The sequence below is a fragment of the Triticum aestivum genome, chromosome 1B (genome assembly GCF_018294505.1).
Source record: "Triticum aestivum cultivar Chinese Spring chromosome 1B, IWGSC CS RefSeq v2.1, whole genome shotgun sequence".
In the NCBI taxonomy this organism is placed as follows: domain Eukaryota; kingdom Viridiplantae; phylum Streptophyta; class Magnoliopsida; order Poales; family Poaceae; genus Triticum; species Triticum aestivum.
In genome coordinates, this window is record NC_057795.1 from 303,468,178 (window position 1) to 303,540,266 (window position 72,089).

The 72,089-nt window shown below is 42.6% G+C and overlaps 3 protein-coding genes across 4 annotated transcripts; 1 reads left to right on the forward strand and 2 right to left on the reverse strand.

The window, feature by feature from the left end:
• Nucleotides 1–16,320: 16,320 nt before the first annotated feature.
• Nucleotides 16,321–23,305, forward strand: LOC123120760 (acyltransferase-like protein At1g54570, chloroplastic). The gene is made up of 13 exons (XM_044540755.1): nucleotides 16,321–16,788; nucleotides 16,981–17,032; nucleotides 17,519–17,574; nucleotides 18,811–18,969; nucleotides 19,061–19,165; nucleotides 19,433–19,539; nucleotides 20,023–20,144; nucleotides 20,251–20,359; nucleotides 20,478–20,611; nucleotides 20,687–21,056; nucleotides 21,576–21,689; nucleotides 22,620–22,705; nucleotides 22,812–23,305. Exons 1-13 carry the CDS (start codon nucleotides 16,434–16,436, stop codon nucleotides 23,110–23,112), a joined length of 2,070 nt encoding a protein of 689 aa, XP_044396690.1. The 5' UTR covers nucleotides 16,321–16,433; the 3' UTR covers nucleotides 23,113–23,305.
• A 641-nt stretch (nucleotides 23,306–23,946) lies between these two features.
• On the reverse strand, nucleotides 23,947–25,972 carry LOC123120771 (uncharacterized). 2 transcript variants are annotated; one of them, XM_044540767.1, is made up of 4 exons: nucleotides 25,851–25,972; nucleotides 25,528–25,573; nucleotides 25,284–25,428; nucleotides 23,947–24,528 (listed from the first exon to the last, which is right to left on the reverse strand). In XM_044540767.1, exons 2-4 carry the CDS (start codon nucleotides 25,563–25,565, stop codon nucleotides 24,262–24,264), a joined length of 450 nt encoding a protein of 149 aa, XP_044396702.1. In that variant the 5' UTR covers nucleotides 25,566–25,573; nucleotides 25,851–25,972; the 3' UTR covers nucleotides 23,947–24,261. The 2 variants fall into 2 exon arrangements, with proteins under 2 accessions (XP_044396702.1, XP_044396697.1); XM_044540762.1 differs by having other exon boundaries at nucleotides 25,782–25,917.
• An 11,468-nt stretch (nucleotides 25,973–37,440) lies between these two features.
• LOC123120786 (receptor-like protein EIX2) lies at nucleotides 37,441–39,011 on the reverse strand. Its single transcript, XM_044540777.1, has one exon. It carries the CDS (start codon nucleotides 38,966–38,968, stop codon nucleotides 37,604–37,606), a length of 1,365 nt encoding a protein of 454 aa, XP_044396712.1. The 5' UTR covers nucleotides 38,969–39,011; the 3' UTR covers nucleotides 37,441–37,603.
• Between the last annotated feature and the right edge of the window lie 33,078 nt (nucleotides 39,012–72,089).

Genomic DNA, 72,089 nt, shown 5'->3' on the forward strand with positions numbered 1-72,089 from the left:
GGACTGGGGCCAGATATACGTGGACCAATAAACAACTCAATTTGGTCCGTAGCGTCCTTGACCGCGTGTTCGTTTCGACCGATTGGGAGCTGATCTTTCCCATGTGTACCCTGGTCGCCGAAACCCGCATCGGTTCTGATCATGTCCCTTTGATTCTAGCCTCAGGGGAGGATAGGATCAAGCGTAGCAAGCGCTTCTACTTTGAATCAGGGTGGTTTGAGGTAGAGGGGTTCATCCCTCTGCTCCTCGCTCGCTGGGAGCTTGCCAGGACCGCGGGTGGTCGTTCCAGGGCCCCCCTGGACACTTGGGTTGCGGCGGCCGGGGTCCTGCGTGGTTTCCTCCGTGGGTGGGGCGCAAACCATGGTAGCGACGCTAAGCGAGCTAGGGAAGCTCTTATCGAGGAAATCAAAGCTCTCGACATCCAGGCCGACTCAAGATCCTTCTCAGAGGCTGAGTGGGCTAGCCGATATGCCCTGGAAAATCAAGTCCTGACCATCCTCAGGGAAGAGGAGGAATACTGGCGCCGTAGGGGCGGCGTCAAGTGGATCACCAAGGGGGATGCCAATACGGGCTATTTCCACGCCTTCGCCAATGGCCGTAAAAGGAAATGTTCGATTCTGAGACTGCAATCGGACCACGGGGTTCTGGTCAGCCAGGACGAGATCTCGAGGCATACTTACGATTTCCTTACCTTGTTGGGAACGGCGGAAGGGAAGGTCCTGCGACTGCGTGATGACTTTTGGGGAGAAGAATCACGGGTGTCGCAAGCCGAAAACGATGGCCTTGCCTTGACCTTCTCCACGCAGGAGATTGATGAGGCGCTTGGCTCGATGAAGTGCGATACGGCGCCTGGGCCGGCTGGCTGGCCAGTGATCTTCTTCCGGCGGTTTTGGCCGGCGCTCAAGGACATTTTTTACGATATTATCAACGACTTTGCGCTTGGCACGGTCAACATCTCGCGTCTCAACTACGGCGTCATCAGCCTCATTCCCAAAGTAAAGGGGGCCGATTCGATTAAGCAATACCGCCCTATCACTCTTATTAACGTCCCTTTCAAATTATGCTCAAAGGCATACACCACGCGTCTTGCCCCGGTTGCTCAGCATGTGATTGACCACAGCCAGTCCAGTTTTCTCAAAGGCCGTAACATCCTGGAAGGCCCGATGGTATTGCAAGAGATCGTTCACGATCTTAAGCGCACGCGACATCCGGCCGTGCTCTTCAAGCTTGATTTCGAGAAAGCCTACGATCGAGTGAACTGGGAGTTCATTCGTGAGGTACTCACTCAGAAGGGATTCGAGTCGGGTTTCATCCATCGCATTATGCAACTGGTCTCGGGGGGCCAGACTGCGGTGTCGATTAATGGAGAAGTGGGGAACTTCTTTCGTAACAAACGTGGACTCAGACAAGGAGATCCCTCCTCGCCTCTGATCTTCAATTTTGTTGTTGATGCCCTCTCGGCCATGGTGAATAAGGCTAAGGCAGCTGGTCACATCCGCGGTGTGGTGTCACACTTATGCCCCGGGGGAATCTCTCATCTTCAATACGCGGACGACACCTTGCTTCTTTTCGAGCCCGACGACCACAGTGTTGCCTCGATTAAGCTTATCCTTCTCGCTTTCGAGATCATCTCCGGCCTGAAGATTAACTTTGCGAAGAGTGAGGTGATTGCCATAGGGATGGACAATCATCAGGCCACCCGCATTGCCAATCTACTTAACTGCAAACTAGGGAGTTTTCCATTTAAGTACCTAGGTCTCCCCATTTCGGACAAACACATCTCGGTCCTCGAATGGGAACCTCTATACGGTAAGGTGGCGAACCGGGTTAGCCCTTGGCGCGGCAGGTTCTTATCCTCCGCGGCCAGGTTGATTTTGACTAACTCCAGCTTGTCCTCCCTGCCCCTGTTTACTATGGGCATGTTCCTGCTGGCTGACGGTGTTCATGCCAAGTTTGACACCCCCAGGTCTAAGTTCTTTTGGGAAGGAACTGGGACAAAAAATAAATACCACCTAATCAAGTGGGCGGCGCTATGCCGCCCCAAGAAATTTGGTGGTCTTGGGATCCTTAACTCCAAACTCATGAACGTGGTGCTTCTTGTCAAGTGGATCTGGAAACTTTCCCAGAACGAACAGGGCCTTTGGGCCAATATCCTTCGCGCCAAATATTTTCCCGACGAGAACTTCCTTACCTCGAAGGCGAAGGGATCGCCTTTCTGGAATGGAATTCAGGTTGTTAAGCCTGCCTTCACGTTAGGGGCCAAGTTCCACGTTAAGAACGGGAACTCCACGCGGTTCTGGCTCGACCATTGGCTTGGGAAGGAACCTCTTTGGCATAGTCATTTTGGTATCTACCAACTTGCCACAAACGTCGACATTTTGGTGGCTGATGCGCTTAGATCCACCCCCCTGCCATATCTTTCAAAAGGCCTCTTCTCACCCACGAACGAGCTAGCTGGGACGGGCTCCTAACTACTCTGCAGGGTTTTCCTCTCCTCCCTGAGGACGACTCGATCTCATGGGCACTCTCGAGCTTCGGGAAGTTCTCGGTCCAATCCCTCTACAACAAGCTCACCGAGGGACCGACTCTTGACATAGCTCGGGGGCTGTGGAAAGCGTCCATCCCTTTGAAGATCAAAGTGTTTCTATGGCAACTATTCCGTGATCGTCTCCCTTCTTCTAACAACATTGCCATTAGACACGGCCCTTCGGATGGCACTTGCGCGCTTTGTGGAGCGCATGAAGATGCCAACCACATCTTTTTCAAGTGCCATCTTGCTCGCTTTGCCTGAAGTGCCGTCCGTAAGGCCTTTGCTCAGACCTGGAATCCCAATTCGTGAAGGAAATATGCCCTAGAGGCAATAATAAAGTTATTATTTATTTCCTTATTTCATGATAAATGTTTATTATTCATGCTAGAATTGTATTAACCGGAAACATAATACATGTGTGAATACATAGACAAACATAGTATCACTAGTATGTCTCTACTTGACTAGCTCGTGAATCAAAGATGGTTAAGTTTCCTAGCCATGGACAAAAGAGTTGTCATTTGATTAACGGGATCACATCATTAGGAGAATGATGTGATTGACTTGACCCATTCCGTTAGCTTAGCACTTGATCGTTTACTATGTTGCTATTGCTTTCTTCATGACTTATACATGTTCCTATGACTATGAGATTATGCAACTCCCGTTTACCCGAAGAACACTTTTTGTGCTACCAAACGTCACAACGTAACTAGGTGATTATAAAGGAGCTCTACAGGTGTCTCTGAAGGTACATGTTGGGTTGGCGTATTTCGAGATTAGGATTTGTCACTCCGATTGTCGGAGAGGTATCTCTGGGCCCTCTCGGTAATGCACATCACTTAAGTCTTGCAAGCATTGCAATTAATGAGTTAGTTGCGAGATGATGTATTATGTAATGAGTAAAAAGACTTGCCGGTAACGAGATTGAACTAGGTATTGGATACCGACGATCGAATCTCGGGCAAGAAACATACCGATGACAAAGGGAACAACATTGTTGTTATGTGGTTTAACCGATAAAGATCTTCGTAGAATATGTAGGAGCCAATATGGGCATCCAGGTTCCGCTATTGGTTATTGACTGGAGACGTATCTCGGTCATGTCTACATAGTTCTCGAACCCGTAGGGTCCGCACGCTTAAGGTTTCGATGACAGTTATATTATGAGTTTATGAGTTTTGATGTACCGAAGGAGTTCGGAGTCCCGGATGAGATCGGGGACATGACGAGGAGTCTCGAAATGGTCGAGATGTAAAGATCGATATATTGGATGACTATATTCGGACATCGGAAAGGTTCCGAGTGATTCGGCTATTTTTCGGAGTACCGGGGAGTTACGGGAATACGGGAAAGAGTATTGGGCCTTAACGGGCCTTAGTGGGAAGGAGCCAAGAGGTTGCGCGCGCCCCTCCCAAGCCCAGTCCGAATTGGACAAGGGGTTTGGGGCGCGGCCCCCCTCTCCCTTCCTTCTCCACTCCCCTCCTTTCCCCCCTTCTCCTAGTTGGACTAGGAAAGAAGGAGTCCTACTCCCGGTGGGAGTAGGACTCCCCTTGGCGCGCCCCTCCTTGGCTGGCCACCCCTCCCCCTTGGCTCCTTTATATACGGGGGTAGGGGGGCACCCCATGACACACAAGTTGATCTAGGTGATCGTTTCTTAGCCGTGTGCAGTGCCCCCCTCCACCATATTCCACCTCGGTCATATCGCCGTGAAGTTTAGGCGAAGCCCTGCGCCGGTAGAACATCATCATCGTCACCATACCGTCGTGCTGACGGAACTCATCCCCGACACTTTGCTGGATAGGAGTCCGGGGATCGTCATCGAACTGAGCGTGTGCTGAACTCGGAGGTGCCGTACGTTCGGTACTTGAATAGGTCGGATCGTGAAGACGTACGACTACATCAACCGCGTTGTCATAACGCTTCCGCTTACGGTCTACGAGGGTACGTGGACATTACTCTCCCCTCTCGTTGCTATGCATCACCATGATCTTGCGTGTGCGTAGGAATTTTTTTGAAATTACTACGTTCCCCTACAGTGGCATCCGAGCCTAGGTTTTATGCGTTGATGTTATATGCACAAGTAGAACACAAGTGAGTTGTGGGCGATACAAGTCGTACTGCTTACCAGCATGTCATACTTTGGTTCGGCAGTATTGTTGGATGAAGCGGCCCGGACCGACATTACGCGTACGCTTACGCGAGACTGGTTCTACCGACGTGCTTTGCACACAGGTGGCTGGCGGGTGTCAGTTTCTCCAACTTTAGTTGAACCGAGTGTGGCTACGCCCGGTCCTTGAGAAGGTTAAAACAACACTAACTTGACGAACTATCATTGTGGTTTTGATGCGTAGGTAAGAACGGTTCTTGCTCAGCCCATAGCAGCCACGTAAAACTCGCAACAACAAAGTAGAGGACGTCTAACTTGTTTTTGCAGGGCATGTTGTGATGTGATATGGTCAAGACGTGATGAGATATAAGTTGTTGTATGAGATGATCATGTTTTGTTTAAGTTATTAGTAATTGGCAGAAGCCCTATGGTTCTCTCTTTGTTGCATAAGATGCAAGTGCCAAATAATTGCTTTACTTTATCGCTATACGATAGCAATAGTTGCAAGAGAAATAGTTGACAAGATGACCATATGACGACACATTGATATAGATCAAGATGATGAAGATCATGATGTCGTGCCGGTGACGATAGAGACCATGACAGTACTTTGGAGATGGAGATCAAAGGCGCAAGATGATCATGGCCATATCATGTCACATATTTTGATTGCATATGATGTTTATCTGTTATACATCTTATTTTGCTTAGTTCGACGGTAGCATTTTAAGATGATCTCTCACTAATTATCAAGAAGTGTTCTCCCTGAGTATGCACCGTTGCGAAAGTTCTTCGTGCTGAGACACCACATGATGATCGGGTGTGATAGGCTCTATGTTCAAATACAACGGGTGCAAAACAGTTGCACACGCGGAATACTCAGGTTAAACTTGACGAGCCTAGCATATAACAGATATGGCCTCGGAACACGAAGACCGAAAGGTCGAGCGTGAATCATATAGTAGATATGATCAACATATTGATGTTCATCGTTGAAACTACTCCATCTCACGTGATGATCGGACATGGTGTAGTTGATATGGATCACGTAATCACTTAGAGGATTAGAGGGATGTCTTTCTAAGTGGGAGTTCTTAAGTAATATGATTAATTGAACTTTAAATTTATCATGAACTTAGTCCTGGTAGTATTTTGCAAATTATGTTGTAGATCAAATAGTTCGCGTTGTTGCTTCCCTATGTTTTTTGCTTCCCTATGTTTTTATATGTGTTCCTAGAGAAAAACTAAGTTGAAAAGATGTTAGCAGCAATGATGCGGACTTGGTCTGTGATCTGAGGTTTATCCTCATTGCTGCACAGAAGAATTATGTGCTTAATGCACCGCTAGGTGACAGACCTATTGCAGGAGTAGATGCAGACGTTATAAATGTTTGGCTAGCTCAATATGATGACTACTTGATAGTTTAGTGCACCATGCTTAACGGCTTAGAATCGGGACTTCAAAGACGTTTTGAGCGTCATGGACCATATGAGATGTTCCAGAAGTTGAATTTAATATTTCAAGCAAATACCCGAGTTGAGAGATATGAAGTCTCCAACAAGTTCTATTGCTAAAAGATGGAGGAGAATCGCTCAACTAGTGAGCATGTACTCAGATTGTCTGGGTACTACAATCGCTTGAATCAAGTGGGAGTTATTCTTCCAGATAAGATAGTGATTGACAGAGTTCTCTAGTCACTATCACTAAGTTAGTAGAACTTTGTGATGAACTATAGTATGCAAGGGATGACGAAAATGATTCCCGAGCTCTTCGTGATGTTGAAATCGACGAAGGTAGAAATCAAGAAAGAACATCAAGTGTTGATGGTTGACAAGATCACTAGTTTTAATAAAAGGGCAAAGGTAGAGAAAGGAAACTTCAACTAGAATGACAAGCAAGTTGTCACTCCCATAAAGAAGCCCAAAGCTGAACCAAAGCCTGAAACTGAGTGCTTACACTGCAAAGGAAATGGTCACTGGAAACGGAAATACCCTGAATATTTGGTGGATAAGAAGGATGGCAAACTGAACAAGAGTATATTTGATATACAGGTTATTGATGTGTACCTTACTAGTGTTTATAGTAACCCCTGAGTATTTGATACTTGTTCGGTTGCTAAGATTAGTAACTCGAAACAAGAGTTACAGAATAAACAGAAACTAGTTGAGGGTGAAGTGACGATGTGTGTTGGAAGTGGTTCCAAGATTGATATGATCATCATTGCACACTCCCTATACTTTCGGGATTAGTGTTAAACCTAAATAAATGTTATTTGGCGTTTGCATTGAGCATGAATATGATTTGATCATGTTTATTGCAATATGGTTATTCATTTAAAGTCAAAGAATAATTGTTATTCTGTTTACATGAATAAAGCCTTCGATGGTCATACACCCAATGAAAATAGTTTGTTGGATCTCGATCGTAGTGATACACATAATCATAATATTGATGCCAAAAGATGCAAAGTTGATAATGATAGTGCAACTTATTTGTGGCACTGCCGTTTGGGTCATATCTGTGTAAAGCGCATAAAGAAACTCCATAAAGATGGATTTTTGGAATCACTTGGTTATGAATCATTTGATGCTTGTGAACCGTGCCTTATGGGCAAGATGACTAAAACTCCGTTCTTCAGAACAATGGAATGAGCTACTGACTTGTTGGAAATAATACATACCGATGTATGCGATCCAATGAGTATTGATGCTCGTGGCAGGTATCGTTATTTTCTGACCTTCACAAAATGATTTGAGCAGATATGAGTATATCTACTTAATGAAGCACAAGTCTGAAACATTTGAAAAGTTCAAAGAATTTCAGAGTGAAGTGGAGAATCATCGTAACAAGAAAATAAAGTTTCTGTAATTTGATCGCGGAGACAAATATTTGAGTTACGAGTTTGGGCTTCAATTAAAACAATGTGGAATAGTTTCACAAACTCATGCCACCTGGAACACCACAACTTATTGGTGTGTCCGAACGTCATAACCGTACTTTATTGGATATAGTGCAATCTATGATGTCTCTTATCGGTTTACCACTATCGTTTTGGGGTTATGCATTAGAGACAGCTGCATTCACGTTTAATAGGGCACCATCTAAATCCGTTGAGATGACACCGTATGAACTATGGTTTAGCAGTAAACTTAAGCTGTCGTTTCTTAAAGCTTGGAGTTGCGATGCTTATATGAAAAAGGTTTTCAACCTGATAAGCTCAAACCCAAATCGGAGAAGTGCGTCTTCACAGAATACCCAAAGGTAACTATTGGGTACACCTTCTATCACAGACCCGAAGGCAAGTTATTCGTTGCTAAGATGGATCCTTTCTAGAGAAGAAGTTTTTCTCGAAAGAAGTGAGTGGGAGGAAAGTAGAACTTAATGAGGTAATTGTACCTTCTCCCTTATTGAAAAGTAGTTCATCACAGAAATCAGTTCTAGTGATTCCTACACCAATTAGTGAGGAAGTTAATGATGATGATCATGAAACTTTAGATCAAGTTGCTACCAAACCTCGTAGGTCTTCCAGAGTAAGATCCGCACCAGAGTGGTACGGTAATCATGTTCTGGAAGTCATGTTACTAGACCATGATGAACCTACGAACTATGAGGAAGCGATGATGAGCCCAGATTCCACGAAATGGCTTGAGGCCATAAAATCTGAGATATGATCCATGTATGAGAACAAAGTATGGACTTTGATTGACTTGCTCGATGATCAGCAAGCCATGTTAAATAAATGGATCTTCAAGAGGAAGACGGACACTGATAGTAGTGTTACTATCTACTAAGCTCGACTTGTTGCGAAAGGTTTTCGACAAGTTCAAGGTGTTGAATACGATGAGATTTTCTCACTCGTATCGATGCTTAAGTCTGTCTGAATCATGTTAGCAATTGCCACATTTTATGAAATCTGGCAAATGGATATCAAAACTGTGTTCCTGAATGGATTTCTGGAAGAAGAGTTGTATACGGGCTCCTAACTACTCTGCAGGGTTTTCCTCTCCTCCCTGAGGACGACTCGATCTCATGGGCACTCTCGAGCTCCGGGAAGTTCTCGGTCCAATCCCTCTACAACAAGCTCACCGAGGGACCGACTCTTGACATAGCTCGGGGGCTGTGGAAAGCGTCCATCCCTTTGAAGATCAAAGTATTTCTATGGCAACTATTCTGTGATCGTCTCCCTTCTTCTAACAACATTGCCATTAGACACAGCCCTTCGGATGGCACTTGCGCGCTTTGTGGAGCGCATGAAGATGCCAACCACATCTTTTTCAAGTGCCATCTTGCTCGCTTTGCCTGGAGTGCCGTCCGTAAGGCCTTTGCTCAGACCTGGAATCCCAATTCGTGAAGGAAATATGCCCTAAAGGCAATAATAAAGTTATTATTTATTTCCTTATTTCATGATAAATGTTTATTATTCATGCTAGAATTGTATTAACCGGAAACATAATACATGTGTGAATACATAGGCAAACATAGTATCACTAGTATGCCTCTACTTGACTAGCTCGTGAATCAAAGATGGTTAAGTTTCCTAGCCATGGACAAAAGAGCTGTCATTTGATTAACAGGATCACATCATTAGGAGAATGATGTGATTGACTTGACCCATTCCGTTAGCTTAGCACTTGATCGTTTAGTATGTTGCTATTGCTTTCTTCATGACTTATACATGTTCCTATGACTATGAGATTATGCAACTCCCATTTACCCGAAGAACACTTTGTGTGCTACCAAACGTCACAACGTAACTGGATGATTATAAAGGAGCTCTACAGGTGTCTCCGAAGGTACATGTTGGGTTGGCGTATTTCGAGATTATGATTTGTCACTCCGATTGTCGGAGAGGTATCTCCGGGCCCTCTCGGTAATGCACATCACTTAAGCCTTGCAAGCATTGCAACTAATGAGTTAGTTGCGAGATGATGTATTACGTAACGAGTAAAGAGACTTGCCGGTAACGAGATTGAACTAGGTATTGGATATCGACGATCGAATCTCGGGCAAGTAACATACCGATGACAAAGGGAACAACGTATGTTGTTATGCGGTTTGACCGATAAAGATCTTCGTAGAATATGTAGGAGCCAATATGAGCATCCAGGTTCCGCTATTGGTTATTGACTGGAGACGTATCTCGGTCATGTCTACATAGTTATCGAACCCGTAGGGTCCGCACGCTTAAGGTTTCGATGACAGTTATATTATGAGTTTATGAGTTTTGATGTACCGAAGGAGTTCGGAGTCCCGGATGAGATCGGGGACATGACGAGGAGTCTCGAAATGGTCGAGACGTAAAGACCAATATATTGGACGACTATATTCGGACATCGGAAAGGTTCCGAGTGATTCGGGTATTTTTCGGAATACCGGGGAGTTACGGGAATACGGGAAAGAGTATTGGGCCTTAACGGGCCTTAGTGGGAAGGAGCCAGGAGGTGCCGCGCGCCCCTTCCAAGCCCAGTCCGAATTGGACAAGGGGTTTGGGGCGCGGCCCCCTCTCCCTTCCTTCTCCACTCCCCTCCTTTCCCCCCTTCTCCTAGTTGGACTAGGAAAGAAGGAGTCCTACTCCCGGTGGGAGTAGGACTCCCCTTGGCGCGCCCCTCCTTGGCCGGCCACCCCCTCCCCCTTGGCTCCTTTATATACGGGGGTAGGGGGGCACCCCATGACACACAAGTTGATCTACGTGATCGTTCCTTAGCCGTGTGCAGTGCCCCCCTCCACCATATTCCACCTCGGTCATATCGTCGCGGAGTTTAGGCGAAGCCCTGTGCCGGTAGAACATCATCATCGTCACCACGCCATCGTGCTGACGGAACTCATCCCCGACACTTTGCTGGATCGGAGTCCGGGGATCTTCATCGAGCTGAACGTGTGCTGAACTCGGAGGTGCCGTATGTTCGGTACTTGAATCGGTCGGATCGTGAAGACGTACGACTACATCAACCGCGTTGTCATAACGCTTCCGCTTACGGTCTATGAGGGTACGTGGACATTACTTTACCCTCTCGTTGCTATGCATCACCATGATCTTGCGTGTGCGTAGGAAATTTTTTGAAATTACTACGTTCCCCTACAATTCGGCCTCGGACCTTCGTAGGATCCTCCTTGCTCAGAGGGGTAGCTTCGGGCATGTGTTGTGGCCCTGCGTAGGGGCGCTGTGCTGGTCCCTTTGGACCACCCGCAATAAGATGACAATTGAACACAAGTTCCCTAACCACCCTGCCGACATTATTTTCAAATGCCACGTGTTCCTCCAGACATGGACTTCGTTGGGGAAACGACGTGATGCGGACCGGATGCTGGAGGCCATGGAGCGGATCCGCACAATCCAGGTGGAAGCCCGTACCTAAGATGCTGCTCCTGGCGATATTTTGGTGTTCTTTTGGACTGACTACCTGTGTGCTTGTTCTTGTTCTTTTGATCTTATCTCTCAGGCTGAGGCCGATTGCATGTTCTATACTTTTGGCTTCGGCCAGTTTCCCTTTATGATGTTTACCCTGTATTGGACTCGTTGGATGCTGCCTGTCGGTGGGCTTTATTAATTTAAAGCCGGACGCATCGTACGTCTTCGTTCTAAAAAAAGGTATGATGTAGCTGCATTGCGTATGTGTTTGCTTTGTGTACATGACTACATGTCCTATAGGAGATCAACAACGGAATGAACAGACGAATCAATTCATCTTTGTTTAACAGGTTGGTTCCATAATTCTGATAAATTGATAGTAGCGAATTTTCCAAAAAAAAAATGTTCGTGAATAATACTATAAGCAGTATCTCTTGACATCCTACGCTAGTATTGTTATGTTCGTATGAGCTGATTATAGTTAGTTACGTTGATTACATTTTATATATGTTACCTTTTTATGAGCATATATTTAAAAAAATTGGTGCTATCTATTTTGCCACACTAAGAAAACATTTTTCGTCCACCACTATTTTTATGAGTGGTCTTCCATCCCTATTTAGGAGGCTATGACGCATGCCATTTTTGGATTTTAGTACCCATCTTGGAATTCGTACATGGGTCTCAAATTTCTGGAAAAATGGCCCTAGCCGGACACAAACCCTAAGAAAATTTAATTTTTTTCTTCTAAAAATAGAGTTTTTTCATCGGCAAGGGTCAGGATCCACTACGCCCCATAGCCCTAAAGCCACAGGAAACAAGGCAGATCGGCAACGTCGCCAACAGGAAGCAGAAACCCTAGCCGCATTTTTTCCTTGAAGGAGAGACGAAGGGGGAGTTCTGTTATCTATTCATTTTTCTTCTATTTTATCCTTTTTGTTTTTATTTTTATCCTCTATTTTAAGAAATATCCGGGATTCCAAAATAAAATTCATGATTTCAAATGTTGTTCAAGGTTTCTAAATTTGTTTGCAATTTTCCAAAATAGTTCACATTTTTGGAAAAAAAAGGTTCCTGTTTTCTGATTTTGTTCACAATTCAGAAAACTTGCTCTGAATTCAATTTTTTTTAAAAAAAATCACATTTTTAAAGTTTTTTTTCACTTTTTCAAATTTAGTTCACTTTTAAAAATGTGTTCACATTTCGAAAAATTGCTCTGAATTAGACATTTTTTCGCAATTTTGAAAAAAATATGTTTTTCGAAATTTTTTTGTTCATGTTTTCAATATTTGTTGATTTTTTTAAAATGTTCATTTTTAAACTTTTTTGTTCATGTGTTTAAATTTTGTTCACTTTTTCCAAAACTTGTTTACGTTCTAAATTTTTGTTCAAATTTCAAAATTTGTTCACTATTTCAAACATTATTTGCATTTTTGTTAAAAAAATCACAATATTTAAAAATTCCAAAAAAATGAATATGTCGTTGTGCTTTGTTCTTGGATTTTCACACTGCATTTTGTTTCCGTCTCAAAGGATTTCCACTTTCAAACAGGACCAATTCCTTTGATAGAATCTCGACGGGGATCCCGTGAGCAAGAGCTTTCAATGGTCCTAGTGGAAACAAAGGATCCGATATTTGCTCATGTGGGAAGGGAGCGTTCGACTTTCATTCATAGCAGCTGTCACTTGTGGAACAATCGGTTCCAACACTTCATCAACCAACAAGATGGGGTCATTGGTATGTACTTTCTGAAATATGATTGGGCCATCTGCTCCATCTCAGACGGCTCATTGTTGCAGGAACCATCAACCTTTTGCAACCTCCTTATACCATTCTTTCGTGCACGCACACATAGCCTATTTATGAAAGTGTTGTGTGTTACTGTCCCCCTCTTTTAACCACACAATTCTGCTCCGCTGCAGCCACATCATCTCCTCCCTGTACATGAGAGTTCACAAGCCTCTGCATCTTCTGTCGAATTAATAGTCTGTCGCTACTGTTTTGCCGGGGAGTGTTAAGCTCCTATCGAGGGGAAGAACTTTCTCGCTCCACTTGACCAAAGTGTTCCTTGCTCCATTCCCGAAGCTCTACCATAACTGTTTTAAGAGAATCTTCAACGTTTCCTAGGTCACCCGACGGGCGGGATCGGGCCCAGGCATTGCTTATAACCGCAGGAGCTGCGAGTCCCGCTCCCACATGATCTCATACCGCAGGTCTCCTCGGACTCCTCCACATGTAGTAGTAAGGGGCAATGACCCGATCGCGGCGACATCAGGTATTGCAACCATGCAAACGAAAAGAGCTCCTTCCATGCCTCGTTGACACAGGCCCGATCCAACCAGACCTGGACGTTGTTTTGGCCCCAATGGTGATTATCATACGTAAATAGCGCTCTCGAGAAGCCTAAGTCAACCAACTTGCAGTCGATAAGGACATTCCTGAACGCCTCCATCTGATTCTCCCCTCGCAAAGATCTTGAAAAATCTTCGTGTTGCCACATGCTACATTGAAGTCTCCACATACCAAATCTGAACAACCCTTGAGTCTTGTAGGTGCTCCCACATGAGATATCGATTCTCAACAATTGGTTCTCGGTAAACAAATGTACATCTCCATGATTTACCCGAGCCATGATCTAACACACTAACATCAATATATCGTTTACATGAGTCTATAACTCTCACCTAGAGGGAATCATCCCACAACAAAGATAACCCCCCTCCATGGTCATCACGGTCCACACTCCACACCGCAAAACCTTTAAGACCCCATCTCCACTTTAGTCTTTCAACATTAACAGAAGTTTGTCATGTTTATGACAGTAAGACAAACTTTCGGGAATTGGCTTTTACAAGAAGCATAACTTCACGAACTGTCCTGAGTTCTAAACTAGTTGACTCATTACCCCCGACAGCGCTCCAGACGGGAGCCCCCCGATTTGCTATCTAAGTTTTCTCCATCACCAACCAACTTTACTTTTTTATTGTTCTGACTACTAGTAGGTGACGCTGGGTCACCACCTCCATCAACTATACCGTCTGTAATCAACAGGGGCACTGATGGCTTTGACGGGAGGCCAGAAGCCTTCGACCTAGCCGGGTCAGCGTCCATTGCCAACCTTTTACGAGCTAGTTTTTCTCGACCAGTCATGACCACCCCCTGTCTTTTTAGGGTTTGTACCCGTGTCCTTAAGATCATCATCCACCTCTACTTTCTGTGGATGTCTTGGCATATATGCAACAATATTTGTATTGCTGCTAGCATCAAAACCAGAATGGTTCCTAGGCGGGGGGGGGGGGGGGGGGGGGAGGGGGGGGTTGGCATATATCCAATTGCCAAACTTGAGGTCTTTAGGTTGGTGCATACCATCACCCCACTCTTTATATTCATGGCCAACTCGTCCACATAAGTTACCAATTTTTTCATACCGAACAGTTCAAATGGTCCCCTCACATCATGCCGGACATGCACCTGTATGTAATCACTCCGAGAATTTCCATTGAGCCTTATATACAGTACATTGCCGGCATTCTTAACCAGTTTTTCCACCAACTCTTTCTTGCAATTGACATATGTGAGTTTATGAATGTGTATCCATATAGGCATGCGAACTATCTCAATCTCTTCAACTTTGTTCAAATCATCATAAGGACTTAGAAGGACTACCCAATACCTGAATATCCATGGTCCTCTTTCCGTGATTCGTTCCTGGTCACCGAGGCATGAAGCTTCCACTAAGACTAGGTTAGGACCAACCGGGCGAAAGCGCACCTCATGCATTGGATTCCAAGCCAAACACATCTCCTTGAAGAAGACAGCTTGGCTGAAGCTACTCTTTGTGTGAACCCTAGCTAGGGCCAGCCAATGCACACCGTTGTTCAAGACCAAATCATCAACATCAATTTCGAGATCATCGAAGCCCTCGCCTTCTAGATTAAGCTGGTTGAAGAAGTATCCTAGATCACTCGGATCACCGACCCTCGCTCTGCAACTCGTTGTTGACTGTGCGTCGGAAGGCACCTCCATCGAACTAGGGTTTGGATGGGGTGGGGCACGGTCACCCGACATGGGATGGGAGGATGGAGTCCGCAAGGCGGCCGATCACAGTAGGACTCTCGAAGGTGATCGCAATCCGGGGAGGAAGAAACCCTAGCTGCGGCTTAGGGGATCAATATGCAAGTCAATAAAATGGGTGAAACTTAACACTGATGCAACATTTTATGTGGAAGATGGTATCGGAGTCACGGGAGCTGTGTTGTGGGATGATAAAGGTATTTTCATAGCTGCATCATGTGAAATTCTTCCTAATGTGACAAGTGCAGTAATTGCGGAGGCGATAACAATTTGAAATGGGTTGATATTGGCCATTCATATGGGGTGTCCAAGATTGAAGCGTAATCAAACTCTTTGGAAATGATTCGAGCCTTGAAAGGAAGTGATGCATTTGGTGGATCGACTCAACAATTTAGTTTTGCGGATTGTGTGGACTTGATTACGTTAATTGGGAAAGAAGAAAGTGAAAGTAAACAGTCATGCCGTTTGGTGTGATCCAAGCCCAGATGTCTTTCGCTCCTGTCTTCCTTCTCTTTAAGTAGTGTTGTCCCACGACGCGCCCACGTACTAGCGGTTAGGTTGGATGATCCGACGTCGATGGCTGATGACAAAATCCTCTCCCTGATTTATCGCGGCTGCTGCGTCAGCTGCCATGGCAGCGGGTTTCACTGACATGGCAACACTCCATTTTGCTGCCATGACAACGCTTTTGAATTTGGCTCCCATAGCAACATTTTCCTCTGCTATCGCTTGTGCCGGAGTTAGGTTGCTAACACAACTACAATAATGGCGGAAGCGACAACAATGCGAAATCAAAATGGACGGCCCTTCATGTGGGGTGTTCATGATTGAAGCGGCATCAGACTCTTTGGAAAACGATTCGACCATTGGAAGGAAGTGATACTTGGTGAAACCACTCAACAAGTTATTTTTGCAGATTGAGTTGACCTGATTACGTTAATTGGGAAGGCTTTTAAAGTTGTTCATAATATTGGTAGGCATACTTTTTTGTAATTGGGTCCATGAAGCTCCTAGCTTTATTTTGAGCAAACTGATTGACGATGTAACCAGTATTTGATGCAATGATATAAAGCTTGTCACATGGCCTTCCGAATAAAAAAAACCACTAATTTGCGCAAAAAAAACATCCACTAATACTCGATGGGCTTCAAGAAAAAGAGGAAAAAGAAAGTGGGTGCGGTCAGCACTGAGCTTGTCTCCCTTGTCCTTTCCCCGGGAGTGCATCGCTCTTGATCTCTCCTACGTGCCCCGCTGCCACCCCAATCACTCGCCCGTCCCATCCCCTCCACAGACCCCGCCCCTGCCTGGCATGCTTTCCTTCTTCAAGTAACTCCTCCGTTTCTCCAACCCAAAGGCATCATCTCCAGCAATGTCCATTCCCGCCCTCCGCTCCTTCCCCGCCGTCTACGGCGTGAAGCCGACCACCCGCCTGGTCCGACACCATTCCCGGCTCGGCGGCGGCCTCAGGACCAGCTCCGTCGCCGTGAACGGGGAGGTGGGGCTGAGAAACAGGAGCGGGAAGAAAGAGGACGCGGTGAAGGAGGAGAAGGACAGAGGACTGGAGCCCCTCTACGACGATGGGTTCGGGGGTGTGACCGTCAAGGACTACTTCGCTGCCGCCAGGGCCCTGTGCAAGGACGACGGAGGGCCGCCGCGGTGGTTCAGCCCCGTCGAGTCAGGCCAGCCGGCGGTGGAGGACGCGCCTCTGCTGCTCTTCTTGCCAGGTTGGTCGTCCAATCTTTAGCAATAATAGTATAGGGATCCCAATAGTATATAACTCTGTGCTTTCTGCGCTCCACCCTTGGCCACTGCATGATGGAGGCAGCTCATCAGCGCGAGATCACCGCCATGTTTGCGGTTACCTGAATGGTTAGGTGGTCAGTTTGCTTCTGTTCTAAGAGTTTACCTGACTGCAGGAACTGATGGTGTTGGGATGGGGCTCATTTTGCACCACAAGTCTTTGGGCAAGTGAGTATGCTGTTGCTTTCTATGTGCTCCTTTAGGGAAATACTATAAGCCTGCTTTCAGCGTTACTACTAGTGTACTAGTCTCCATGAAGTCATTATCTATCAAATTAACCAAGGCCAAAGCAATAGGGACGCAAAGACCCACCAAGCCTGGATATAATATGAATATTACAAGTCAAATCTATGTTGATGTCAAATGAAATTTACATAAAGTTGTCTTTCAGAAGACCTATATTCGGGCCATGCATATAACATTAGTATGTTGTCCAGTACTTAAGTAGGTCTTCTTTGGTTGATATTATTTGCAAGATGAGTCCAATAAACCGGAAATGAGAGAATAAGCCTACCCAATGTGACCTATGATTCGTTTACATGTTCCTTCTTATTTAGTCTAAAACTGCCCAACGTGACAAAAACTAGACTGCCTCCTTTTGTCTCTCATTTTCTACATTGAAGTCTAATAAAACCTCACGTTTCTCGTTTGCAGGGCCTTTGAAGTTCGTTGTTTGCATATACCAGTAAATGATCGTACACCATTTGAAGGTATGACTTGTATTATTCACCTAGGCTTCACTATTACACCTTCCGTTCATTATTATAAGATGTTTTTAACTTTTTTCTGAATTGGATGTATATAGACGCATGTTAGTGTGTTTGTTCACTCATTTCAGTCCGTATGTAGTTCATACTGAAAACATCTTATAACAGTAAACGGGGGGAGTACTATTCTTACTTGGATAATCATCTACTCCCTCTGTCTCATAATATAAGAACGTTTTTGATATTAGTGTAGTGTTAAAAACGTTCTTATATTTTGGGACAGAGGGAGTACATACCAACTTTTCTCTACAAGTATTTTCTACATACCAACTCACAACAAAGTCCAGAATGTAGAAATATGCATTGATTCTAGAGATATATATGTCTCTCATTAGGACTACAGTTTCATCCAAGTCTAATTTCAGAAATTTGCACAAGGTATAAAGATCAAAACTAGGACAATTTAGGACACAAAACTAGTTTCATACCAACTCATAAGTTTTGCAGTGCTTAGAATTTTGTTTCTAGAGATATATATGTATCTCACTAGGACTACAGTTTCATCCAAGTCTAGTTTTGTTTCCCCCTGCTATTTGCGCTTAATAAAATTTTCCTTTATAAGAACGACTTTATGCGAGGAACTAGAGGAATACTTTGGTTTTTAAAGTTAGTTTAGACGCCATAACCATTTTGATCTAAAACTGACCAGCGTATCCACCAATGCCAAATACAGAAAACACCCGGGTGGTGTGAAGATCCCACCTAAACGAGTCCTGCTCCTGAGTTTGTTGCACCCCCGCGACTCTCAGTATGATCTCATTCCACTGTACTAGATTCACCAAGAGAGCCCCGCGGAAATCAATCCACAAGTTTGCCACTCCGAGGACAGAGGCAACGGTGGCATCCTTCTGACCAGCCAGTTTTGGTCTGTAAGAAAGGCAAAAAAAAAGGGCATAATATCATCGTCGCGCTTCTTTTGCATTTCCCAATGCTTGGTAATTCTTCGGTGTTAATTACACCAACTTCATCTCCTACATGTGCATTAACTTGCTTGGTCTTGTCTCCCGGGCGTCCTCTTTGGTGAGGTCTTCTGTCCGCCACCATGTTGCCCCTGTAGAGCCCTCACCGCAGAAGTAGGACTACAAAATAAAATTACTGTTATGAATTATGAAGGGAAATCAGGGATAAGTACCCGAAAGCTTCTATTGATCTAACAGCAATGAATATAAATGCTTACAGGGCTATTACAAATTGTCGAAAAGTCTATCCAATATGAGCATGATTTATCACCAAATAGACCGATATATCTTGTTGGAGATTCCTTTGGTGGATGCCTGGCGCTTGCAGCGGCAGCTCGTAATCCACACATCGATTTGGTCCTCGTACTGGTAAACCCAGGCAAGTGAAAATGTTGCACTTTAGAATGTGATGAGATAGTTCTTTCTTTAATTATAAAATAACTTGATGGTTTTTCTTCTTTTTTCTGCAGCAACATCATTTGCAAAGACTCCACTGCAGCCAATATTGCCTCTTTTGGAAGCAATGCCAAGCGACCTTCATGTTACAGTTCCATATCTTCTTAGTTTTGTTATGGGTATACTTCTTAGCTTATTAATTACCCTGGCATGTGCTTTCTTCCAGTTGTTCTGTGCATCTTTTTTCCAACTGTATAATCTGATATGCTTGTCACAAAATTTTCTTGTTAATTTCATATGAACTAAAGAACTTGGAAGACATGATCTTGATTTTGAGTTATTGCTTGATAATAAAAGCATCCAGGCAGAATTCTACCTCACTATGTACTTTTAAAATTTAAATCTTGTTCCACTTATTTTTATGAGCCAAGGATGTTTATGCGCAGCTGACCCTCTGAAGATGGCTATGGTTAGCATTGAGAACAACCTTTCTCCTCCAGAAACTCTTCAAAAGCTGTCAGAAAGTCTCACTTCTTTGCTGCCTTTGCTTTCAGTATGTTTCTATAGCTCCTCCTCTTTTTAAGTTTTATGTTTATCTATCCCATACATTCATTTTTATGTGACCTCCTATTCAAACATATGGAGTGCAAGAAAAAGTAATCCATATAGACTACAAAAAAAAAGGAGTGCAAGAAACATATATGCTTATAAACTTCCTAAACGTTATTTGATCTGCTGTAACTCTATCCGCCAACGTTCATAAAAAAGACTTGATTTGTACATCTTTTTCAGGAGATCTCTACTTTAAGAAATGATTATTTATTTATTTATGCAAGTCTAGAAAAGCATATAGAGTACAGACGTACAGTTGCATTTGTCGGAAAGGAGAAGTATCCATTTCTTTTAACCACTATTTTCAGAAGTCCTTGTGCTCTTAGTCCTCAGAAGAATCGGTTACAACCTTTTCTAGAGCGATTTAATCACCTAGATATATTTTCTTATTATTGTTTTAGATTTCATCCCTTTCATTTATCAGCAATTGGCAGATATCATACCAAGGGATGCTCTTTTGTGGAAGCTCAAGCTTCTTAAGTCAGGAGCAGCCTATGCCAACTCTCGTCTTCATGCTGTACAAGCTGAAGTTCTGTTTCTTGCCAGGTACTCATCATAATGGTGCTGCCTAAATCCCCATTCTCTAGTCTTGTTTGACTTTCTATGTCTAACTGTTTGATCTGATACTCTCCATATTAATTAATTTATTTAGTGGCAAAGACAATCTTCTGCCGAGTGGAGAAGAGGCAGATCGACTCTTCAAGGCACTGAAAAACTGCAGAGTTCGATACTTCAAGGAAAATGGCCATACACTACTCTTGGTACACTCACAATTCATCAAAGCGTTTCGGAGCCAGTCCGGTGTTTTCATTTCAATATTCATGCCAATCACTGTATTTTTTGGAGTACAATTTTGAACTTCATATTTTCCTTGCACAGGAGGATGGTGTGAATCTGTTATCTGTTATAAAAGGTGCAAACATGTACCGCCGTGGCAGGCAACGGGACTTTGTGACCGACTACCTTCCCCCTACACTAAGTGAGTTCAAGAAAACATTTGATGAAGACCACAAGTATGTATTCAACTTCTGAGAGTGCTTCCCTACTTGCATAGATCTAGTAAGTGAAAAACTTATAACCTTTTGCAGATTGTTTCACCTTGCACTGAGCCCAGTCATGATGTCTACTCTGACAAATGGAAAAATTGTCCGTGGCCTTGCTGGTATTCCTGACCAAGGTCCTGTCTTGTTTGTGGGTTATCATGCACTGATGGGGATCGAGTTAAGCCCATTGTATGAAGAGTTTTTGAGGGAGAAGAACACGATTGTTCGTGGCATGGCTCATCCAATGTTGTTTGGATCAAAATATGAGACCTCGCGCCAGGAGTCGTCTCGGTTTGATACAGTCTCTATGTATGGCGGATTACCAGTCACTCCAATCAATATGTACAGGCTGTTTGAGAGAAATCAATATGTTCTCCTCTATCCTGGTGGTGCTCGGGAAGCTCTACATAGGAAGGTGTGCTTAATGTCTCCATATCTCTATTAAGCCTTGACATAACCATTAGGGGCGGGTTCTGAAAAAGCATTATGGGCAGTTTAGGAGAATGATATTTCTTGGTAAAGGACTAGTATTTAAGTCAAATTTGACTAAATTCCTGAAGTTTACCACAGAATACCACTCTTCCAAACATGCTCAGTTTCACCACATGGAACTATTTTTGCAAACACCTAATTTAGCACATCAGATTTTGTTATTAGGAGTGTGCTCACATGTACAAAAATAGTACTCCCTCCGTCCGAGAAAGCTTGTCCCAAGCTTGTCCCTCAAATGGATGTATCTAGCACTAACTTGGTGTTAGATACATCCATTTGAGGGACAAGCTTTTTCGGACAGAGGGAGCATGATCAAGGCTAGCGTCTAACAAGTATTCCACAAGGACCATGACTTAAAACACAGACAAAAAAAATGGTATCTCAGAGTTATAGTAGACTTTACCCTTTTTTTCTAATGTAATAATTGAGCTGGATTTGGCAGGGTGAAGAATACAAGTTGTTTTGGCCAGATCAGCCAGAATTTGTAAGGATGGCGGCAAGGTTTGGTGTTACAGTCGTTCCATTTGGGTTTGTCGGAGAAGATGACATTTTAGAGGTAGCTTTCCTAATCCTTCTTTTGTTTCTATAGGAGAAATCAACACTGTTAAATCTCTATTTCTAAAAATATCATTGAAAGTGGAAATTTGTATTCATATGTCATACCATTTGAAATCTTGACCAGTTGAACTTTTATTTATCTTTTACATTATAATGGAAGCCTTTTCTCAGTGGAGCCAGTTTTTGGCCAAAAAGACTCAAAGTGGTCGGACCCTTCCCCGGACCCTGCGCAAGTGGGAGCTACGTGCACTAGGCTGCCCTTTTAGATAATGGAAGCCTTATTACCCCCGGCCTCTCCATCATAGATGCAGAGACAAAAAATTTGACTTCGCTGAGAAAAGGGGGAGACGAAAATATCAATACAATCAAATGAAAGTAGGTAGTAACATACCGACCAAGGCAAAGACTAAGAAACCTGTCAATCGCATGCCATCCAAACCGGGACATAAACCCCTTGGTAATACATTTGAGCCGCTTGGCGCCAAGCTCCATAGGCTCCTTGTGCTGTGCCTTCTGTAACAACGCTCATGACTACATCCAACTCATACACGAGAGTAACACCTGCATACATGATTGAACTTTTTGCTGTCACAAACATCGTAATGAAAAGGCAGCGCTCCTGCTGGTTGCTTGAAAAAACATCATTTATGCATAGCCAAATAGACCAAAATACCGCTGCAGCCCCACCAAGCTGAAGTTTTGTAGTCTTCAGAAGTCAACTTACCGATTACATAAAGGTGAAAGCATGTTTTATTCAAGGAAAAATAACATGAAAGCATGGCACAGAAAATGACTTTGAAGATATAGAAAAAGACACAAACTCGAGATCTCCGCAGGACATGTGTGGTGATAACACATTTGTAACCAAGGTTGAGTAGCAGATTTTGGGGAAAGCTATACAAAGTTTATTTGTGTTTTCTTTCTGCAGTTGGTTCTGGATTACAATGATCAAAAGAACATTCCGTACCTTCGGGAGTGGATAGAGTCAATCAACAAAGACGGCCAGAGAGTGAGGTCAGATTTAATTTCCAAACAAATGAATCAAGTGTTCTGATCTTACCTTTGTGCGATTGCTTACTTGGACTCTTTTTCATTCTGCTGTGAATATTTTTCATTTCAGAGATAGCGTCAAAGGAGAGGAAGGGAATCAGGACATGCACATACCTGCTATTGTTCCCAAAGTACCGGGACGATTCTACTACCTTTTTGGCAAACCAATCAAAATGGAAGGGATGAACAATGTTCTGACGGACAGGGAGAGCGCAAATAAAGTGTATTTACATATCAAATCAGAAGTCGAGAACGCAATGGCATACTTACAGAGGAAGAGGGAGGAAGACCCTTACAGGAGTATAGCTCAGCGTGCTGTGTACCAGGCAACTCAGGGTGTTTCTGCTCAAGTCCCAACTTTTGAACCATGAAGACTAGGTGCAAATATATTCCTGTGATAGTGTGACTGCACATTGGCAGATAGTAGGTATCCATTATAGCAGAGTATAACACAGTACATAATGTGTAGCTAACAGATGTATCTGAATATTTGTATTACGTTTTGAATGTACATGTTACTTACTCATTGGTAGTGATTAATTAACACCAAAATGTTACTGATTATTTGATACTTGTTCACAGTAAAGGGTCTCTTTTATCTCTCTACTATGTAGTCAATGTGAAAGCACACCACCTAAAGTGACAGGTGCACCACATGTGTTCACCTTTGTGACAACTTCTTTAGGAGAAGATGTTATACTGGCTACCAACGATTTTATTTATTTAAAAAAAGCACTGCTAGGTGTGCCCTTAAGCATGCCTAGGCGCTAGGCGACAGTAGAACGCCTAGCCTTGAGGGCTCTAGGCAGAAGCAAAATAGGAATTTAGACCTAGGGCTTTTCTGAACCTGCTGGCTACCTGGCATGTTTTGAAAAGATTTCACATGTAGGTGGTTTGACACACAGTAAGATACCATAGATTTCAAAGGGAAAAAAACATGCAAGTTACTGCAATAACTTTAGAAAACTCCTTGGGACTTCCACTGTTCCACACTTCGACATTTCTACCTTATTACATGGACCTATTTATGATTTACGGCCAAAAGCTGTGGTCTCAGCAGCCTGAGAGAACAAGAGCGCCACCATTATTTCTTCACTGGTGAATGATAAAACTTAAATGTTTGACAGAAAGCCACTGGAAAATAAGGGCTCAACGACTGGTTTGTAAACACCAGAATATAACTCAAGTTTGTGAACACAGGAAAATAAGGACTCAACAACTGGTTGATAACATGTCTTAAAGATCAGAAATCAGTAACAGAAGAAATGGAACAAGCCAACAAGATTAATATTGGCATGACATGACACAACGTAGATGCTCTGCAAAGACATTTGCCATAGAATAAGATAGAGCCCAGGCAGAGAGCGGGAAAAAGGAGGATAATCGTAGCATAAGCTCCATGTTTCCTATTTGCATTTATTCTAAGTTACTAGCTGATGTGTCAATTAGCAGAGCTGAGACGGTCCAAAGATAACTCTAGCATGACACCATTTCACTTCTCCTTTCAGAAGAATAAAACTTCATTCAACACCAAATCCCTTCTCTTGTAGTTCATGTGCAACCTCATTCCTCATTCGGAACCAGAGGTTTTGTGCCTCCTGGTCAAACTTTTTCGACTGTAGTTGCTTCTGCATTTTATCAGAGTCCACATTTGTATCCGCAAAACCTTTGGGCCCGATCGTGGTACCTAGAGCACCCTCACTTTTTATGAACTCCTCAACTGCCTCTTCATCACCAGGGTAGGGAAACTCCCTGCGCTCATAAAGATGTGCCATTTCTTTTTCTTCCTGGAAAATATTGAAGATAGTTTTTAGAAAACTATAAACTGGAAGGGCATGAATCAGTGGAAGGGTGAACATTAGCAAATAGAAGTTACTTATCACGGTCTTGTAGAAGAGATATTCACCTTAAGTGATCGTTATATATAATCATATTTCTCCAAGGGATAATTCTGGTGTCACATAAGATATATAATCCAGTGCATCATAGAAGTTCCTTTTCATCATAACTTAATGTTTGAGTGTTGAAGGTGGCATATATAAGGAGAACTCGTCATATATAAGGAGAACTCGTCGAATGATAATCAATGACCAGAATATGCTGTTTCAGTAAAACCTGAGGCATGTGCAAGATTTGCAGCTACGATCAATGCATGATCAACCCCACAAAAAGTTGTATGAATCGCATCTCATCAAGAAAACGGCATGCATCTTGTTAATTGCGTAGCCAAAGTCGCTGCTTAGTTGATGCAGTGATGGACGGATGTCATACAACCATCCTTTTCGGAAAAAGAAGTTATGGATGGATGTCACACAACGAAGCTATGGAATGGAGAGTGCCTGGATTAACGTATGTCTTACTGTAAGACCACAGCGTGGGACGCATTGACATTATCTACAGGCAGTTCTGAACCATAGTTCCAGAAAATGAGCATTCAGGTAGATGAACTTCATTGCACTCGATAGAATCTTGTACTAGTAAAACAAAAGGTGGCACCAATTCATTTCTGCCTCAACCAAGGCTCACCAGCCATAGTACCTACCTTGGGGAGTGGCTTGAGCGTCCACCAACCAAGCGGCGACGTCTCATTCCAGAGCCATGCTGCGCCGAAAAGCGCGTAGGTGCAGAGCATGCCCTTGCCAATCTGCTTAAAGAAGTAGGCATCCCTCTTGTCGAACCCCATCCTCCTGATCCCCCAAAGCAACAAGAACAGAGACGACATCAATGGTTAATCCGTGCGGAGAGGGAGAGGGAGAGCCAGGTATGGGATGCTCGTGCCCGCTTACCTGAGGAGCGGACGGGCCTGAGGGAAGCTGCGCAGCATCGCGTCACCTGCGGGACAAATATAGGAGGAAAGTGAAGACAAGAGGGTTTTAGTCACTGCGGCATTTGGTCGAGCAGGTAGGCGTATGTATGCCGGTGAAGCGATTTGAATCACTGTAATTAACAGAACTAGTGTCGTTTTACTCAGAGACTGAGAGGCAGTAGTACTAGAATAGAAGAGGAAACAAGTTAGGGAAAAAAAGAGAGGATAATTCACCTAACATACTGTACTGGAGATAGAAATGCTAGGGTTAGAGGGAGAGCAAAGGAGAGAGAAGCAGCTCACAAGGGCCCGTGAGTCCGTGACCAGGATGCGATCGGGAGGGCTGCCTCGCGGGCCCTCGTGTCTTCTATTCTGGAGAAAAGTTGGCTCCCTAAAAAACCACTTGTCATATGGCAGTGCAACAAATATATATCAAAGTAACAAAAATTACCTAGGGATGACTATAAGTATTAGCGCGAGTCAAAGACATGCCGCTGTCATCACCTCTTCCATGCCAGAGCCCAACAAACCTGTTGTGAAGTCATCGTGCTACACCAACCGTCTAATAAAGAAAAGCGTAGATCAAAAGGATCAAACATGTAGACACATGACCGAAGACTGGATCTAGACAGATCCACCGAAGACCAACACCGATTAAATCCCACGAGATCCGACGGAGGCACACCGCCACACACCCTCTGACGGTGCTAGACGTGCTACCGTGACGGGGACCAGACGTTAGACATTATTACTACTATGGGATTAAGACGCTGAACCAAACAAGAGCAAAAGTTGTGCCCCTCCCACCGGCGAGGGGTAGGAGGTCTTTCGCACCTCCGTGATTCAAAGGACATCAAAGGCGGGGCAGACCGGCAACAGAGCCGACGGAAGGAGGGAAAATCCTAGTCGCCTCGGAGTTACTTCTTGGGGAGAATTACATGTGTGTCTAATATGCAGCTTCTCAACTTGTGCATGTCTAAATGTTAAGGCCTCACCCAATGCATATGTGCTTAAATGATGCGCTAAGTGCATGAAAGGGTTTAACAACTAAACTCCTAAATACATATATTATGAGCTTTTTCTTGCTAAGCTTCATGAATTTAATTAGTTGTACACTCTAAATTGTGTTCTTGCCTAGGTACATGTGTCTAGCATCGTTTCGTTCCGAGTCATCAAACTCTTCTTTCTCCTCTTAGGGCCAGTTCTTTTGTGGATTCTCGGATAATCGGACCTCTCCCCACCTTCTCCTAGAATCTTCAATACCTATTCGTTTGATAGTCCTAGCAAACTAGACCCTAACTGCAATTTAATCGATACGCAACTGTAATTTATTCGTCACATCATATTATTTTTCAACTGAAGAGATGCCACTCATGAAACTATGGATCCCAGTCTCCCACTCCATTCATCCTTATTGCTTTTAACCTTGATCAACGTACTTTCAGTTACTTTTACAATCTGAATTTATTTCTCTTGTTGCAATCAATACTTCTAAACACAAGTTGCATTAATTCTTATAACTAGCAAGGCTAATAAGACTAACAATCTTACTAGTTTTGTTTGGGGCCGAGGCAAGTTCTGTATTTTTGGTGCAGGTACTGATTATTAGCAGCAATTCAAAGCTCATGTGTCTTCGATAAACCTTAAGGTTATTCACTTGGAGAAAATTGCTGCTTACTACAAACATTTGCATTTGAGGCCCAACACCTTCCTAGATTAGAGCAAGCACATGTCAAGGCACTAGTCATTGTAACATCCCGATTCTCGGAATGTTTATGAAAAAGTTTACCAAAAATCAGGGCGAGAAAATTTCAGTTGTTTTATTTGGTAGCAAAGCTTAAATTGGACATTTATAATTTGGAATATTTAAATTGAACTAATGCCAACTTAAATTGAAATGAGTTTTCTTGTTCTCTTTTTGTAGAATTTTTTTTTCTTGTCTTGGGCATTTGCATTTTTGGCACTTCGTTCGATGTTTTGTTTGATCTTCTATTCCTTTTTAGATTTTTCCTTTTAGGTAAATCTAATTTGTTTCCTCTCTCATAATCTAGGAAAAAAATCCCTTGTTCAACATCTCTTCTATGTACAGCCAACATCTTTCTCTTATTTATTTTTATCTCTCAAACAACATGGGCCAAGATGTTCCGTTTAATTTTTCCTTCTCACTCCCCACTTGGGCCTTGGCCTATTCCATAACGTGGTGGCTCACCTCTCCCTCAGGTACTCATCATAAACCAACAGAGAAGAGAAGAGACAACGCACACTGGAAACCCTCCTTTTTCTCCATTCAATTGCTATTGTTTCCAAGTCTGAAAACTGGCCCAACTTCTCTCCCAGCGAGCGAACGCCTCTTCTCCTCCTCCTCTGCCCTTAGAGCATCTCCAACGGTCGCACAAAAATTCCGCGCAAATAAACATTATAGCGCGCCACTGTAGCATTTTTAAAGCGTCGGGACCAACTTTGCTTTAGCAGGTGCCCAAAAACACGCGCCCAAAAAACAGACAGTGTAAATTATGAAGCGCGCGTAATCCGACACCCCAAATATGCTGCGCGCGATAGCGTTTTTCAGTACGCGCACAAAAACTTTTAGCGCTACAGCTTCTGCTGGAGCTGTCCGGCGCCAAAAAAACAAACTTTTAGCGCGCGGAGCTCTTTTTGGGCGCCTGTTGGAGATGCTTTTATACGTTCCCAACTAACCTACATAAGAGAAACAGTCAGTGCGTACTTTCATTGCTGCCCTCCTCTAATTCCCATAAAGCTCATCCCTTTGCAAAAACTGAAGACACCATCATAATCCCCTCCACCTCCTCTTTCAAATCCCGTAGCAACTCCTGCCGTTTGCCGTCCTCAATCTCTTCAGAACTCCTCTGTAGTGTCGCTACTCCATGGACGCCGGTGCTCGTTTTCGGTGACGTAGACCATCTCCATCAGCACCCTTGCGCCCCAAGGTCCATCTCAACACCACGAATCCATTCAGAGAAGAATGACCACGTTTCGTGTACCACGCGCGAAGAATTCAGCATGCTCGTCTACACTGTTCATCGAGTTCTTGGGATCGATTATTCGCACTCGGTGAGTTTCGATCCAATTCCTTTTGTGCACCTTCAAAATATCACTAAGTTATCTCCTAGACATCATGGTTCCTCCTGTTTTTGTCGTTGGGCACGCGGATGACGCCGCACACATGAACATAATATTTTTCAGTGATTCATGTTTTCGTTGTTTTTGTTCACTGGTTGATCTCGGGCACAATAGGTGAAACATTCTATATGGTTGTAGCAACCCCGTGGAGGAGATAGATTACTTGTTTAGTCAATCGAGATTTAATATAGATTTTATCTAGCCTCTCTTGTTGATTAAAACAATAGTTTTAAAATAGTGTTGCATGGTTATGTGTAGAATTCATCGATGAACTTTTGTGTTAATATATTGTTATTTCCATATGTTCTTGATATGCCTAGGAGTGCATGGTATACGCCTTGTAATTTTGGTGTGTCATGTCACTTGCTTGATTTATTTATCGATTTTAGTTATTTAAAATTGTTTAACATGTTGTATCACGTTGATATTTTCTTGGGTGCGGTGCATAGTCGTAGTGTATGCCTCGTACAAGCTTTGTGAATTATTACCATCTGTATGTTTATTGTAAGGATTATTTTATCAATTGATTTTAGTTTTGTATGTTGCCTTGTGTGATATTTTTGTGTAGCATGTTTCCTTATCTTATGCACGTACAATATTTGGTGAACGTTCGCCATGTTTATAATTTTGTAGGATTTGATTTGTTTATCAAAGCATGAAATATTTCATGTCTTATTTTAATTTTGTTTGGCATGACGATGTTTAGATATGGTTTACATATTAATTTCCATCCATGTTGCATGCTTGTTTTATCGGTTTGAATCCATGACATGCCTACGGTTGTTATTTATATATTTTTTTCTATGTGTTGTTGCATAGTTCTCTTCATACTAGATGTCTATTGAAATGCTTTGTTATTTGGAAGTGACTACATTATAGTTCGTTGCATAGAATATTATTACTTAGTTGTTACTCTTTATGATGTTATCCAAGATTATATGGTGTTGATTTCCTTTATATCATGTTGCAGATTTGTATTGCTACCTATAGGTTATGTTTGTTGCATATAATTTGCTTTATTATTTCTTGTTAATTATCCAAGTTATTTTATTTACCTAGGATGGTAGTTATGCATGCTTAGTTGATTGACATGTCATGTTAGTACTTACTCAAGTCGAAGTCATATTTGGTTGTATGCCTACCATGTGTTATATCATTGGTAGTTTGTACCTTACGTTCATACATTTGGTTAACGTTTACTTGGTAGATATATCATAGTGATTTGTTGATACCATACATTCTTTTATTTAAGAATTTCTTGCCTTATCAATACCATGTCATGATGTTAGATTGTATAACTTGATTGCATAACATGTGTGTGTACCAATCCGTGTGTTGTATGATGCATAGTTGTTTACCTTTTATATATTGCAAGTGTATCATGACTACATAGAAATGCATGTCATGATCTTGATATTCATGCTTCTATAACACATGTTGATTTGGTTGATGAGATGATCTAGTTGTATACTTTCCTACGTGCTTAGTATGTTTCCATGTTCTCATTTATCATAACTAGCATGGTTGGGCTGTATGCTAACGTCGTGCTTGATCTGTCTCTTGTTATCTACTAGGTTATCTCATAGTTACACGTTGCATTTTATTAGTAGCATATTTTGGTATCTCGTGTGATGATCATCCATGCTTAGCATCATATCTGGTCTATCTTACTATTGCATTTGTGGTATGCCTAAGTCTAGACATCAAGTCATGCTAGTCATCTTTCATGTGTTATTATATTCCATGTGTTATAGTTGTACTTGTGTTGCTCATATATGCTTGACTTGTCTCATGTTAGTATCATCAGTGTTTTATATGTGTTGCAATAGTTCATCACACGCTTAGAATAGTTTACCTTTCATGTTAGTTGAGTTGTATCTTTCTCATATGCTTAGTGTGCATAGTTTTATATCTTGTTTAAGCATGTGCCGGTAATATTATTGCTACTGGTTATTTGGGTATTAGTTGTTCTTTATTATTAAGAGCATATTCTAGTTTAGTATCTTATCATGATAACTCGTATGTGTGATGCTTGCATTACTCATTTGGACATCTAGTGATTCTATACTCATATGTCTTGTGTGAAATGTGTGTTATTATTAAGTTGTTTCATTAGTTTATACCTTAGCATTGGTTTGTCTTCTTTTATAGAAATGCTTAATAGTTGTTATTATTGACATTTAGAATTTCCTTTTTAGTTGTAAGTATGTGGATTCATCCAAATATTTATTCTTGGTTGATTGTTACTTTAATCATATCATGCCTAGGATAGCTGTTCATCCACTTGTTCCATGTGTTGTATAGTTTCTTGTTAATTGGTTGACAAATGAGTTGGTTTGATACAGTGGAGTTGATCCTATTTATTTTCATGACGTTTTAGGCCTGGACCCAGATCAAATCATTTCATGTTGTTGAATGATGTTTGATGCTCAACTAGTATAGTTTTTAATGTTGGTTTGGTTGATGTATAGAACTCTTGCTTTTGAATTGTTATATAGTTGATGTATATGTTTGGCCATTATTGACCATTATAAATATATAGATTCTATCTAAATATATATTTGTGTTTAACTATTAACTTCATCATGTCATGTTGTAATTGTGTGGTTAAATGCATAGGATGGTTCCTTTTCATGTGTGTTGATGCCATTGTGTTTGTTAGATAGTAGTTTCCTATATAGTTTGTCGAGATGTGTAGTGGGCACTACTAGTGTTTAATTGCATATTCGTATTGGAACGTTAGTCTTGATCGCCAAGTATTTCTTAGCTGTGTCAACCTCAACCATGTCACTTCAATGAATCCTCTCTCTTACATCCAATCGTGCTACCTCATTTCGGAGTCTCCATCTTGATCAATATCTTGCTATCCATCCACTCTTAAATTGTTTTGGATGTTATTTGGATTTGTTATTGCTTTGGTATTTATTTGTTTGTCTTTTGCTATCATTACGACGAGTAGGGAGTGACCACGATGTTGGACAAGGACAGAACCGGGTTACCGAAGAAGGACTCGACAATGAAGGCATGCCTCCTTCTTTGATCATACTTATCCTACGGTTTACAAAATTGCATTGAGTTTTATTGATTTTATGTGCATGCTATTTTAATCTCGTAGCTAGCGTGTCGATTGACACATTACCTTGATCCGCTTGCTGCCTATTCACTTGACACCTGAGTAGAAGTATAAAGTTCCGATAGAGTAGAAATGCTTAGCCATGCTTATCACCCTATAGGTGCCTTGTTGAATGACTCCTGAGTCATTGACAGTTGAAACTTAACGCTGAGCTAGGCCTGTTGGCCCTTGTTGACCTTCTCTATCCTCTTCTACTCTGGGTGAAACTTACCATCTAAATACTGGTGCAGGCGACAGCTGAATCAAGGATTGAAGGAGCGATTGGCTGCCCTTCACGAGTTGAAGGGGGCAATCAGTTGTCCGTGCCGCATGAGGCCTAATAAGTCTTCGATTTGAAGATTGTGATAACAGTACAACCACATGCTATATGGGCACTGGCTTGGTCAAGTAAGCTAGTCAGCCTTAGGTGTCGATGTCGCTGTACCGCAGATGGGATAGCTGCCTTGCGAGGAGTATCCTCGGCACAGATGGGGGGACCGGTTTGAGGACATACTCTTAGTTCCACGCGCCAGACCCGGTGGGCATGTCACATCTTTGGGGGATCTAGTCCAAGGACCTTGTCGCAATCTCCCTGCCGGTATACCAGATGGTGTACTACGCTAGCGACGGCTAGTGGCAACAAGTCGGGATTGTGTCGTGTGGGTAAAGTGTACAACCTCTGCAGAGTGTAAAACTATTCGAATAGTCGTGTCCACGGTCAAGGACAACACATGAATCGTTCTTGACATACAGGACCTGTCTTGCTTATTCCCTCTTTGCCCCTATTCTTGGAACCTATGAAGAGTGTGAGTTGATCGAGGATCCTCACTTTATGAAAGTTATTCTGGAGATAAAACATGTTTTCATCAAAAACTTCTTTTATCCAACTGCTAAATTATTTTCAAACAAAATTAGCTTTTATGCAAATGAGCCATACAACCTTCCTTTGAAGCCACATATAGCTATTAGGACCTTCCCCGAGGGAGGCATGTTGAGTACATAATGTACTCATGGCAATATTTTTTGTTGACAACAGAGTTCCATGAAGACAAAGGTGATGACTATGACAACTATGACATTCCGTAGGAGTAAGGTTACATGGACTACATCGACTGTCTATGGCTGAGATGGAGTCACTACGCATTGTACTTTCCGCTATTTTTCTGAATGTAATAAATGTCATGAGACATTTTGCTAGGTATGTCTTGTGACAATATATATTACTTGTAATACTTTAATGTGTTGTGCAATGATACCATTTCACCTATTGTCAACAATGATCCTGGGGTTGACAAATATACACAGAAGGATCTGGAAGATAATTCCTGGTTCTCACAGTCAATGCCTTGGTGCCCGGATGAAAGCAGCATGGAATCAATCGCTCTCTCCAAGCATGCTACATAACACACGGCAAACACCGCACGACAACAGAATTGGTCGACTTCTTATACACCACATTGAATCGTAGTTACAATCCCCGAGCACAAGGCCAACAAGTTCCTGCAAAAACCCGATGGCCTACAAGGTAGTCTGGTTGTATGCGTCAAGGCCACCTTGCCAAAAGCTACGCTCCAGAATTTTTTTCTCTTCGATGAGGGTAAGACGCCATCTCGAGGCAACTCGATTTTTATTTTGGCTAGCACAACCCCGTAGTCTACAAGCTCTCCAAAACAGGGATTGCAAAAAAGACAACAAAACCCATCTTGTACACATGAATTAACAAAGAAATGTAAAAACCTGCAGCAAGAAATCACACACGGAAACACGACGCACGATAGAGCAACATGAAGAGAATCAAGCATTTTAGACATGCAAAAGGCAGCAAGACATCCACAAAAGAAATCAAACAAGCAAGCGGACGTGGGCGACGAGAGTGGATGGTCCACCTAATTGAATAGCAACAATGGCCAATCGAGCCCGTGGGGAGCCGCAAAGCAAATAAACTTTCTCTAGCATTAGAGATAGAGCACGATCATTTCATCACACGGACGTATGGAGAGGAATGATGATATAGCTCACGTGGAAAAGCAGGGATCTAAGAGTATCCATAATCAAACTTCAGGAAGAAGCCCACAAGATCTGCAGCCGCGAGGGAAAGAGAATGTACGGTCAGCAAGAAGAAATCATGCACATTAAGCAAGCAAACGAAAGCCGAACCTCAGCTAGACTAAGGAATGAACACCAGGTTGGCCACTGAAGAAAATAGAAGGCAGTCATGCACGAGAAGCTTACAGAACCCCTTTCATTCGTGAGGAGCGAAGCGAAGGGAACCTAGCGTGCTTTGTTAGACGTGAAATAGTGGGCGTGAAGAAAAGCGTCGCAGGAGGAAGAAAAGGATATGGGGAAGGAGGCAGGGCAAAGTAATCGACACCACATAAGCAAGTGAAATGACAAAGCACACCACATGCAGTCGCACACATGGACGCGAACCAAGTACCTAGGAAAGAAGGCCAATAGGCACCCCTCCTCATGCGTAAGCAAGACGAAGTAGGAAAGAACACAGAAAGGACATCGAACGGTACAATGAGGGCATCGTCGGCACAGAAAGATAAAGCATGAAGGACCACCCCCGCTTGACACAACCCCTCTCGGAGTACCACAAGAGAGCCTAGGGCTTCATGCCACAATCACTGCATGCATGCTACAAACAACCGAAAATAAAACCCAGGCAGACATCGTCACGCGACACCAGAAGGATAACACTAAACACCCGCAGAGCAAGGCGACACCAAACGACCAAGCAAGCGACATGCTTTTACCCAACAGAGACAAATGGTAAACACCCCTGACCAATGGGTTAACCCATCCAAGCCATTGACCCAACAACTAGCATGTGGACTAAAACACCAACTAGATGCAAACAGACGCCTGGGGAGACCGAAAACGAGTATCCAAACACTAGCATGGGCAATCACGAGGGGCGTTACATGAACCATCCCACGACCACCCACCACCGCACGGGGCAAACAATGTCCAAAAACCAATCGAGCAATCATAGGACATGTTTTCACCAATCCAGCTAAACGTTAACCCATTCAAAACGTCGACCCAACATACTGGCAGGTGGAACCCAAACAATAGGCCGACCCCAACAAGCAGCCGGGTAGGTGGGGAATGACTGAATGAGCATCGGAGCTCCAGCCCGAGCAACGAGAGTGAAGTTACTTGTCCCAACCCATGCGAACCCACCGAGCACGGAGCAAGATGCAACAAAGAGGAATGTTACCCATCCAATCCCATGCTCGCCCACCCCATACGAACCAAGAGCATAAGCCATGCTTTTACCGACCGAGTTAAACGAGACCACACCCTTTCGTACACCCAATGCACCGCTATGTGGGGACCTCCTCAAAACAGGCAGCCTCGCCAGTGCCCAATCTTCAGGTGGGCACAACAGTGCCGAGCAAGCACTGCCTGATCGTAAAGTGGACAATGGACTTGACCAAACAGGCTGCGTTGTCCGATCATGAAACATCCAACAGACTCGATCAACCGGGCAGCCCTAGGAGAGCCTATCAGTCGGGTGGACCGATTAGACACCACCAAACATACAACCAACAACAACAACACCGAGCAGCCCCAACAGCACCAAACAGCTAGGCAAGTACAAAGAGGGCAGGGCAGGCAACCAGAGAAACACTGTACAATCACCGGCACCCCACCCACACAAACAAGAGCACGTGACGACACACGACGGATCGACGTAAAAACGCCAGACATGTGGGCCCCGCGCGCGTCCACGACCCACGTGCCATGGACCCCTAGCGCTGGCTACACGGTGAGGCACGAGATTACACGATCTGACGGCACACGGGCATCGGGGCGCCGTGGGTGGATTGGAGGGCACGGATGCCCCTAGAAGGTGGGTACTCCAACATCCTTTAAAGGAGTAATGAACTCAAATCAATTGCTCCAGTTGAGATTGCTTTCAACACATGGCTAGCTAAACTGTTGTAATTTTCCTTTCTTTTATTGTTCTTCTTCCTTTCAAGCCAAGCTATATGTAAATATTGCATTCTAATTAATAGAAGTGAAAAAACCATTGTTTTGTCAAAAAAATTGAATTGCTCCTCCCTACGATCTTGGCTCAGTCTAGGCGACTTCAACCTAATTCGTTTCGCTTGTGAAGAAAATGACCTCCACCGGATAGATGCTAGAGAGAATTCCTTATTTGACACTACTTTAAAATGAGATTCCCTATTTGACCCTAGAAAAAAAATTCTTCCCTATTTGACACCAGGCCTGAATTTATTTCCTTATATGACATTGCCGTCCACCCCGTTACAGTTTGCCGTTAATTTTTCTCTCCTGGACCAAACTACCCCTCCATTAGTGCACTGGAAAAAACACCTAGCCCAATCATCCCGTCCCTGTCCCAAGCCCTAGCGTGCAGTAGTACCAATTTATCATGCTTTATTTTAGTGGAGAATTTGTTGCATGATTTTTTTCCATAGAGTGATGTATACAGTTTCGGTGTGTTCCTTGTGGAATTGGTCAGTGAAGGAGAGCTGTGCCTGCTAAAACATTATTGAATGGGTAAATTCTATCAATTTCTGATGATTGATCAGTTCCTTATTTTCTAGAGAGTTATATTCTCATCATATAATATCTGTCATCGTATCTGTACCGAATTCTCAGTTTGTGTACTTTGTATCTGCTGATATGCATGTACATGACTTCCAAGAATCAAGTGATATCTCTAAAGTCTCAGTTTGCGCTTGGCGTCGTGGTGGGTGAACCCGATGAGCGAGCATTGTCCATTGATTAGCTTGGTGGAGGCTGAGATACACTGGATACATGAGAAAGAGATAAGGCTGACAACGATCAAGCCGGAAGGCACCGCAACCTCGACTTTAGGCAGGCAGCTCTTCACAGCATCACAATCTCCATTTTTTCACCATTAGTTTCTTTTAATTGTGAGTCATCTTGTTAGCTGTTAACTCAAATGTACAAAAAAGGAGCAGCTATGGGCTTACTTTTGCACACTGTTTTCTTATCTTCATTATTGTCCGTAGGTTTTTAAACTTGTACCTATAAGAATGACAATTTTTGTGTTGGATAATTATGACATCAGAAGGGTGCATCAAACTGACGATTATATATGTGTTACTTGATCAAGGCTCATTTGGTCCTCGCGAGAAAATAAGGCTCATTTGGTCATTGAACCTTTGACTAAATATGTCATAGTAATGTTGCTTTTGTCTTGTACAAAATTTTGGTCACATAATGCACTAGGGGCAAAAGCGTCTTTTCATATCCTTGTTTAACACCATTAGTGGTCAAAATGAACTAGAGTGTCAAATAAGGAAAGAAATTTAGACCAAGTGTCAAATAAGGAAGAAATTTTTTTCCAGGGCCAAATAAGGAATCACATTTTCAAGTAGTGTCAAATAAGGAATTCTCTCTAGATGCTAACCTTTTCAATGACATGATCAACAAACTGGCCCTGCTAGAGCTCCCTCTCCTAGATCGACGTTCTACTTGTCCAATAAATGAAAACAAGTAGTACATGGTAATTTAGTTCACCTTGAGCTGTTGCATGCAAATGGTAGAGCGGCTGCTGTTTATGTGAAAAAGGAACTTTGCAAAGGTACTAGTGGAATAAAATTAGCAAACTTGTAGAACAAAGAAACTATGACATTCAAAGTAAAAGGACGCCAAGTGAAGCCCACATATGCATGATACTATTTCCCCTCCCCACTACATGAGAAAATGGGACGAAAAGTTGCCTATTACAAAACAAAGCTAATAGCATACATACACATAGATACATTCTTCTGTTTTACAACAAAGAAAGAAACAATTACATATATTGATCACTACTACTTTTTGAAATAAACTGGTCAATATGTGACACCTTCTGCATAATCTTGGATTGCATGCCATCGACAGAGAAGAGAAGAGCACATCTCCATGTCTCAACTGAAAAGAGCAGTCCAAACCATAGCCAAAATCCAAAAACAACCCCGGCAGTCACACAGTAGTACAGCCACTGGTCCTCCCCTTCACCGGTTTTCTCATCCAAAGCAGGCGAAGTATTTGGACAATCGGCTAGAGGAAATCCGCAAAGGCCGGAATTGTTCCGGTAAAACGAAGGCTCAGTCAACGTCTGCATCTGGCTCCCAGAAGGTATCTTGCCTGACAAATGATTGTTGGAGATGTTGAATATGCTGAGCGTCGACAAGAACGAGATGCTCTGTGGAATGTGTCCTGAAAGCTCATTACATGATAGATCAAGAAACTCGAGATTCTTCAAACTGCCGATATCTTCAGGGATGCCGCATGACAGATGATTTCTTGACAGGTTCAGAAATCGGAGGCCCTGCAGGTTGGTTAGCTCTTCAGGGATGCACTGAGACAAGAGATTGCCTGACAGATCGATGCCGGTCAATAACCGGATGGTTCTTTGGAAGATGAGCTCCTGGCCCTTCCAGATTATATCGATTCTATCCTGATAAGTCGACCCTTCCAGCGACGCCGTACTCGACACAATTTCTGGGTTCCTCATGGAGGTCAAGTTGCCGAATGCTACCGGAATTTTTCCTGTGAGTCTGTTGTTGGCGAGGTCGAGCAGCTGGAGTTTAGAGAGCCGCGACAACTCCACAGGGATTACCCCTGTGAAATTGTTTGATCTAAGGCTAAGGATTCTCAACGACGGAACCTGGGTCCCGATCCATGGAGGGATGGCACCGAAGAACTTATTACTCCCGATGTCGAGGGTGGCCAGCGAGTCGCAACCTTCCAAGACCCGCGGGAAGGTGCCGGTGAAGTCATTGCCGGCGAGATGGAGCGACTCGAGGGAGCAGTTGTGACTTGCCTTGGCAGCGGGGATTTGGCCCGAGAAGGAGTTGTTGGAGAGGTCCATGAACTGCAGCGCCTGCAGGTTCCACCAGCAGTCGGGGAGCTCGCCCGTGAGCTGGTTGTTGGACAGGTCGAGGATCTGGAGGGAGAGGAGCCTGCAGAAGGCCGCGCCGGCGCCGGAGCTGTTGGAGGAGTTGCGGCTCCGCACGCTGAAGCTCTCAGGCACGGTGCCTCCGGAGAAGGTCTCGTGGTTTCCGCCGGCGTCGAGGTACATGCCCGTCGCCCGTTGACCAGAGGATAGCAGTACTAGAAGGCAGAGGGGGAGGCACAGCAGAGGTGTTGTTGAAGCTTGGGCGTGTCCTGCCATGGTTGGAATTCGAGTGGAGCGAGTTGTTTGGTTTGCACGACGCCCACTTGTATGTGGTGGCGGTGGCAGGACCGGGCCGACAGGCAGCGAAACGTCGACGACAGCGACCGAGCGACGTCGACGCTGTGGAATTCTGGAGCGCGGCATGCGTTTTCCACACGGCATACCAGTGGACTGACTGACCCACGGGATAGTCAGTGCAGTGCAGGCAGCGACGACCAGACGCTGATGCTTTGCCTTTTCTTTCTTTTTTTCACGGGAGACGCCGATGCTTGCTTTGTTGCCATGCGCGCGCTCGTCGTTGCTACCTATTCGGCGTGTATCCGCGTCGTGGGCCCGCCCAATAATTCTCCCCGTTGCCTCGATCTCGTTCGCCGAGTTTCTGGTTCGATCGTTTTGGTTTTCGCTCGCTTCTTGTTTTTTTTACTCTCGTTTTGGATTCAAAATATTACACGAACTTGAACAAACTCATGGGTTCCATAGATTCGAAAAATCATGGATTTAAAAATGTTCATAAATTTGAAATACAACATTGGGTTCAAAAAGAGGTCACAAATTTGAATCAAGTTTGCTTTTTCTATGGATTCAAAAAAATATTAGTTCAGAAAACATTCATAGATTTCAAAAATACTTTACGAATTTCATTTTTTGTGTGGATTTCACAAGGGTTCAAGAATTTCCAAAAAGGTTATGAATTTCAAAAAAATTACATGGATTTCAAAAAATATCATGAATTTGAATAAGTTTTTGAATTTGAAATTTTCACGAATGTGGAAAAGAACAGAGAAAAAAGTAAAATAAAAAAGAGGGAAAAAAGAGAAAAGTCAAACAAAACCCATCAAGTAAAAACAAGGGGAAAACCTTCCAATAAAAACAGTGGAACCTCCGTGAGGGTTCCCAAGACCTACGAGAAGAAACAAAAACAAAGGTGTACGATGCGAACAAGAAAGTGTATTACTGTACAAGGGCCGGCCCATCACAATAAAACTCGCTTCCTTGCGAGTGTGCGCCTTTTACCAGAACCACTATAACCGGCGCTTAAGACGCCAAATAGGAACCAGCCCCAAGAAGAAGCGACAGGACAACTCAGAACGTGAATGCGCGCGCTTAGAGTTGCATTTTTGGGCCCAAGCCGCGCCTCGCTCAACGCACTCAGCACTCTCGTGTTTGGTGTTTCCTATGGAATTCCCTAACAGATGCACATTGCGGTAAGATGTCGAGGTTTCGCAACTAGCGATCGACGGAGCGATCGTAGTGGGCTGGCCCATGTTGCTGTTTAGCGTGTACACAGATCCTGGTTTTGAGAAGGTTCAAGCTCCGGTATTTTCTGGTATTAGGAACCTTCTAGAAGGTTCCTGAGTGATTTGTCTAGTTTCTTGATTTTGTTTTGGCTTTTTCGTTTATTTTTCCTTTTTCTTTCATGTCTCTTTCTTCTTTTCACTTTTTGTATCTTTTTTCTTTTTAAAGTTGACTTTCTTTTTAGTTTTTCTTTCAGAAATTTTCAAATTTTGTTCACGAATTCAAAAAATATTCTGTTATAAAAAAATATACAGAAATTTCAAAAAAAATGTTCCTGTCTTTAACCTTTGTTCACAAGTTGAGAAAAGTTCAGGAACTCCAAAATATATTTCTATTTCTATTTTATAGTTCACAATGTGAATTCAAATTTTGGTCAGAAACTAAAAAACTGTTCGCATTTAAGAAAATGTTCAAGAATATAAGTGTTCGCGATTTCAATTTTTTGTTCAGAATTTCCTAAAATGTTCCATTTTTTGTGATTACAAATTTTGGTCAGAATTTCAAAGTGTTCGCATTTCAGAAAATATTCAAGAATATAAAAAATGTTTGCGATTTCAAATTTTTGTTCAAAATTTCATGAAATGTTCCATTTTTCACGATTACAAATTTTGGACAGAAATTAAAAAATGTTTGCAATTCAGAAAAATATTCCAAATCTTTAGAAAATGTTCATGTTTTCAAATTGTGCAGAATTTCATGAAATGTTCCAGTTTAAAGTTTTGTTTACAAATTCAGAAAATGTTCGTGGTTTCAAATTTTGGCTGCAAATATCATGAAATGTTCCACTTTTCAAATATTTGTTAAAAGATTTAATAAAAATGTTCGCGGTTTCAACAGTTGTTCAGAATTTCGTAATTTATTCACAAATTCAAAAAAATGATTTATGTTTTTCAAAAAAGAATATTTTCCATTCAATCTTTCCGCCTTTTCAACTTTTTTGTTTACATATTCAAAAAATGTTCTTGTCTCTGGGTTTTTTTTCTTCAGGAATTCAAGAAATTTGATACCTTTTTAAAATATACATTAGAAAAAAGTTGACCCTAGTAACTAATTCAGATTCGCTCCAATAGCTGCTTTCGGTTCGCTATAGTAGACCATTCCGGTTCTACATCTATGGTTAGTTCTTTTAGTTATGCACAACTTTATTGATAACAATACTGGTTAGTTGGAGTGGCTAGGAGACCGTGATAGTATGCAGTCGGTCTCCAGTTCGAATCCTGAGTTGAGTGTGTTTCCTTTTTCTGCTATCTTTTTCCTCGTGCGCAATTTGACACAAGGGCGTCAAATAGGGGCTCCCGTTTCCGATTCGACCTATTTTTGCATCAAATAGGCGTTGAATCACACACGTAGCTGGGCTAGGAAGCGAAACGGGATGGTCCATTTAGGTGAAATCAGTAATTAAGGAGCATTCTTTGTGTGCGTCATTTGTCGCAACCTGGTAGTTTTGTTCTATTCAAAATGTTTTAACTCTTAAACCATACGTTCAAATCTTGAACCGTTTCACTGTTGGATTACTCATGTCGAGATCTTCAAAACTAAATCCCGTGTTGATAGGTTTTGACGAAAAAAATCATGAAAAAACCAGACAAAAAAGCCGAACCGGGAACACGTTTTGTTTTCTTTTCCGAAAGAGGCACGACTGTGCCTCTCGCGGAAGCAAATATGTGCCTGCACGAGAAGTAAATCCGTGCATTTTTTCTTTCTTTTCCAAGAGGCACGATCGTGCCTCTCGCGGAAGCAAACCCGTGCCTCTCGCGGAAGGGGAAAAAAATCCATATTTTTCGTTTTCGAGAGGCACGGTCATGCCTCTTGCGGAAGCAAATCCGTTCCTCCCGCGAAAGCAAATCATGCCTCTCGTGGAAGGAAAAAAAAAGAAAAAAGTAAAATTCATTTTTTTCCCGTTTTCGAGAAGCACGGGAAGGAAAAAAAAGAAAACGAGTTTTTTTATTTTTTGAGAGGCACGGTTGTGCGTCTCATGGAAGCAAATTCGTGCCTCTCGCGAGGTTTCTGAGAGGCACGGGCCGCGCCTTTCCCAGAAATAAAAAGAAAAAAAACACGTTTTTTCGCGCAAATTTTTTTACCCTGAATTTTCTTTGTCCAAAAGCTAAGTACGACTGGTGGAAACCGAGAAGCCGGAAAATCCCGAAAAAATCATCTGAAAAGCCGAAAACGCGTGCGAAAAATAAAAATAATAAAATCCGGATGAGGCACCCAGAACGCAACACGGTGGCGCGTTCTTGGCCCACCCAAAGTGACCCTTGCGGAGGCTCCGGAATGAGCGCTCCTTCGTTAGGTGCTCCACCATTTAGGTGCACATTGGTTCTTGATTTTGGGAACCTCCCTAAAATCCGTGTCCCGTTTTTACTGGCCTTTTCGTTTTTTCTTCTACTTTCTTACGGGTTTTCTTTGGTTTCTTTTCTTATTCAAACTTTCACATTTTTAAGAAATACCTAGATATTTATAATTACTTAGAATTGCAGAAATATTCTGGAACTTATCTTAAAAACCGTGTTTCATATATTGCTTAGAATTTCAAAAAATATTCTTGTTTTAAAATTTGGTCATAAATTCTAAAAATATTCGGGAATTTCAAAATTCATTGTAAACAGAAATATGTTTCAAAAATGTTTTAAAAAATTCAGAATGTTTATGATTTTTTCGAAAATGTTCAGTTTTCCCAGAAATGGTTTTAAAAACTAAAATGTTCATGTTTCCAGAAAATATTCAGATATTTGAGAAAAATAATAATGTTGAAAAAGAAGTTCACATTTTATAAAATTGTTTTCATTTTCTTAGAATGTTCACATTTTTTGTAAAATGTTTGCAAAGAATGTGTGTTTCACGAAAAGGTTATCAAATAATATTCAATTTTTCAAAAATATTACTTGATGAAATGGGAGGATGTATTTAGACCCAAAGAGATAGGAGGTCTGCGTGTGATTGATTTAGATGTAACAAACATTTGTCGTCTTTGTAAATGGATATGGAAGATTGAAAATGAACATGGTGTGTGGCGAGATCTTGTTAGGAAAAAAATTATATAGAGAAATGTACTTTGAGATCATGTAAAAGCAAGCCTGGGCAGTCTTATTTTTGGCAGCGGTTAATGAAAGTTGAACCTACTTTTGCATGGGTTTGACTATATTACATCTAGATGCAATATAATACTCCCTCCGTTCCTAAATACTCCCTCCGTTCCAAAATAGATGACCCAACTTTGTACTAAAGTTAGTATAAAGTTGGGTCATCTATTTTGGAACAGAGGGAGTATAAGTCTTTGTAGAGCTTCCACTATGAACCACATACGGATGTATATAGATGTATTTTAAGTGTAGATTCATTCATTTTGCTCCGTATGTAGTTCACCTAGTGAAATCTCTACAAACACTTATATTTAGGAACGGAAGGAGTACCTCACATCTAAGTATGACATCAACACTATGTATGATCCTCTTTTGTTTGTTTGCTCGGATTATCTGTTTGACTCCCACGACCTTCCCTACCAAGCCGTGGCCCGTTGGCTGCTAGTAATCACTTTGCGCGATCTGACTTCTGCTGGGGCCTAATCCAAACTTGAGGACCCATGTGTAGATGTACCATGCGCGCGACTTTCTTTTGTTAGCAATCAAACACGGAACTTGCATGTAAAAAAAACACGGCACCTGGATGCCTATGGGTTTGGAGACGATTGTAGTCTAGCTGTGAGCTTGCAGTTTAGTCCAGTATCATGTAAAGCTTGAGAGTTACTTGGAGATGATTAGCATTTGTGAACAACTTTCAAAAAGGAACATTGTTTCAAACTTTTTTTTTAAAAAGAACGGACATATTTAAAAACTTGCAAACATTTTTTGTAAACTGCAAACCTTTTTTGATATTTTCTAACATTTTTCGAGAAATCCCATTATTTTAAAAACAACGAACTTTTCAAATTACAAACACCTTTTGAAACAAAAAAAAGATTAAGAAAAAGAAAAGGAAAACCATGTCTTGGAAAAAAAAGTAAAAGAAAAGGAAAGCTAGTTAAGAAAAAAAATGGAAAACTAGGAAAAAACATGAAGAAACTAGCTGGACAAAAACGGTCGAACCGGCCATTTTTTCGCTCAAACTGAAGAAAAATCAAAACAAGTTGAACCGTTAGCATGAGCTAGCATCGTTGGGAAAGAGGAAAAAATTGACGCCACCGGGGATCGACCGGCGCTAGTTTGGCCCAAACAACCAACTAGCCAATTCAACATAGCTGTTAAAAAATAAAAGCTTAGAGATGGAATTAGTTCAGACGGAGCCACGACAGGCCCACAAGGCCCTAGGGCGCCCCCAAGTGCCTTGACGTCTCCTCGTTTCTCATCTGGTCTCCTCCCGATGCTTTTAGGGTCTCTTTTGTCCAGAAAAAATTATCAGAAAGTTTTGTGGCATTTGGACTTCGTTGATATCGGTTTCCTAGAAAAACCGAAAACAAGCAAAAAAATAGGAACTGGCACTTGGCACTAAGTTAACAGATTAGTCCCAAAAAGATATATAATTGTATATAAAACATCCAAGATTGATACTATAATAGCATGGAACAATAAAAAATTATAAATACGTTGAAAACGTATCAAGCATCCCCAAGCTTAATTCCCACTCGTCCTCGAGTAGGTAAATGTTAAAAACATATTATTTGATGTGGAATGCTACCTAACGTGTTCATCATGTAACATTTCTTTCATAGCATGAATATTTAGATCCGAATGATTCAAAGCAATAGTCTATAATTTGACATAAAAACATCAATATTCAGGCATACCAACAAACAATCGTGCCTTTCAAAATATCAATGCTAAAGAACGCTATCCCTACAAAATCATATAGCCTTGTCATGCTCCATCTTCTTAACACAAAGTATAAATCATGCACTACCTTGGTATCACCCAAGCAATTGGTTCATACTTTGTAACGCGCTTCAGCTTTTTCAACTCTCACTCCCATGCAATACATGAGCGCAAGCCATGGATATAGTACTATGGATTGAATAAAGTATGATAGTAGAGATGATATGGAGAAGACAAAAAAGAAGAAAGTCTCAAATCAACGAGCTAATCAACGGGCTATGGAGATTCCCATCAATTGATGTCAATTAAAGGTGTTGGAATTGCCATGCAACGGATACACTAAGAGCTACAATTGTACGAAAGCTCAAAATGAAAACTACTACCTCCGTCCTGGTTTATTAGTCCCCTTAGTATTTTGTGCAAAACTTTGACCTTAGATTTAACTAAAAAAATGTTAATGCATGTAACAAAAAACAATCTCTCTCAAAACTATGTTCAAATACGAATCCAGGGATATAATTTTTGCTAACATGCATTATTATTTACATAGTTAAATCTATGGTCAAAGTTTGGTACAAAATACTATGGGGACCAATAAACCAGGATAGAGGTAGTAAGTGGGTGTGCATCCAACTTGCTTGCTGATTGAAATATGCCCTAGAGGCAATAATAAAATGATTATTATTAAATTTTCTTAATCATGATAAAGGTGAAGGAAATATGCCCTAGAGGCAATAATAAAGTTGCTATTTTATATTTCCTTATATCACGATAAATGTTTGTTATTCATGCTATAATTGTATAAACCGGAAACTTGATACATGTGTGGATACATAGCAAAACACCGTGTCACAAGTAAGCCTCTACTAGACTAGCTCGTTAATTAAAGATGGTTAAGTTTCCTAACCATAGACATGTGTTGTCATTTGATAAACGGGATCACATCATTAGGAGAATGATGTGATGGACAAGACCCATCCGTTAGCTAAGATAATGATCGTTAAGTTTTATTGCTATTGCTTTCTTCATGGCATATATATATTCCCTTGACTATGAGATTATGCAACTCCCGGATACCAGAGGAATACCTTGTGTGCTATCAAACGTCACAACGTAACTAGGTGATTATAAAGATGCTCTACAGGTATCTCCGAAGGTGTTTGTTGGGTTGACATACATCGAGATTAGGATTTGTCACTCCGAGTATCTGAGAGGTATCTCTGGGCCTTCTCGGTAATGCACATCATAGTAAGCCTTGCAAGCAATCTGACTAATGGTTAGTTGCAGGATGATGTATTACGGAACGAGTAATGAGACTTGCTAGTAACGAGATTGAACTAGGTATGAAGATACCGACGATCGAATCTCGGGCAAGTAACATACCGATGATAAAGGGAATTACGTATGTTGTCATTGCGGTACGACCGATAAAGATCTTCATAGAATATGTCGGAACCAATATGAGCATCCAGGTTCCACTATTGGTTATTGACCGGAGAGGTGTCTCGGTCATGTCTACATAGTTCTTGAACCCGTAGGGTCCGCACGCTTAACATTCGATGACGATTTTGTATTATATGAGTTATGTGATTTGGTGACCGGATGTTGTTCGGACTCCCGGGTGAGATCACAAACATGACGAGGAGTCTCGAAATGGTCGAGAGGTAAAGATTCATATATAGGATGATGATATTCGGACACCGGAAGTGTCTGGGGGTACCGGGTACATATCGGGTCACCAGAAGAGGTTCCGTGCATCCCCCCGGCAACTACATGGGCCTAATGGGCCAAGAAGGGAATAGACCAGCCCCTAGGAGGCTGGTGCGCCCCATGTAGGCCGAAATAAGCGGGAAGGAAAGAGGGGAAGAGAGAAAAGAAGGGGAGGCCCGAATATGAATATGGAAGGGGGTAGGCCGAATTGGGAAGCGCCCTCCTACTTGCGGCGCCCCCTTGGCTGCCTCTCCTCCCGTCCAACCTATATATATATATATATATATATATATATATATATGGGGGGGGGCACCGCTAGAACACATGACATTGATTTTCTAGCCGTGTGTGGCGCCCCCCTCCACAGTTTACACCTCCGGTCATATTCACGTAGTGCTTAGGCGAAGCCGTGCGCGGATCACTTCACCATCACCGTCACCACGCCGTCGTGCTGACGGAACTCTCCCTCGACACTTTGCTGGATCAAGAGTTCGAGGGACGTCATCGAGCTAAACGTGTGCAGAACCCGGAGGTGTTGTACGTACGGTGCTTGATCGGTCGGAACGAGAAGAAGTTTGACTACATCAACCGCGTTGTCAAACGCTTCCGCTTTTGGTCTATGAGGGTACATGTACATACTCTCCCCCTCTCATTGCTATGCATCTCCTAGATAGATCTTGCGTGAGCGTAGGATTTTTTTTTGAAATTGCATGCTACGTTTTCGAACAGTGGTATCCGAGCCAGGTCTTTGTGTAGATGATATGCACGAGTAGAACACAAAGAGTTGTGGGCGGTGATCACCATACTGCTTACCACCAATGTCTTATTTTGATTTGGCGGTATTGTTAAATGAAGCGGCCCAGACCAACCTCAAGGAAATATGCCCTAGAGGCAATAATAAAGTTGTTATTTTATATTTCCTTGTATTACGATAAATGTTTATTATTCATGCTAGAATTGTATTAATCAGAAACTTGATGCATGTGTGGATACATAGACAAAACACCATGTCCCTAGTAAGCCTCTACTAGACTAGCTCGTTAATCAAAGATGGTTAAGTTTCCTAACCATAAACATGTGATGTCATTTGATGAACAGGATCACATCATTAGGAGAATGACGTGATGGACAAGACCCATCCATTACCTTAGCATATTGATCGTTTAGTTTTATTGCTATTGCTTTCTTCATGTCAAATACTTATTCCTTCGACTATGAGATTATGCAACTCCCGGATAACGGAGGAATGCCTTGTGTGCTATCAAACGTCACAACATAACCGGGTGATTATAAAGATGCTCTACACATATCTCCTAAGGTGTTTGTTGGGTTGGCATAGATCGAGATTAGGATTTGTCACTCCATGTATCGGAGAGGTATCTCTGGGCCCTCTCGGTAATACACATCATAAGAAGCCTTGCAAGCCAAGTGACTAATGAGTTAGTTACAGGATGATGTATTACAGAACGAGTAAAGAGACTTGCCAGTAACAAGATTGAACTAGGTGTGAATATACTGACGATCGAATCTCGGGCAAGTAACATACCGATGGACGAAGGGAATAATGTATGTTGTCATAACGGTTCGACCGATAAAGATCTTCGTAGAATATGTAGGAGACAATATGGGCATCCATGTTCTGCTATTGGTTATTGACCGGAGAGGTGTCTCGGTCATGTCTACATAGTTCTCGAACCCGTAGGGTCTGCACGCTTAATGCTCGTTGATGATATAGTATTATATGATTTATGTGATTTGGTGACTGAATGTTGTTCGGAGTCTTGGATGAGATCACGGACATGACGAAGAGTCTTGAAATGGTCATGAGGTAAAGATTGATATATAGTACGATGGTATTCGGACACCAGAAGTGTTCCGGAGGGTACCGGGTACTTATTGGGTCACCGGAAAGGAGTTTCGGGCACCCGACAAAGATATGGGCCTTATGGGCCAAGTGAGGGAACACACCAGCCCTGGTGCGCCCCTATAGAGGCCAGCCCTATGAGGAGGAGAAGGAAAGAGGGGAGGGCAAGGAAAGTGTGGATTAGGATTCCTACTTCCTTCCCTCTCCCCCCTCTTTCCTTCCCCCTCGGTTATATATGGCAGGGGGGCGCGCGGCTTGGGAGGAACTCCAAGTAGGATTCCTCCTACTTGGGCGCCTCCTATGGCTGCTCCTCCCTCCCTCCCACCTATATATAGGAGGAGGAGGCGCCTAGCACACACAGATAATCACCTAGCCGTGTGCGGCGCCCCCCTCCACCGTTTACCACATTGGTCATATTTTCTTAGTGCTTAGGCGAAGCCCTCCGGAGATCACTTCACCATCACAGTCACCAAGCCGTCGTGCTGACGGAACTCATCTACTTCCTCAACACTTTGCCGGATCAAGAGTTCAAGGGATGTCATCGAGCTGAACGTGTGCAGAACTCGGAGGTGCCGTACGTTCGGTGCTTGATTGGTTGGAACGAAAAGAAGTACGACTACATCACCACGTTTTCAAACGCTTCCGCTTTCGGTCTACGAGGGTACGTAGGCACACACTCTCCCCCTCTCGTTGCTATGCATCTCCTAGATAGATCTCGCGTGAGCATAGGAATTTTTTTTGTAATTGCATGCCACATTTCCCAACAGTGGTATTAGATCCAGGTCTATGCATAGATGATATGCACGAGTAGAACACAAAGAGTTGTGGGCGGTGATCATCATATTGCTTACCACCAATGTCTTATTTTGATTCGGCGGTATTGTTGGATGAAGCGGACCGGACCAACCTTACATGACCATGTTCATGAGACCGGTTCCACGGACAGACATGTAACTAGTTTTGCATAAAGGTGGCTGGCGGGTGTCTATTTCTCCAACTTTAGTTGAATCGAATTTGACTGCGGCCGGTCCTTGTTGAAGGTTAAAACAACAAACTTGATAAATCGCCATTTGTGGTTTTGATCCGTAGGTAAGAGCAGTTCTTACAGAAGCCCGTAGCAGCCACGTAAAACTTGCAACAACAAAGTAGAGGACATCTAACTTGTTTTTTGCAGGGCATGTTGTGATGTGATATGGTGAAGACATGATGTGATATGCGTTGTTGTATGAGATGATCATGTTTTGTAAAAGTTATCGACAACTGGCAGGAGCCTTATGGTTGTCGCTTTATTGTATGAAATGTAAACACCATGTAATTGCTTTACTTTATCACTATGCATTAGCGATAGTTGTAGAAGCAATAGTTGGCGAGACAACCACGACGCTACGGTGAAGATCAAGGTGGCGAGCCGGTGACGATGGAGATCATGACGATGCTTTGGACATGGAGATCAAAAGCACAAGATGATGATGGCCATATCATGTCACATATTTTGATTGCATGTGATGTTTATCTTATTTACATCTTATTTTGCTTAGTACGGCGTTAGCATTATAAGATGATCCCTTCACTAAATTTCAAGGTAGAAGTGTTCTCCTTTAGTATGCACCATTGCTATAGTTCTTCGTTTCGAGACACCACATGATGATCGGGTGTGATAGACTCTACGTTCACATACAACGGGTGTAAGAAAGTTTTGCACATGCGGAATACTTGGGTTAAACTTGACGAGCCTGGCATGTACAACCATAGCCTCGGAACATTGGAGACCGAAAGATCGAACGTGAATCATATAGTAGATATGATCAACATAGAGATGTTCACAGTTGAAGACTACTCCATCACACGTGATGATCGGACATGGTTTAGTTGATTTGGATCATGTGATCATTTAGATGACTCGAGGGATGTCTATCTAAGTGGGATTCTTAAGTAATTTGATTAATTGAACTTAATTTATCATGAACTTAGTCCTGATAGTATTTGCAAATTATGTTGTAGATCAATAGCTCGCGATGTAGTTCCACGTTTATTTTTTGATATGTTCCTAGAGAAAAATAAGTTTAAAGATGATAGTAGCAATGACGCGGACTTGGTCCGTGATCTGAGGATTATTCTCATTGCTGCACAAAATAATTATGTCCTTGATGCACTGCTAGGTGACAAACCTATTGCAGGAGGAAAAACAGACATTATGAACGTTTGGCAAGCTCGATATGATGACTACTTGATAGTTTAGTGCACCATGCTTTACGGCTTAGAACCGGGACTTCAAAAATGTTTTGAACGCCATGGAGCATATGAGATGTTCCAAAATTTGAAATTGGTATTTCAGGCTCATGCCCATGTCGAGAGGTATGAGACTTCTGACAAGTACTTTGCCTACAAGATGGAGGAGAATAGCTCAACCTGTGAGCATGTGCTCAGAATATCTGGGTACTACAATCACTTGAATTAAGTGGGAGTTAATATTCCAGATAAAAAAATGATTGACTGAGTTCTCTAGTCCCTATCACCAAGCCACTAGAACTTCATGATGAACTATAATGTGCAAGGGATAACGGAAAAGATACCCGAGCTCTTCGTGATGCTGAAATCGGCGAAGGTAGAAATCAAGAAAGAGCATCAAGTGTTGATGGTTAACAATACCACTAGTTTCAAGAAAAAGGGAAAGGGAAAGAAAGGGAACTTCAAGAAGGATGGAAAACAAGTTGTCACTCCCATGAAGAAGCCCAAAGCTGGACCTAAGCCTGAAACTAAGTGCTTCTACTGCAAAGGAAATGGTCACTGGAAGCGAAACTATCCCAAATACTTGGCGGATAAGAAGGAGGGCAGAGTGAACAAAGATATATTTGATATACATGTTATTGATGTGTACTTTACTAGTGTTCATAGTAACCCTAGGGTATTTGATACTGGTTCAGTTACTAGGATTAGTATCTCGAAACAGAAGTTGCAAAATGAACAGAGACTAGTTAAGGGCGAGGTGACGACGTGTGTTGGAAGTGATTCCAACATTGATAAGATCACCATCACACATTCCGTCTACCTTCGGGATTAGTATTGGACCTAAATAAATGTTATTTTGGTGTTTGCGTTGAGCATGAATATGATTAGATCATGTTCATTGCAATACATTTATTCATTTAAGTCAGAGAATAATTATTGTTCTGTTTACATGAATAAAACCTTCTATGGTCATACACCCAATATGAATGGTTTATTGAATCTCGATCGTGATGATAGACATATTCATAATATTGATGCCAAAAGATGCAAAGTTGATAATGATAGTGCAACATATTTGTGGCACTGCCGTTTACGTCATATTGGTGTAAAGCGCATGAAGAAATTCCATACGGATGGATTTTTGGAATCACTTGATTATGAATCATTTGATACTTGTGAACCATGCCTCATGGGCAAGATGACTTAAACTCCATTCTCCAGAACAATGGAGCAAGCTAATGACTTATTGGAAATAATACATACCAATGTATGCGGTCCGATGAGTGTTGAAGCTCACGGCGGGTATCGTTATTTTCTGACCTTCACACATGATTTGAGCAGATATGGGTATATCTACTTAATGAAACACAAGTCTAAAACAATTGAAAAGTTCAAAGAATTTCAGAGTGAAGTGGAGAATCATCGTAACAAGAAAATAAAGTTTCTACGATCTGATCACGAAGGCGAATATTTGAGTTACTAGTTTCGCCTTCATTTAAAAAAAATATGGAATAGTTTCACAACTCACGCCACCTGGAACACCACAGCGTAGTGGTGTGTCCGAACGTCGTAACCGTACTTTATTAGATATGGTGTGATCTATGATGTCTCTTACCGATTTACCACTATCATTTTGGGGTTATGCATTAAAGACAATTGCATTCACGTTAAATAGGTCACCATCTAAATCCGTTGAGACGACACCGTATGAACTGTGGTTTGGCAAGCAACCTAAGTTGTCATTTCTTAAAGTTTGGGGTTGCAACACTTATGTCAAAAGGCTTCAGCCTGATAAGCTCGAACCCAAATCGGAGAAGTGCATCTTCATAGGATACCCTAAGGAAATAATTGGGTACACCTTCTACCACAGATCCGAAGGCAAGATCTTTTTTGCCAAGAATGGAACCTTTCTAGAGAAGGAGTTTCTCTCGAAAGAAGTGAGTGGGAGGAAAGTAGAACTTGATGAGATAATTGTACCTTCTTTCGAGTTGGAAAGTATCTCATCACAGGAAACCGTTCTCGTGATGCCTACACCAACTAGAGAGGAAGCTAATGACGATGATCATAAAACTTCAGATCAAGTTACTACTGAACTTCGTAGGTCAACCAGAGCACGTTTCGCACCAGAGTGGTATGGTAGTCCTGTTCTAGAAGTCATGTTACTAGACCATGACGAACCTATGAAATATGAAGAAGCTATGATGAGCCCAGATTCCGATAAATGGCTTGAGGCCATGAAATCTGAGATAGGATCCATGCATGAGAACAAAGTGTGGACTTTGTTGGACTTTCCCAATGATCGGCAAGCTATAGAGAATAAATGGATCTTCAAGAGGAAGATGGACGCTGATGGAAGTGTTACTATCTACAAAGCTCAAATTGTCGCAAAAGGTTTTCGGCAAGTTCAAGGTGTTGACTACGATGAGATTTTCTCATTCGCATCGATGCTTAAGTCTGTCCAAATCATGTTAGCAATTGCCGCATTTTATGAAACCTGGCAAATGGATATCAAAATTGCATTCCTTAATGGATTTATTAAAGAAGAGTTGTATATGATGCAACCAGAAGGTTTTGTCAATCCTAAAGGTGCTAACAAAATATGCAAGCTCCAGCGATCCATCTATGGACTGGTGCAAGCATCTCAGATTTGGAACATACGCTTTGATGAGTTGATCAAAGCATATAGTTTTATACAGACTTGCGGTGAAGCCTGTATTTACAAGAAAGTGAGTGGGAGCACTACAACCTTTCCCATAAGTATATGTGAATGACATATTGTTGATCAAAAATGATGTAGAATTTTCTGGAAAGCATAAAGGAGTGTTTGAAAGGAGTTTTTCAAAGAAAGACCTTTGTGAACCTGCTTACATATTGGGCATCAAGATCTATAGAGATAGATCAAGACGCTTGATTAGACTTTCGATGAGTACATACCTTGATAAGATTTTGAAGGAGTTCAACATGGATCAGTCAAAGAAGGAGTTCTTGCCTGAGTTGTAAGGTATGAAGTTGAGTAAGACTCAAAACCCGACCATGACAGAAGATAGAGAGAATGAAACTCATTCCCTATGCCTTAGCCATAGGTTATATAAAGTATGCCATGCTATATACCAGACCTATTGTGTACCTTACCATGAGTTTGGCAAGGGGGTACAATAGTGATCCAGGAGTAGATCACTGGACAACGGTCAAAATTATCCTTAGGTACCTAAAGAGGACTAAGGAAATGTTTCTCGATTATGGAGGTGGCAAAGAGTTCGTCGTAAAGGGTTACGTCGATGCAAGCTTTGACACTGATCCAGATGACTCTGAGTCTCAATCTGGATACATATTGAAAGTGGGAGTAATTAGCTAAAGTAGCTCTGCGCAGAGCATTGTATACATAGGAATTTGCAAAATACATACGGATCTGAATATGGCAGATCTGTTGACTAAACTTCTCTCACAAGCAAAACATGATCACACCTCAGTACTCTTTAGGTGTTAATCACATGGTGATGTGAACTAGATTATTGACTCTAGTAAACCCTTTGGGTGTTGGTCACATGGCGATGTGAACTATGGGTGTTAATCACATGACGATGTGATCTATTGGTGTTAAATCACATGGCGATGTGAACTAGATTATTGACTCTAGTGCAAGTGGGAGACTGAAGGAAATATGCCCTAGAGGCAATAATAAATTTATTATTTTATATTTCCTTATATCATGATAAATGTTTATTATTCATGCTAGAATTGTATTAACCGAAAACTTGATACATGTGTGGATACAAAGACAAAACATCGTGTCCTTAGTAAGCCTCTACTAGACTAGCTCGATAATCAAAGATGGTTAAGTTTCCTAACCATAGACATGTCTTGTCATTTGATGAATGGGATCACGTCATTAGGAGAATGTTGTGATGGACAAGACCCATCCGTTAGCTTAGCATAATAATTGTTAAGTTTTATTGCTATTGCTTTCTTCATGGCATATACATATTCCTTTGACTATGAGATTATGCAACTCCTGGATACCGGAGGAATACCTTATATGCTATCAAACGCCACAATGTAACTGGGTGATTATAAAGATGCTCTATAGGTATCTCCGAAGGTGTTTGTTGGGTTGGCATAGATCGAGATTAGGATTTGTTACTCCGAGTATCGGAGAGGTATCTCTGGGCCCTCTCGGTAATGCACATCATAATAAGCCTTGCAAGCAATGTGACTAATGAGTTAGTTGCGGGATGATGTATTACAAAATGAGTAAAGAGACTTGCTAGTAACGAGATTGAAATAGGTAAGAAGGTATCGACGATCGAATCTCGGGCAAGTAACATACCGATGACAAAGGGAATTATGTATGTTGTCATTGCGGTACGACCGATAAAGATCTTCGTAGAATATGTAGGTACCAATATGAGCATCCAGGTTCCACTATTTGTTATTGACCGGAGAGGTGTCTCAGTCATGTCTACATAGTTCTCGAACCTGTAGGGTCCGCATGCTTAACGTTCGATGACGATTTTGTATTATATGAGTTATGTGATTTGGTGACCAAATGTTGTTCGGAGTCCCGGATGAGATCACGAACATGATGAGGAGTCTCGAAATGGTCGAGAGGTAAAGATTGATATATAGGACAATGATATTTAGACACCAGAAGTGTTCTGGGGGTACCGGGTACATATCGGGTCACCGGAAGGGGTTCCGGGCATCCCCCAGGCAACTACATGGGCCTAATGGGCCAAGAAGGGGACAGACCAGCCCCTAGGGGGCTGGTGCGCCCCATGTAGGCTGAAATAAGGGGGAAGTAAAGAGGGAAAGAGAGAAAGGAAGGGGATGGATTCAGCCTCCCCCTTCCTTCTCTCCTCCCTCCTCCTTCCTTCCCCCTCTGGATGAATATGGAAGGGGGGAGGCCGAATTGGGAGGCGCCCAAGTAGGACTCCTACTTGGGGCGCCCCCTTGGCTGCCTCGCCTCCCCTCCAACCTATATATATATATATATATATATATATATATATATATATATATATATATATATATATATATATATATACATCCCAGCTATTCTGCAACCCATTCCTGAATAAGCTATTCAGGAACCCTTCCTAACTGCCCGTGAACAGACAGCTAACTGTGCGACCTATACTAGTGAACTGCCGGGTGGACTTTTTCTGGCATCATTTTTTCGCATTTTTTTAGTTGTAATTATTGAACCGTTCATCGAAATGATGCATATGATATACCGTTGGATAGCTATTGAAAAGGATCAGGAAACTCATGTTGACCATTTTCCCAAAATCGATTCGGTTTTTAAACAAAATTAAAAAAACTGAAAATCGATCAAACGAGTTTTCAATGTTTTTGTGAAAGGAATTTTTTAAAAATTTATCAGAACGATGCATATGATATACCGTTAGAAAGCTACCGATTATCCTGAACTTTGGCATATATAACACATTCTCAGATTTGCTACGGTTTAAGAGCAGTTTTCTGAAAACTAACATCATTTTTTGACATTTTTTTCCCGAACTGCTACAGTACACGCTAAGTGCTCGAGCAGAATACCTAACTGCCCCATACTGAGCAAGCTAACTGCGGTATCGAATAAAATATTTTTTTCTCTTTTATTCTTTTCTTCACGGTTCAAGTTAACTGCTAGGACTGAAATAGCTACCTGCCGAAGATCGGGGCAGTTAATACCTAGTTAACTACCGGACCAAAAATATTGAAGAAAAATCATTCCTTTTCCGGGTCGAGCTAACCGCCAGGACGGAAATAGCTAACTGTCGGGATTCCACACCAAGTTAACTGTCGGACCTAGTTTTTTTCATTGTTTTTTTGGGTCGAGCTAACCATCGGGATTGAAATAGCTAACTGTCGGGATTGCGACAGTACACCAAGGTAAATGCCGGACCGAATATACAAAAAAATCATTCTTTTTTTTGCATGGGTCACATTAACTGCCGCAATTTTTCAAAAGTTAACTCCACAGATTGCGAAAGTTAATTACACCTAGTTAACTGCTATGAACAGGCTAACTGCCCGACCAGAATAGCTAACTAACGTATGACGACAAAGCTAACTGCCGTGACTTAAGACACTTTATTTTTTGTTTTTTCCTGGTTTTTCCTGGATCAAGCTAACTACCGGTATTGAAATAGCTAACCGCCAGACTGAAGGTACTAATTTTTTTCTTTTATATTTTTTTGCCTGGGTCATGCTAACCGTGGCCTCGAAATAGCTAACTGTTAGGACTACGACACTTAAGAACAAGTTAACTGCCCGACAAAAGATACTAATTTTTTCTTTTATTTTATATTTTCCTCTGTAAGCTAATTGCATGGGCCTGAAATAACTAATAGTCAAGTATTGTCACAGTTAACAACAAGTTAACTATCAACACTGAATATACTACATTTTTGGTTTCGTTCCTTTCTCGCCGGGGAATATGCTACATTTTTTCCTGGGTTTTTAACAAGGGGTTTTTAATTGTTGTAAATGAAGTTAACTACTGTAATTTTGTAACTTAACTTCCATAATTTTTTCATAACAAACTTCAATTTTCTTGTGTGTGTCTTTTTTCTTAGTGAACTATTCCAAATTGCCAAGTTAACCGTTACAAATCGCAAAGCTAATTGCTGTGAATTAGAAATTGTCGAGTCAAAAGAAAGCTATCTCCTGTTCGCACATAAACAAAGCACAGTAGCAAACATCAATTTTTTAATTGCAGAACGATCACAGTATAATGGGGTTATCTGCAGAAGTTTGTGCTGTCTCGGTTGGAGATGGTCGTGCTAGCCAGCAACTGTCCGACATCTAACAGTAGAAGCAAACACATCCTCGTCAGTGAAAATGAGATCAAACAACACGGGAAGAGGATGCACAGAGCCTGGACTCGTGTTGCCCCTTGCTGCCACACATCATCGCCGTCGACACACTTCAATGGCTATACAAATACCCAAATAGACAAGTAACACACTATTTTTTCTTCAGTTCAAGCTAACTGCATTGGTCAGCTCAATTAACTGTTTGTTCAGTTTAAGCTAACTGCTAACTGCGGAGAACCCTCAAAAAATTGCCAGCTGTAGTGGTCTGCATTGGAGGATAGGAAGAAACAAAAAATTACTCCATCTCAGCACATAATTTTTAAGGTTAACTGACCACACACAAAAAGTGGACTGAAGAAATTCAAATAAAAGTTCCTAGCTTTTTCAAAAGCTAACTGGACCATCATTTTCCAAATGCTAACTCCTTTCTGTTAGTACAGATGACTACAGAAGCTAGTAAACTCCAAGACCAAAACCAAACTCCACTATTTTTCTGTTTCTTTCGGGGCGAGCTAACTACAGTCGCACCAATAGCAAACTGCTCGATCCCAACCCAAACATTGTTGGAACCATCTGCATGTCTGCATTGAGTTAATACCATGAGTTTCTGCTGGATTCATGAGAAGACGGGGGGCGGGGAATAGCACATCACCTAGATGCCACACAAGGTGACAGGAAGTGGTGCGGCAACGCATATGGTCGACATTGACGACGGATCTGGCGGCCTGTCGGTCGAGATGGATGCGCGGTCGTCGGAGCACTCTAATCAAGCCCCATCATGAGAGATTCACTAGGCCAGGGATGGGGGCTCGCCGGGATTTGGGGGTAGCGGTGGGAGGGCGAGGCCTGCATTCGGGAGGCGCCTAATCGAGGATGGCGCTCTCGCCGAGATCCAGACGTGGGGGCAGCTAGTGGTGCCGACGTTGGAGATGGTTGCATGCAGCGGGGTTGGTGGTGGTGGTGCGCCGACGGGGTAGGTAGTGGTGGTGGAATGCCGGCGGGTATAGGTGGTGGTGGTGGTGGGCCGGCATGGTAGTGGTGGTGGCGGCGGGCCGGCGGGGTAGGTGGTGGTGGTGGCGCGCCGGCGGGGTAGGCGGTGGTGGTGGTGGGACTATGTTTAGTAAGTTAGGAGATTGGGGGCGGGGGTTCCTAATTAAGCTTATTTAGGAACTCTATGAGGGGGGCATCGCTAGAACACACGACATTGATTTCTAGCCGTGTGCGGCGCCCCCCTCCACAGTTTACGCCTCCGGTCATTTTCACGCAGTGCTTAGGCGAAGCCCTGCGCGGATCACTTCACCATCACCATCACCATGCCATCGTGCTGATGGAACTCTCCCTCGACACTTTGCTGGATCAAGAGTTCAAGGGACGTCATCGAGCTGAACGTGTGCAGAACACGGAGGTGCCGTACATTCGGTGCTTGATCGGTTGGAATGAGGAGAAGTTCGACTACATCAACCTTGTTGTCAAACGCTTCCGCTTTCGGTCTACGAGGGTACGTGGACACACTGTCCCCCTCTCGTTGCTATGCATCTCCTAGATAGATCTTGCGTGAGCGTAGGAATTTTTTGAAATTGCATGCTACGTTTCCCAACAATAGGTTTATTATTCATGCTAGATTGTATTGACCGAAAACTTAAATAAATGTGTGGATACATAAACAAATACCATGTCCCTAGTGAGCCTCTACTAGATCTGCTCGTTAATCAAAGAAGGTTAAGGTTTCCTAACCATAGACATGAGTTGTCATTTGACACATCATTAGGAGAATGATGTGATGGACAAGACGCATCCGTTTGCTTAGCATATGATCGTTCACTTTATTTCTACTGCTTTCTTAAATGTCAAATGCATATTCCTTCGACCATGAGATCATGCAACTCCTGGATACTGGATGAATAGCTTGTGTGCTATCAAACGACACAACATAATTGGGTGACCATAAAGATGCTCTACAGGTATCCCCGAAGGTGTCTGTTGAGTTGGCGTGAATCGAGATTGGGATTTGTCATTCAGTGTGATGGAGAGGTATCTCTGGGCCCTCTCGATAATACAACATCACAAGAATCTTGCAAGCAAAGTGACCAAGGAGTTAGTTACTATATGATATATTATGAAACGAGTAAAGAGACTTGCCGGTGACTAGATTGAACTAGGTATAGAGATACCGACGATCGAATCTTGGGCAACTAACATACCGACAGACAAAGGGAACTATGTATGTTGTCATAAAGGTTCGACCGAACCAATTTGGGCATGCAGGTCCCGCTATTGGTTGTTGACCGGAGAAGTGTCTCGGTCATGTCTACATCATTCTCGAACCCGTAGGGTCCGCACGCTGAACGTTCGTTGATGATATAGTTGTTGGGGAACATAGTAATAATTCAAAATTTTCCTACGTGTCACCAAGATCAATCTAGGAGATGCTAGCAATGAGAGAGAGGGAGTGCATCTTCATACCCTTGAAGAAGCGGAAGCATTACAAGAACACGGTTGATGGAGTCGTACTCGTGGCGATTCAAATCGTGGAAGATCCGATCCAAGTGCCGAACGGATGACACCTCTGCGTTCAACACACGTACAGCCTGGGGAAGTCTCCTCCTTCTTGATCCAGCAAGGGAAGAGGAGAAGTTGAGGGAGAGCTCCGGCAGCATGACGACGTGGTGGTGGAGCTTGCGGTTCTCCGGCAGGGCTTCGCTAAGCACTGCGGAGAGTTGTAGGAGGATGGAGGGCTGCGCCAGGGGAAGGATGCGACTACCCTCTCTCTCCCTCACTATATATAGGGGGAAGGGGGAGGAGGAGGCGCCCTAGGGTTTACCTAGGGGAGGAGCGGCGGCCACAGGGGAAACCCTAGATGGGTTTGGGTGCCCCCACCCCTAGGAAACTTGGCACCCAAGCCGGGAGGGGCGGCTGCCCTAGGGGAGGCGCCCCCACCTCTCCAGGTTACGTGAGATGGGTTAGTAGGGGCGTAGAGCCCCTTAGCGGGCTGATGTGCCCCCTCCCCTTGGCCCATAAGGCCCCCAAACGCTTGCCAGGGCCTCCGAAACTCCTTTCGGTCACGCTGGTCGTCACCCGGTACCCCCGGAACAATTTCGGACTCCAATACCCTTCATCCAATATATCGATATTCACCTCGGGACCATTCTGGAGTTCCTCGCATACTATTCCCATTACAACTCTAGCGTCACCGAACCTTAAGTGTGTAGACCCTACGAGTTCGGGAACCATGCAGACATGACCGAGACACCTCTCTGGCCAATAACCAATAGCAGGATTTGGATACCCATATTGGCTCCCACATGTTCCACGATGATCTCATCGGATGAACCACGATGTCGGGGATTTAATCAATCCCGTATACAATTCCCTTTGTCCATCGGTATGTTACTTACCCGAGATTCGATCGTTGGTATCCCTATACCTTGTTCAATCTCGTTACTGGCAAGCCTCTTTACTCGTTCCGTAACACATGATCTCGTGACTAACTCCTTAGTCACATTGAGCTCATTATGATGATGCATTACCGAGTGGGCCTAGATATACCTCTCCATCATACAGAGTGACAAATCCCAGTCTCAATTCGTGTCAACCGAACAGACACTTTCAGAGATACTTGTAGTGCACCTTTATAGTCACCCAGTTACGTTGTGACATTTGATACACCCAAAGCATTCCTACAGTATTCAGGAGTTGCACAATCTCATGGTCTAAGGAAATGATACTTGACATTAGAAAAGCTCTAGCAAACGAAGTACACGATCTTGTGCTATGCTTAGGATTGGGTCTTGTCCATCACATCATTCTCCTAATGATGTGATCCCGTTATCAGCGACATCCATTGTCCATGGTCAGGAAACCACAACCATCTATTGATCAACGAGCTAGTCAACTAGAGGCTCACGACATGTTGTGGTCCATGTATTCACACATGTATTACGATTTCCGGTTAATACAATTATAGCATGAACAATAGACAATTATCATGAAGAAGGAAATATAATAATAACTATTTTATTATTGCCTCTAGGGCATATTTCCAACAGTCTCCCACTTGCACTAGAGTCAATAATCTAGTTACATTTTGATGAATCAAACACCCATAGAGTTCTGGTGCTGATCATGCTTTGCTTTTGGAAGAGGTTTACTCAATGGATCTGCGACATTCAGATTCGTATGTACTTTACAACTGCACCAGTTGACTGCCCCACCATTCAAAATATACACGTATCCGGTTTGTCACTTGGTGTCATCCAGATCTGTGTCAAAGCTAGCATCGACGTAACCCTTTACGATGAGCTCTTCGACACCTCCATAAACAAGAAACATATCCTTAGTCCTTTTCAGGTACTTCAAGATATTCTTGACCGCTGTCCAGTGTTCCATACCGGGATCACTTTGCTACCTCCCTACCAAACTTATGGCAAGGTTTACATCAGGTCTGGTACACAGCATGGCATACATAATAGAGCCTATGGCCAAGGATAGGGGATGACACTCATCTTTTCTCTTTCTTCTGCCGAGGTCGGGCATTGAGCTATGCTCAATCTCACACCTTGTGTAGGATCGAAAGTATGTCTAGAGGGGGGGGGGTGATTAGACTACTTGACCAAATAAAATCTATCCTTTTCCAAATTGTAAGTCTTGGAAGATTTTAGCAACTTAGCACAAGTCAAGCAATCAACCTACACATGCAAGTCTAAGAGTATAGCAGCAGGATGTAAAACATTTGCATATGAAGGTAAAGGGAGGAGTTTGGAGGGAGCAAACACAATGTAGACACAGAGATTTTTGGCGTGGTTCCGATAGGTGGTGCTATCGTACATCCACGTTGATGGAGACTTCAACCCATGAAGGGTAAGGGTTGCGCGAGTCCATGGAGGGATCCACCCATGAAGGGTCCACGAAGAAGCAACCTTGTCTATCGCACCATGGCCATCGCCCACGAAGGACTTGCCTCACTAGGGTAGATCTTCACGAATTAGGCGATCTCCTTGCCCATACAAACTCCTTGGTTCAACTCCACAATCTTGAGGGAGGTTCCTAAGTGACACCTAACCAATCTAGGAGACAACACTCTCCAAAAGGTAATAGATGGTGTGTTGATGATGAACTCCTTGCTCTTGTGCTTCAAATGATAGTCTCCCCAACACTCAACTCTCTCTCATGGATTTGGATTTGGTGGAAAGATGATTTGAGTGGAAAGCAACTTGGAGAAGGCTAGAGATCAAGATTTATGTTGTTGGAATGGAATATCTTGGTCTCAACACATGAGTACGTGGTTCTCTCTCAGAAAATATATGCTGGAAGTGTAGGCATGTTCTGATGTCTCTCTCCATGAATGAAGAGTGGGTGGAGGGGTATATATAGCCTCCACACAAAATCTAACCGTTACACACAATTTACCAAACTCGGTGGGACCGAATCATAAAACTCGGTCAGACCGATTTAGTTCAAAATGTGAACGTTAGGCTTTTCGGTGGGACCGATTTCATTAGGGTTAGGGCATAACGTAATCTCGGTGAGACCGATCACACAAACTCGGTAGGACCAATTTAGGTAATAGGCAAGCAGAGAGTTGGTCAGGCAAACTCGGTGGGACCGAATCACTCATTTCAGTGAGACCAAAACATTACGAAAGGAAAACAGAGAGTTTGCATTTGCGAACTCGGTGGGACTGGTCGCTCATCTCGGTTGGACAGAAACATTACAAAGGGAAACAAAGAGTTTGCAATCCCATCTCGGTGAGACCGAGATCCCTATCAGTGAGACCGAAGTGACTAGGGTTTTGGCAGTGGCTATGTGAAATGAACTCGGCGGCGCTAGATAGATCAAATCGGTGGGGCCGAGTTTGACTTTTGGTTTGGGACATTTGTGATAATGAGAAAGTGGTTGAGGGCTTTTGGAGCATATCACTAAGCATTTTGAGCAAGCAAGCCATTAAGCAACACCTCATCCCCTTTTAATAGTATTGGCTTTTCCTATGGACTCAATGTGATCTTGGATCACTAAAATGAAAATGTAGAGTCTTGAGCTCACTACAAAAAAAATACACCTCCGTGATGATATGTGTTTGTCACAGTAGGTCGCATTTTTTGTCATGCATGTACATCCATGACGATGTTATGACAGAATCAAGATAGTCATACCTGTGATGTCGTAGAAGTGTTCCATGTCATTACCAAAATTATCATCACGGAAGTGTCCACTTCCATGACGGTAAATCACGCGTCACAGAAGTGCTTTCGTCAAGAGTGACCAACACGTGGCATCCACCGTAACGGAACGCCGTTAGGCTATCGGGTCTGGTTTTGGATCCGATAACCAGTTAACAGCCTCGACCAATGGGGATTTTCCACGTGTAAAATCATCATTGGCTGGAGGAAACACGTGTCGGCTCATCGTTGGGACAGATGTCATCCACTCATTGGACCGAAGGCGCCTATGATACGGCGACACGTGCCACGGCCAAACAGAGGCCCATTCCTATGAAAAGGCCGGCCCGTTTGACTTGGTCAAAAGGTGGCGGGCCGGCCCACGGAAAGCCTGTTAACGACCTGTTCGCATATAGCCCATTTACAGCCTACTAACCCAGGGCCCATTACGACCTCTCTGAATTAGGCCCAGTAGAGTCATCTGGGCCGTCCAATATGATTCCAGCCTGTTTTAACATCCGGCCCATGTGTGGCCCATGACTTCTTTCGGCCCATATGAGGCCCTTTGTTACTCTTGGCCCATTAACGGCCCGTGGTGAAACTGGCCCATAATGAACAGTGTATTACTTTCTACCCATTAACGGCCCGTTATTCCATTGGGCCGTTTCCAGCCCAAGTTATCTCTCGGCCTTCTAAGGGCCCATTTATTCTTGGACTTGTTTGCAACATTCGGTTACTTATGGCCTGTTACTGTCATTTTTTCTGCTTATGGGCCAAATTCAGCCTTACGTTACAGTCGGCCCGTTTGTGGACCGTTAATCTGTTGGGCCATTTTCATAGCATCACCAAATACGGCCTATTAACGACCCGTTATGGTCAACCCATTAAACGTACGATTTCCACTCTAGCCCGTCTACGGCCCATTAAAGGCCCGTACAAGGCCCATAGATGAGTCGGCCCGTATAAGGCCCATGGGTCATACGAGACGTAGAAGCCCCATGGATCCTACGAGACGTAGAAGGCCCATGGATCCGACGACCCATTGTTGGCCCATAGATCCGACGGCCCATAGAAGGCCATGGATCGTCCGTCCCGTACATGGCCCATGGATCATACGACCCATGGAGGGCCATGGTCACTACAATGTTTGGGCGAGTTGGCCCCCGTTTGAACGATATAGCATATTCAAAGAATTATCCTACTCTATACTATCACCTCTAACATACACTATACAACAAAGAGACCAAGGCATAGAAACGTAGAACAATCCTACACTATACAATAAAGAAATTACAGCCGATTATACCCATTGGGCATTATGGTTCGGCACAGGTGATAATAAAGCATACACAAACAGCAAATTACATACACTGGGCAAATACAACTCATACATCATGGACGCGCATCAACTTAACTCCATTTGAACTATAATCTCTTCAGAAAATAGGATTGGCCGGATTCAAATAGCACAAATTTCAGTCTGCAAAATCTCCAATTCCTTCGTGGTTACCTCAGTGTCTTGTTTCATTTTTTTGACTTCTGCGTCTAATACCTGCATGTCCAGTCTCAACTTGTTGATTGTACGTTGACAATCATGTACACGTTGTCTTGCCACCTCTAGTTGATGCTCGAGAACATCAGCACATTCCAATTCCAATCCATAATCATTCGGTAATGGCCATGCTGCACTATGCAGATCTTTGTGTTGATGTCACTTCATCCTGAAATGTTTCTGTAAGTACACATGACTAGGGTAAAAATATAGTTACAACAGTGAAGCGAGCAAGACACTATTTTGTACTTCATGGCAAAATAGGACTAACAATAATGTTACACGTCATGAAGCATAAGTAGGTGATATTTTAAAAACTATAAAAAAATATAGTCTGTGCAGCCTGCATACAGAAATCTCTCTTAGCTCACTAGAGGAGCATGATGTTGGGGCCCAATCCAAAACACAGACAAGTTACAAATTTAGACAACACGTTGCGTATAAGTAAGCAAGCAGTTGGCCATTCTGTAGCTCAATTAAAGTCTTAGGGAGCATAATGAACAGCAGAGGGTTTCATACAAACATACTACATCAAGCAAAACTATGCAATCATTAGCCTAGTATAAACTTGATTGTGAGCCTCATGCAATAATAGTTGGTTAATAGAGTCCAAAGCTTCAGGCACACTTCGGTAGAGTACTTAAATGGTAAGTCCTTTAATTATGTCAACTGAAAGACCGAGGATGTCGCCTAGAGGGGGGGGGGTGAATAGGCGCTTTAAAATAATTACGGTTCAGGCTTGAACAAATGCGGAATAAACCTAGCGGTTAATTTGTCAAGCACAAAACCTAAAACAACTAGGCTCACCTATGTGCACCAACAACTTATGCTAAGCAAGATAAGCAACTATGTGATAGCAAGATATATGACAAAGAACAATATGGCTATCACAAAGTAAAGTGCATAAGTAAAGGGCTCGGGAAAGAGATAACCGAGGCATGCGGAGACGACAATGTATCCCAAAGTTCACACCCTTGCGGATGCTAATCTCCGTTTGGAGCGGTGTGGAGGCACAATGCTCCCCAAGAAGCCACTAGGGCCACCGTAATCTCCTCACGCCCTCGCACAATGCAAGATGCCGTGATTCCACTAAGGGACCCTTGAGGGCGGTCACCGAACCCGTACAAATGGCGACCCTTGGGGGCGGTCACCGAACCCGTACACTTTGGCAACCCTTGGGGGCGGTCACCGGTACCCGTCAAATTGCTCGGGGCGATCTCCACAACCTAATTGGAGACCTCGACGCTTGCCCGGAGCTTTACACCACAATAATTGAGCTCCGAACAACACCAACCGTCTAGGGCGCCAAGGCACCCAAGAGGAACAAGCTCTAGGGTGTCCAAACACCCAAGAGTAACAAGCTCAAGGGTACCAAGCACCCAAGAGTAATAAGCTTCTCAACTTGTAACTTCCACGTATCACGTGGAGAACTCAAACCGATGCACCAAATGCAATGGCAAGGGCACACGGAGTGCCCAAGTCCTTCTCTCTCAAATCCCACCGAAGCAACTAATGCTAGGGAGGAAGATGAGAGGAAGAACAAGAAGGAGAACACCAAGAACTCCAAGATCTAGATCCAAGGGGTTCCCCTCACATAGAGGAGAAAGTGATTGGTGGAAATGTGGATCTAGATCTCCTCTCTCTTTTCCCTCAAAAACTAGCAAGAATCCATGGAGGGATTGAGAGTTAGCAAGCTCGAAGAAGGTCAACAATGGGGGAAGAACACGAGCTCAAGGGATAAGGTTCAATGGGGAAGAAGACCCCCTTTTATAGGTGGGGAAAAATCCAACCGTTATGCTCACAGCCCGCACAGAGCGGTACTACCGCTCCAAGGAGCGGTACTACCGCTAGGGCGGTAGTACCCCTTCGAAACACAACAGCGAGGAGGCAAAAAGGACAGAAGAACCGTCGGAGCGATAGTACCGCTTGACCTCACGGTACTACCGCTAGGGGTAGCGGTACTATTGCTAAGGGTAGCGGTACTACTGCTTGCGAGCGGTACTAAACAATTACATCTGGGCCTACCACCGCAGGACTTGGGACGAGTTTTTGGTCCAGAGTGGCACTACCGTTGTAGGAGCCGCAGTAGTACCGCTCTGGAGCGGTAGTAAAAAATTACATCCGCTCCAATTCGCGGTAGTACCGCTGCAGCCTTTTCAAAACACCAAAACTACCACAACTTTTGCAAACGGACTCCGAATTCGATGAAACCAAGTTTGTTGGAAAGCTAGCGACAAGGGCGAACACAGTCTTAAAGAAATATCAATAAGAAGCAAATTAGAAAAGGCCCATAAGAAAATGGTGAGAACCCTTCCTCGGATAAGACCGGTAAAACCTCCAACACCAAAAACATCATAGAAGACGCAAGTGAACTCCGTTTTCGATGAACTCAAGCTTGTCATCAAGATGACCATAAGCTCTAAGACTCACAAAGAGAACAAAACAAGAACCAAGAAACATGATGCACGGATGCAATGGTTTGAGCTCTCTACTAACGATACAATCAAGCTACCAACTTGAGAGCCCCCCTTGATAGTACGGCAAATGATCCTATAACCCGGTCTCCCAACTACCACCATGAGACCGGTAAAATAGAAAACCTATCAAGGTAAAACCTTTGCCTTGCACATGGTCCACTTGAGCTAGATGACGATCTTGACTCCCTCAAGTTGGACCACCTTTCTTGATTGCGTTGGCTCGATGAAGACTAGATGATTGCTCCCCCATAGTCCACTATGGGTGAGCCACTCTTCGGCTCATCTTCACAAGTCCATTGTCACCACAATGGGCGGCAAGCTTCAAGCACTTGATCTCTTCGTGATGCATCACTTGAACTTGCACACCGCATCCTAACCCCACAAAGAAATCTCACGAAGACCATGGGTTAGTACACAGAGTGTAATTGACAATGCTTACCATACCATGGGATCACTTGATCCCTCTTGGTACATCTTCTACGCTTTGTGAGTTGATCAACTTGATTCACTCTTGACTTAGTCTTGATCAACCTTGAATCTTTCCAACTCTCTTCATTTGGATGATGTCTTGAAGGTAAACATGAATGATCACACAATCTTCTTCTTCAAGACATGCTTGCAATAAGCTCAACACTCACATGACCAATCTTTGGATAATTCCTTAATAGCACCTTGGTCAACTCATAAACTCCTTGAAACCAACACATGGACTTCAAGAAAAGCCTATGGACAAAACCTTCAAATATAACTCAAGGCAACCATTAGTCCATAGAGATTGTCATCAATTACCAAAACCAAACATGGGGGCACCGCATGTTCTTTCAATCTCCCCCATTTTGGTAATTGATGACAATCACTTTCAAGAGAGTTTATACAAGGAGTTATGCATCACCATGCAATGCAACAACCAATGATGCATGAGAATGGGATGCAAATGCTTAGGAACCAAAACCAAAGCAAGGAGAAAACTCTGAAGACTTCTCCACAAAACTCTCTGAAACTCCTCCCCCATTGGCATCGATTGCCAAAATGGGTGAAAAGCTTAGAAGGCCAATATAAAGAGTGTTCCTCCATAAATTGTGTATCTCTCAAAAAGAGAGTGGAATGCAATACACATATCCAATGGTAAATACTTGGAGGAAGACAAACTATATTGAGGCCCAAAGATTGCAAAAGAATGATATGCCACAAAGACATAACAAAGAGAGAAACAAGAAATCGAGCAATCAAAAGATACCAATTGAAGCAAGCAATCAAAGGATATCAATTGAACCAACTAGACCAAAGATCCTATGAGCCACATGAATGAAGGATATTATGATATGAGCAAAGGAGTATTCTAAATAAGCTAGAGAAGCTCCCCATGATTTGTGCACACATAATAATTTTTGTATTTGGATACAAAGTGCACAAAATAGGATCATAGCTCCCCCAAAATCAATAGAAACAAACAACAAGTGCAAGTGAGCATAAAGGAAACTAAGCCTAGCACTTGCAACAAACACATGGTTGAGCAACATGTAAAAGAGGCAACTTAAGAATAGGCTCAACCAAAATGATGTGTGTGAGTCATGGCAAAGCACATGAGAAGACTAATATACGGATGAGCATAAGCATCAACATAGTCTCGAATGAATGAGATACACGGTGCAAAGCCTTTCATTCTCACACACAACTAAGCAAATGGGTTCACAAGAACACTAAATATGCAAAATGAATAACCAACACTTGTGACAACCCAAGGTGAAGATAGAAAGCATAAGCATCATCAAGACAGGGGATACCAATTAAGATGGCAAAAGCCTCGTCAAGACAAGCATGAGGAAAATAATCTTCACCACACAAGAGTGCATCAAGATGCAACGAGATAAGACACGCACTCAAGGCAAAAGCTTTCACAGAGCCACCAAAGAAATAACATAAGAAAGACAAGGTGGACGTGAAAGAAAGGATATCATCTAGAGATGTAATTTCTCTCAAGTGTATAAGGGTCTAGGTAGACGAAATCATGACGATATATATCTACAAAGAAGGATGTACACCCGAAATAGTTACAACACGAAGGAACAAGATATCCAAAAGGAAGTCATACATATACCAATAAGATATGTGCTTGGAAGCATAGCCCAAGGCTAGATATGGTCTTATTGTATATAAATGAATTCCTACCACACAACCATCAAAGACATCACAACTAGCAACAAGAGATCATTGTTGGGATGCTTTGAGAAAGGAAACAAGTATCACAAGAAAGAAAGAATAACATGCCATGATACAATCTACACACGATTGATGCAATAATGTGTGCATGTAGTAGATGATGATACTTGTTACCGAGATAGCATTGGAAGGATGTAGTAGATACCAATTGAAGGTAGAAAGTAGTTCATTGATCATCCTAGCTTGACTCCAATAAGCACATGGTGACAACACCTTCCTTTTGAATGAGCCGAGTATCCAATGCATCTCCAATTGTTCCTAGAACAACAACACAAACAAAATGGTACCCAAACTCATTGGGACCAAAGAGTTAGAGAACCAACAATACATAGGACAAACTCCACATAGATGTGTGCATATAGATATGAAAATGAATCTCATGCACATCTCATCCAATTTGAGACTTGGTGGAGTTTCCCCTATATATTGGGTCAAAGAAAGAAAACATGCCAAAGGAACTACATGAAGTTAAAATGCATGCTCAAGACTTTCAAGAACCGATACCAAAATAAAGGAAAAACCAAGTGAAAAGGATACCAAATGGAGAAATCATCACTTGGAAGATATCATTAAAAGATACATCAAGGAATGAGATATCCATTGGAACACACAAAAAAGATGTCAAACTCCCAAAGGAGAGGATGGTTCCAAACAAACCAAGCTCTCTACAAAGTTTCATGTTGGCACAAAGTACCAAAAGAAACGACTTGCCATCCACCAACACACACTTAATATGGATCACAAGATGAGTGTTTTATAGAAAATAGGATAGCTCCCCCAAGACTAGTGCATTATAGAGAATTTGCATTTGAATACAAAATGCACAAGGTGGGATCACCACTTTCACTATATCTAGAAAACACTAAACAAGATCAAGAAAATAACAAGATCCACAAGTGGTATGGAAAACAATGGGAGTTGACACAATCCTAGGCACGAGATAAGGCAAATAAAAGCAAAGGCCAATGTAAAGATGATCAATAATTTCTACCACACATAAGTGAGTACCAATTGTCATAAGACAAAAGTATTTGGAAATAATTCCCGTTGGTAGATAGCAAGGATATCCAACATCATCTTCACACCAAACACAAGCAAATTGCAACTTGTAGAGCTAACATGCCACCTAGGAACAAGATAATCTACAATATCAACACTAGGTGACAAAATCTCAAATGTACACATTTTCTAGGCTAGTAATATACATAGCATATTACTCCCCCATAATGTGATACCAATGAAGAAAACTTAACAAGAGGCAATAAGAGGATCCAACAAGAGATAATTAATGGACAATTTAGAATTTGAATTTCTCATGAGAAGACATACCACATAGCAACTAGATAATCTTGAAATATCAATACTAGATTGTATTACTCATGTACACACATTTATAGGATTGTGAGGTGCACAAAGCACATCACTCCCCCATAATGGGATATTCCATTAATCTCTCACAAGAGCCAACTAAGAAATAAACAAGATGCAAAAGGCTCAATGCATGACACACACATACATGATGTGCAAACCAACACACACATACTTGATTGCTCAAGATAATCAAGTTGGAAGCACAACATATACAAACACATGCAAGGAACAAAACCAAAACATGCAAGTGGGCAAGTAACTTTCAATGTAAACAATTTAAGTACAAGTTACCGCAAGGAGGCACATTGGATATAAGATATAAGCTTGATGATTCAATTGACTTGGCTTGAGGCAATAAGAGTGATGAAGTCCCCTTAATTCTTCATAATGTAGCCAAGTGTCCAATGCCCTCCAACAACACCTATTGATCAAGTTTGAGCTAGTTGGTCCCCAACCAAGTTGGGTCCTAAGAGGTTAGTCACAATAGGCTTGGCTACCCAAATGTTTCTTTGCTTCAAACCACTTTGAGTACCAACAAACTTGGCAAACACATTGCCAACCTTATCCTTCCCAAGATAATAGACATCATCAATGATAATTGGGTTGGATGAGGTACCA

Excerpts from the sequence above, each read along its gene's own strand:
- LOC123120786 (XM_044540777.1), bottom strand. The coding sequence starts at position 38,968 with ATGGCAGGACACGCCCAAGCTTCAACAACACCTCTGCTGTGCCTCCCC.
- LOC123120760 (XM_044540755.1), top strand. The coding sequence starts at position 16,434 with ATGTCCATTCCCGCCCTCCGCTCCTTCCCCGCCGTCTACGGCGTGAAG. Across the intron at positions 20,360-20,477 it reads ATGGCCATACACTACTCTTG|GAGGATGGTGTGAATCTGTT; the intron begins GTACACTCACAA and ends TTCCTTGCACAG. Across the intron at positions 21,690-22,619 it reads GAGAAGATGACATTTTAGAG|TTGGTTCTGGATTACAATGA; the intron begins GTAGCTTTCCTA and ends TTCTTTCTGCAG.
- LOC123120771 (XM_044540762.1), bottom strand. Across the intron at positions 25,429-25,527 it reads CAGGCCCGTCCGCTCCTCAG|GAGGATGGGGTTCGACAAGA; the intron begins GTAAGCGGGCAC and ends TTGGGGGATCAG. Across the intron at positions 24,529-25,283 it reads CGCTCAAGCCACTCCCCAAG|GAAGAAAAAGAAATGGCACA; the intron begins GTAGGTACTATG and ends AATATTTTCCAG.